Here is a 62,586-nt window from a genome sequence, read left to right as displayed (position 1 = left end):
CCTTTGGTGACATCGTACAGCAAACTGAATATACGCCATTTTAGACTTATCTGAAATAAAACTGCTATAAACAACTCATATGATTGGCTTATCTCCCGCTTGATTACCCAATTATTCGATACAATTGAACTCAATGGTAGATTGCTCTCTGTTTGTTGCCCTTGACTACACGTGGTTACAACTTTGTTTTGCTGTTCAGACTACAGCATAGTAAAAAGTTTTGTGAGTAACTACCAGCCCTCTACTCATGGCGATCACTTTAACTGAGTCCTAAGCCTTAAGCTAGGTTGTAATATATTAAACATGAAGTTTTTCTAATTTTATTTGGAAAAAATATCAGTTTACTTTTTAAGAACCATGCTGTTGTTATTTATGATGTGAAGTACTTTTAAAGCCTCTCTAGAGCTTTACTTGAGTAAGGGCAGACAAGTCTAAAATTTCCTTTGAGAAAGGGCAGACAAATAAGAGAATTTCAATTGTGTAAGGGTAAATGAGTCTACATGTACAACTTAACTTGAGAAAGGGCGGATAAATCACAAATTATAGTTGGGTTAATGACAAATAAGTTTTCAACTTCACCTTAAAAGAGTTAATACCTATCTAAAAAAATATCATTTTCCAAAAATTCGCTGTTGCTGTGAGGCAGCATGAAAGTAAACTAAATCAAGATACGATTATACATAATGTTTGAAGCTTATAAAATAAAGACTTTTTCGTCATTTAATTAAATATTATTGTGTAACTAGTAAAATAAAATAATTTGAAACAATTACACCAGATGAAAAACATCCATTTTAATGTCGCAGATAATAGGTTATGTAATATGTTTGTAGCAGAGCTTGTGCCTATGATAACTGAGAGGTAATTCATAGTAGCTTTACTAACTAATAATTCTTCATCTACATACAATATATTTACTAAATATTATGGTATTTTGTTTACTAGAAATTTAAATTAATGACCAGCAGATAAAGCTTGTTTAAAATAAAATTTGTTTCCAAATAAAACAAGTGGAAGACACTGTGTGAACAAAATAAGGCGATAATCGGTAAAAAGTAATAAAGCTGATGGAGTAAAATACACTTCCAATCTCGAGTATAAACCCTACGCTAGAGTCCCTTATCTTGTCAACTTGGTAAAGCGCTAAACTCACCTTACAGAGAATATTTGCTGTGAGAGAAATATAGGTCTGTACTGGCAGAGAACAGAGTGAAGTATGGCAGGTCCTCTGTAGAAGCTGGCTAGATAAGACGCTGGCAGAACTTACACACGTTACTAGGGTATACAGACCGGCTAGCAACAACCAGTTTCCGAATTTGGTTGACAGCAGTCTCCAAGGACGATGCACATGGCAGCAGGGGTGTAACCATTGCTATTAATTCCTACTACTAAATAGTAAAAAGTGAACAACAAAATAAAAATATAGACTTGATTGTGAGACCACAAGGAACAAATTGAAAAGGCTTCAATGCAAATAGTTATATTATTTGTGGTGTTTTTAAGTGAATTTCATATTTGGCCACCCTAAATCAACTGTTTAGAACAACCGAGACAAAAACTGATCATTCTATGGAAACATTGATTATTTATGAATTATTGAGGAGATATTCCACTTGTCTAGTAGATAATAGATGATGGTCATGCTTTTGTTCCTATTGAGGCTATCATGCTAACACCTGATCCCTTCAGGCGTGAGTAGGTCAGTCAATATTTCACCTGTCGCATTCATTAGAATATATGTGTGAATAAGAGAGGCGCACCCGAAGCAATAGCTGAAAAAAGGCCTGAATTGATTGAGTTTCATAGTTATAGGCTCTGTTAGTTTAGGTACAAGATTAGTGCTGCGAAGTCTCTGCTTTGACAGGCGTCAGAAACTTCAAATAACAAACTGTAAAGCATTCTGAAAGACTTATTAATCACTACTAGTGAAACACTTGATTTCTTAAGCATCCATTGATGACCTCCAACTCCATCATGATTTGTAGGGTATATAAAATATAAATTATAATATGCAAAATAAAGCATCATGATACACTTTCAGAAGTGATCACAGACCAATATAAATATACTCTCTCCATTGCTACACAAGTGGTTTTACTAACTAGCAGATGATTTACTAAGGCTTGACTTATGCTGACTACTTCCTGTCAACTCTCATCTATTAGAAAAGCAGCAGTAATGGAGTGCCGATGTCATTCCTAGTTATTCATTTGATGAATAATAGGGCTATTTTGTATAGCCTGTGTTCTAACAAGTTATTTCAAAAATATCTAATAACAGTGATGAGCTTGAACGCATGTGATCTTCATGATGGCATCTCAGACGAAACATAGGGTGAGATTTAGTTTACAAAATATTTACTGGCAAAATATATATACCTACCTTTTTAAAACAAAGTTCATTGCGCTTACTATATGCAGGAAGTACATTTATTAATGACAATTATACCTCATCAACAGCTAGTTACATGTGTCATGGCTTGGATTAGAAATATGTGAAACATCAGCAGTTTGCAGACATGTCAGGCTGATGGTTTTTCACCTATGCTCTGTGTTGTTCATTCACTCTATGTGTTAGTCTCTCCATAACTGGGAGACTAACTGAGAGACTAGCAGTTCCGTCTGAGAACCGGCTTGTTGTAACAAAGAACCAAGAGTTTGAAATGAGAATAAAAAAGTGAAAACTAAAATTACAATATAAAGATGAGAAGAATATTGACAACAAACAGGATGAGGGACAAACCTTTGTGAGCAATTAGATTTTACTGATTGGTAAACTCTAGTAGAGGAAAGCTACTTTCTTTATTAAAATTTTACTAACTCATTCTAAAGGTCTAAAAGCCTTTTCAATGCATTGAGTATCTCTAACCATTTCCTATTAATAGCTCAGTCTATGGGTTGGTGACGGTTCAATTCTTTACTCACAGAAATGTTATAGCAAAATATTTCGCATTATCCATTGTGTTCTCTGACATTTATAACAGAATAATTTAAATTGGTAAAAAAGTTTTGAATTCTAAGAATCAGAAATAAAAGATTTACGAAACCACTTTTCTTTAGGCCAGGACTAGAGCCACAGAAAGTAAATGAGACTGTAGTAACTTCTGACAATAAGCGCATTATCAGAATCTGATTGTAGTCACTGGCAGTACTTAGCAGGTGCTTTGGCTTCTGTGGATCTCATCCAAGCAATTAGAGTCTGCAGAGAATAGCTTCAACACTTGACATGTTTTTGCCAGACAAGCGCTCAAAAACTATGCTTATGGAAGCAAGTGTTAAAGAAATCATTGCAGACGGGCAGCTTAAACTGAGTTGAAAGCCAGTCAGAGCTAGTCATTGAACTATCGAGTAAAATATGGTGCCACAGCAGATACGTACAGTAAAGCCTTCCTAACATGTACCTATTGGTTGGGCTCGTGTCAAATGTCAACGCACAACAATTGATTGAGATGAAGTGCTTGGTAAACAACACTGCTAGTAATATACTGAGTACTAAATACTTAAAAACTAGCAACTGACAGTACCAGGTATGATCTCTTAGTACTTAGTTATACGCTGAAGTCTACTTTTTGACACCCACCGAACAAATATTTTGGTAACTTAGTCCAACAAACAAATCAATATCAAGGAATACTGTTAGTGTGACTACAGTTACAGCTACAGTCAACTCCTGAAATATATTGTTTAATATTCTATATACTACTAGGATAATTGTTAAAAGAATATAATATGATACAATAGAAAAAGTATAATATTGAAGAATAAAATTTAATAAAATGTAACATAATATGTTACAATATACAATAGTGTTACTCAATGTAATACAATATATTTTAATGTACATAGAAATATGTATATATTAGATAGCATATTACATAATAAAATGCTATTTAATATAATATAATACGGAATAGTATAACAAAGTATAATATAAAGTAATACAACATAGTAAGTTTTAATGCAATATACCATAATAAAATAATATAATATTATGTAAAATAGTATAGCGTAAAATAATATGATATAGTATTACAATATATAATACTATAATGATATAATATAGTATAGTGTGGTGTGGTGTTATACCATCATGTAATAACATGTTATACAATAATTTAATACTGACTAATACTGGTTAAATGCTCGGCATTGCACAGGTAATAAAATCATTACCCAATGAATTTGAGTAACTCAAGCTAGTAACTCAAACTAGTCTAAACCTTTACTATAATAAGAGCCATGTCTGAAGCCATCTTAATAATCGTTACGCGTAATGATCTCTAGTAGTATAGCAAGCGTACTAGTACTAACCAATAATATTTTCCCAAGCGCTTTAGGCATGAGTATTTTAATTGATGTAAAGACTATGACCACAATCATTCATTTGCATGGCAATGTAGCCGCTTGGCCGAGTGGGTTAGTTTGCCTGTCTGCCGACCTGGAGGTTCTTAGTTCAAATCCAGTTCGAACCAGATCATTCATTTCTAAAACCTTATCGATATAACTGACACACGAATGCCTGATAGACAAAGACTGAGATTGATTTATATATACTGATTGGGTAGTGCAGTATTATAATGTAACAACATAATATTGTAACAGCATATGACATAGTAATATAATAATACAAGCAGCACTATTTAAAGATATAATATTTACAGTTGAGTTCGGGACGCTTGAGGGTGTATAACTACAGAAAAGTGCACTGGCTTGATATATCTTTAGAGAATAAATAAATTTAAATGTACCATCATCATTCGAGTTTAGGCTGATTATTTTATACAGTGTACTTTGTTACAATTGACATCAAGCCAGTGTTTACTTCCTTTTGTCTGTGTACTGCATATTTTAGTATTACAGCCCTGGTAAAGGGTGTCAGAGAGATGTGAACTTAGTTGGTTTCCATGAAACCTCTATTCGAACGCCATGGGATTTTATTTTTCAACCTTTCTTCTATAGTGACGTTGTATTAGAGATGGCATTCAAATAAAGGTGGCGCTCAAATACAAGGTATATGGTATATTCTGGTAATGCTGAGCCCAAAAAATGGTAAAATAAGAATGTAATTAAGTTATTTTAATCTTTATGTTGTTTATGTTTTGTATAAACGTGAAAGATATTTCAACACATAATTATTATAATTATGTGTTGAAATATCTTTCACATTTATACAAAACATAAACAACATAAAAATTAAAATAATTCAATTACGTGTTAAATAATTATAATATAATTATTGTAATTATGCATTGGTAATTATAACTATTAGTTATAATTACCAGTGCATAATTATAATAATATTATAATTATTTAACATGTTAACACAATTAAAGAGAAGTTTTACATGGAACTACCTCATCTCAGCTGAAAACTTTTGGATATCGATGGTCCTTGTCTGGGTTTAAGGTGTAAACAATGTGGTATGTGAAAGGCTTGCTCAGTGAGGAAGATAGCCACGGGCTAGTCTGTACACAATTTAATACAAAGTTGTATAGCAGTGCATTTATCTTGTTAAAATATACAATTCTTTATAATTTTCTTACATTGTATTCATATTATTTTGTCTGCTAATGTCACTCATATGTTTGTAGAAATGATTGCTCATATTGTGTGACTTATGTGTCTGTTGAGCAATTTTCTTTTGATACATTTTATGTATATAATCTAAATTTGATTGTGACATGCTTTGTTATATAGTCATGTTGTATATACGAGTGTACTTACATACGGTTTTATAAACAAGTGTACTTACATACAGTTTTATAAACAAGTGTACTTACATACAGTTGTATAAACGAGTGTACTTACATACAGTTGTATAAATGTGTGTACTTGCATACAGTTGTATAAATGAGTGTACTTACATACAGTTGTATAAACAAGGGTACTTACATACAGTTGTATAAACAAGTGTACTTGCATACAGTTGTATAAACAAGTGTACTTACATAGTTGTATAAACGAGTGTAGTCACATACAGTTGTATAAATGAGTGTACTTACATACAGTTGTATAAATGAGTGTACTTACATACAGTTGTATAAACAAGTGTGCTTACATACAGCTGTATAAATGAGTGTACTTACATACAGCTCTAACAAATAAGAATCTGTTTTTCTTCGCACTTCTTCATAATGCTTCTTTATCAACTGGCTTTATCCACTGTCTTTATCAACTGGCTTTATCCGCTGTCATTATCCACTGGCTTTATCCACTGACTTTATCCACTAGCTTTATTCACTAGCATTATTCACTAGCTTTATCCACTAGCTTTATCCACTGACTTTATCCACTAGCTTTATCCACTGACTTTATCCACTGGCTTTATCCACTAGCTCTATCCACTGGCTTTATCCACTGACTTTATCCACTAGCTTTATCCACTGGCTTTATCCACTAGCTTTATCCACTAGCTTTATCCACTGACTTTATCCACTAGCTTTATCCACTGACTTTATCCACTGGCTTTATCCACTAGCTCTATCCACTGGCTTTATCCACTGACTTTATCCACTAGCTTTATCCACTGGCTTTATCCACTAGCTTTATCCACTAGCTTTATCCACTGACTTTATCCACTAGCTTTATTCACTGGCCTTATTCACTGGCTTTATTCACAGGCTTTATCCACTGGCTTTATCCACTAGCTTTATCCACAGTCATTATCCACTGGCTTTATCCACTGGCTTTATCCACTGGCTTTATTCACTGTCTTTATCCAGTAGCTTTATCCACTGGCTTTATCCACTGGCTTTATCCACTGGCTTTATCCACTAGCTCTATCCACTAGCTTTATCCACTGACTTTATCCACTAGCTTTATCCACTGACTTTATCCACTAGCTTTATCCACTGACTTTATCCACTAGCTTTATCCACTGACTTTATCCACTAGCTTTATCCACTGGCTTTATCCACTAGCATTATCCACTGACTTTATCCACTAGCTTTATCCACTAGCTTTATCCACTAGCTTTATCCACTGACTTTTTCCACTAGCTTTATTCACTGGCCTTATTCACTGGCTTTATTCACTGGCTTTATTCACTGGCTTTATTCACTGGCTTTATCCACTGGCTTTATCCACTAGCTTTATTCACTAGCTTTATCCACTGGCTTTATCCACTAGCTCTATCCACTAGCTTTATCCACTGACTTTATCCACTGTCTTTATCCACTGGCTCTATCCACTGGCTTTATCCACTGGCTTTATCCACTAGCTTTATTCACTGGCTTTATCAACTAGCTTTATCCATTAGCTTTATCCACTGGCTTTATCCATTAGCTTTATCCACTGGCTTTATCCACTAGCATTATCCACTGACTTTTTCCACTAGCTTTATTCACTGGCCTTATTCACTGGCTTTATTCACTGGCTTTATTCACTGGCTTTATTCACTGGCTTTATCCACTGACTTTATCCACTGTCTTTATCCACTGTCTTTATCCACTGACTTTATCCACTGGCTTTATCCACTAGCTTTATTCACTAGCTTTATTCACTAGCTTTATTCACTAGCTTTATTCACTAGCTTTATCCACTGGCTTTATTCACTGGCTTTATCCACTGTCTTTATCCACTAGCTTTATACACTAGCTTAAACCACTGGCTTTATCCACTAGCTTTATCCACTGTCTTTATCCAGTAGCATTATCCACTAGCTTTATACACTAGCTTTATCCACTAACTTTATCCACTAGCTTTATCCACTAACTTTATCTGCTAGCTTTATCCAATAGCTTTATCCACTAGCTTTATCCACTAGCTTTATCTACTAGCTTTACCCACTAGCTTTATTCACTGGCTTTATCCACTGGCTTTATCCACTGGCTTTATCCACTGGCTTTCTCCACTAGCTTTATCCACTGGCTTTATTCACTGACTTTATCCATTGACTTTTTCTGCTAGCTTTATCCACTCACTGTAGCTGCTGCGGCCACCCACAACTGTGTTGAGCTCAGATGCCAATATATCCTGAGCCCTCCGAATAACATAATACAACAAGCCGAGCATGGTATTTCTTTCATATAATATAATTTTTTGCAGTCATAATATTCTGAATTTTGCGCTACAAAATTTTGTTATTGGTCCTCAACAATTTTGATTGGTTTGATTAATATCTATGGTTTGTAAACTTTGTACTATGCAGTTGGTTGATTATGCTAGCTCTTTATAATTTTGGTACTTAATTCCAAAGCTTTCAATTGGCCAAATTCTATATTTCACATACTCATTTGCCGACCATATACTTTGATGTTTGAGAATTGTCAGCAATCGTTTATGTAACCAGAATACTGCTCTGTAAGGATTTAGCGCAGACAGCTACGAAAGTCGGTGTGAACTAGATTTGACTTCTCTTGTTTGGATCACGCGATTCTTTAGTCTTGTTTCTATAACGGTCTGGATAGCGATACGGTACGGTGACCATACGTCGTTAAAACAGGTATAAAGCTAGTATTCATAGTTGAATAAGCCGCCGAGTGTTCGTGCGTACCATAGCCGCTTGCTCGACTTTTATTTTGATCTGGTTTCTTTCAATTCACTTCGAGGTCGAACGACAAACTCAGGTATGCCTGCAATTTCAACTAAATAGGATTCCTTTTAAAATTATCAGATACAAACGGACTTCCAAACTGTTTAACTCATAAGAATTTAGTTTGTGATTTCTTGTATCTCTACAAAGGCATGTGTCGTTATCGAGTAAATGGCCTAGTTAAACTGAATGTATTTTGGCTTTTACGCACATGATTGAGCATACTGTGGCATTAACTCGTCTATGTATTATTTCGGTGATTGATTGAATTATGGTATCAACGATACGTTTAGAGGATAAGCGTGAGAGAATGTAAACATCTTTTTCCAGTCTTCAGCACAATACACACTTAAATTTAAAGCTATTGACTTGGATTTGACTTTGGTTGAAACTTTTTTAATTGGCTAAACTCATCATAAGGTTGTTGAATCTGCATTGCTTACATTGTTGTGTCGAATGCTTTTTACTACATTAGCTATTTGCATTGTTTTTATTAATCGTCTTAATTAGGACACGTTTCATAAACTGCGTTTTGATTTGTTTAAGCAGATTTGTTTTATACTTTATGAGAAAAAAATAATGAAAGGGAAGTCATTTAGCAATGTAGTGAGTTTATAGTAAAGTATACAAAATATATATGAACTATCATAATGATGTTGTAGATAATTTGTAAACAGTTCATTTGCTAACTATGCGACGAACTAGCGCATGTTTATACAGAAGGCCGCCATTATTGTCATATTTACTGGCTACCATTTATTTTAGCAGAAAGCATAAATCCATCACGAGATCTGTCAATATTCATTTGACATGGGAGATCATACTACAAAACTTTGATGTCTTGCTACAAACTTACAATCTCCTTCCTCAGATTTTGAAAATTAACCACTCTTCATTCAATAAAAAATTATTTTGTTAAAGGTTGACTTGCAACAAAATTCACATTACAGTTATTTGGTATCAAATTATTCACCATGTCTTACTCTGTTGTGTTGTAGGTGGAAATGTGATTACCAGCTCTTAAAAGCTCAAAAACGAAAAGCCGCCATTGATTGGAATCTCTTTAGTTCGATGACGTAGTCATTCCAGTTTGATTATCGTCTTGTCACATATGTTTTCATGTGAATTGAAAGGCCAATGCAAAGCTCAATATAAAACTTATCGTGGTACTAGTTAATGACAAACACTTCGGGTTTTACCGAAGACCCCGTATCAAATATAGATGCTTGCTACTTTACAGTTTTCTTTCGGCATTCTTCAATCGTCAAGTCGTAATCTGATCACGTGACCCAATACTTCGCAAATAATTTTTGCAGCTCTTTTCGATTATCACAGGTAACCAACAGACTCGTTATGATTATCAGACAATGATATATACTCCTTCGAGCTAAGGTTAAAAAGTTTAACGATTTTTTACGGTAAGTTATAAAATATCAATGCTAAAAGTGACAGCATTACAATGACGATAAAATAGACGCGTAAAAACAATAGACATGGTTTTATTGAATGAGTGAAGTATATTTGTGAAAATATTTCGACGAATGAGGTTGCAGGAAAGTGTAAACAGAAACCATCCTGTAACAACTACGTCCCATTTGAGCCGTTTTGGAAAGCGAATCCTAACTACGGCGCTCTCGTGTGGCTGCGATTAACTGTTCGTTTTTGAGCTTTTAAGAGCTTGTAATCACATTTCCATATATTTTGCACCTACAACACAACAGAGTAAGACATGGTGAATCTTATGATACCAAATAACTGTAATGTGAATTTTGTTGCAAGTCAACCTTTTAAGTGTTTTTCATCTTTCAACCTTACTAATATAGTGAATGCTTAAGAAAAGAAATCAATGGGATGGATACAATATTTTGGAATTTACAGAGGTCCATATCAACCATACTCTCTCTACTGATGATCTTTGTGCCTAATTTCCCTTTTTAAGACTGCCACTGACTAAGGTATTCGTGTTATACAATTGGTAGTTGCAAGATTAGTTGTGTTGCTTGAATACTGCTGAGAGCATTTGTCAGTTCATATGCTGGTCACAAGAGGCTTGAATATGTGCAGTAAATTAATCGTTAATGCACTGCCAATCTAACTAGATTTATTTTAAAGTCTTGAACGTCGTCTCTAATATATGTTCTTCTTTCTTCAGCGCATTTCCTACAAATGCCTCATTGTCTTAATTTTGAAAGACCAGTCATACCACCAAACTGAGGGGGTCATATCTTTAGATGGCCATCTTTCAAAAATATTCACCATTTTATTCTAAGTTGATTTTATTATTTGTTATTACAGAATTCATGACTCTTATTTTACATTTATTTTCAGATAAATGAATTTATTTATTTATCTGAATTTTTCAGATAAATAAATAAATTTACTCATCTTGCATTTATGCGAGTAAATATTTTCATGTTATGTCTGGGTGGGTTTGGACATAACACTGACTTCTACAGCCAAAGCAGAAGGCATTGTACCTACTTTGTTTTATGGTTAAATTTTAAGATATGTTTTTGAATGTTTGTTTCATAGTTATAGAAGTTTAAAATATATTTACCTAATTTTAAGAAAACTCATTTTACTTATTTTGATAAAAAGTTATTAGATTTGTGAATGTTTATCTATTCACTTTAAACCTCTCAAGCATCCTTCTCAGAATCTTGTCACTGAGTTTTGAAGTGTGTAGAAATATTCTTTGGTGCACAGATCATAGTGGTAAACCAACAGTATTCTCTGGGAAGTTTTCGACAAATCTACCTAATCTCAGATGTGTACTTTTTGATATCCAAGGTTCTTGTCTGAGTTTAAGGTTTAAATGACATTTTATAAGTTAATCCAATTTACGGCGTTTTCGTGATGGCTGCGATTAACTGTTCATTTTTGAGCTTTTAAGAGCTTGTAATCACATTTTCACATATTTTGCACCTACAACACAGCAGAGTAAGACATGGTGAATCTTTTGATACCAGATAACTGCAATGTGAATTTTGTTGCATGTAAACCATCAAGTCTCAACCAACAACTAACCCTCTCTTACCTGTAGTCATTGCTACGCTCTCTAGAGAGCCAGTATAGAAGGCTGTACATACCGCGGCTCTGCACACTGCACATAATCAAAGATTAACTGACAACACAAAATATTATTGTGCTAACAGTAACAGAGAGCATTACAGATTGAAGTTTGAATAGTATTTTGTGTAATCTCAATCGAATACCTAGTTTTATCAACATTTTTAAGTCTTCAAAATGGGCAGAAAGATTGGTGATCCGGTGCAAAATACCGATCAGAAACAGATGTGACACCATATAAGTATGTCTATTAAAATCTCATATTTAGACCAGATTATGTAACAAGAGTTCGTTAAGAATCCCTATATAAACAAGTGTAGCATACCTTAGTAGCTTTTAAACAGATGATGTATTAGAATGGCTAATTTTTACAGACCAGTTTTAAATTTCCTATTCGTGCGAATGAAAAATTTTATTTTTAGGGTCCCCTCCAAAATGAGACATCCAAACTGATCAGTGCAAGTTTACAACCACCACTTAAAATTGATGCTCTGTTGTTTAGATACTTGTGGACATACTTGTGACATCGATATTTGTGGAATCTGCTTCGACCTTAAAATTATCTACCATGTTGGTTGACCAAACCATGTATTGTGGTGATTAGATGGAGCAAACGTATTAGAATGGCTGCCAGCAGAAACATTTTTGACTCGCCCATTCACGCATTGGCTAATCGTCAGCATTGACATTGTATATCTTACATCTGTGTTTTGCCAAAAATTGACCTCCTTTTGTCACAACGTGAAGTTTGCAACGCGAGTGTTTTTGTCATCTAACATTAAAATAATTGCAGAAAAATGAAATGCTATTGATTATATTAGTATAAAGTATTATGTTAGTATAAATTAATGTAATTCGAAAATGCTATCAATTAATCTTTAAAGTCATGTTCTGTTTAATGTCAATCAAAACATTTAAACTTATCAGTAAATTAAACTGAATACATGCATTTACTATAGCAAGTATCATTCTCTTGTTCCAAGGAAATTCACTCTCCTTATGAACAAATCCTGATAAAAAAGTTTTAACTCTTCTCACCTCATGTGTCCAAATGTGTTCGTTCACTATGTATGATTTTTCGTCTAGACACTCAGACCTAGACACTCAGACACTTGGAAGACCAGTGTTTAGTCTGCTTGCAGCATTGTAGAGCTCAAAGGAAAGTTGTTGATTATAGTGGCGGATGCGGAGGTAGCCTAAAGAGATTAAAAATGGAGTGGCTGTACTCCGTGTACAATCGTACCCAAGACTGGTTATTTTCTGAGTGGTTCTGGCTGCCAGCCACCATACACTGGAAAGACTATAAAAACTCGCCTTCGGACGGTGTGTACATCGCTCAACCCAGAGACCTGCTCTACTGCATTCCTGTCGCTGTAGCAATATTTTTTATTAGACGACTATTTGAAAGGTAGGTCCCCATAATGCTCTGTAATTTTAACTTCCTTTCAACTGAATTTAAAATGCTCAACAAAAATTTAAAGCTGCTGTGCACTGACTGATAATTGGGGCAGATTTTGCTGAAATTTTGAACAGCCGCTAAATTTTGATAAACTTCTATTTTTGTTCATCTGAAATTGAGTTTGCCGACGATTGTTCAATCCCAACAACCAACCAGAGCGGATTGACAACTGTGTTATTTTCCCATGCAGAACAGGTAGGCCTACCCGTTTGCTTTGCAAACAAATATAAAATATGAATGATGAAAGTATGTACAAGCCTGATATCAATCTGCGGTGTAGATCAGTTGATTCCCAGTCGCAGCAGACGGCTGAAAGCTAGTAACGCATTATAAGCTACATGTGGCTGAGCTATACCTACTGAGTCTATACAGCCTCAGTTTACAACCTGCAAGTGGTATCTTATGACTTGTTCAGCCTATTTCTGGTCTCTTACTCCGTTCAACTTTGAAAAGTCTCATTCTAGATGCTGTGTCATTCCTAGAGCATCCTCCAGGCACTTAAACTTTCTCTTTCTCATATGGATGGGTATTTTTGTCTCATCATTTTGTTTGTTTCAAAATAAATAACCTGAAAATTTTCGGTTGGGCAAAGTCTAGTTTGTCATCTTTGCGCCCCTTGACACTGTTGGCACTGTTGACTTTGTCACCCTTTATCTTGCTATTGATCTAACCCTCGTACTATCTGGCTAATGACTGAACATGCCTTTACACGGCACTCCAGTCCAATGTAACCTGACTGTAATCTCTCTCTTCGCAAATGGTTCGATGAAGTCCCCTAGCATGCGCTGTAAACATACACTATGTTCCCATGCTTGAGCATGCGATAAGTGTTTTAATAGGTATTCACATGTTGTGGATTAACGCTGCCGCTTTGTTAAAAAAGATAAGGATTACTATCATAGCGAGACACTCGGAACTGCTCAAATTTAAATAGGAACAACTGAAGAGTGGAAAATATTTGGAATGGATTAGCTTTCCAGGGCATTTTTTGCGCATCATTCGTATGTGCCGTTTCCATCTCTGGCAAACATGAAATATTTGGTAAAAATTTGTGAGGTATAAAACTCGATTGACTAGGAGGTTTTTGCCATTTTTATCTTTTGGATAACGCAAACTGATGGATTAACCAAGTGTTGTATCGACCTTAAAGTCTGGTAGTCATTTGTACACGCTGTAAGTGTTGTATCGACCTTAAAGTCTGGTAGTCATTTGTACACGCTGTAAGTGTTGTATCGACCTTAAAGTCTGGTAGTCATTTGTACACGCTGTAAGTGTTGTATCGACCTTAAAGTCTGGTAGTCATTTGTACACGCTGTAAGTGTTGTATCGACCTTAACTTCTGGTAGTCATTTGTACACGCTGTAAGTGCTGTATCGACCGTAAATTCTGGTAGTCATTTGTACACGCTGTAAGTGCTGTATCGACCGTAAATTCTGGTAGTCATTTGTACACGCTGTAAGTGTTGTATCGACCGTAAATTCTGGTAGTCATTTGTACACGCTGTAAGTGTTGTATCGACCTTAAAGTCTGGTAGTCAATTGTACACGCTGTAAGTGCTGTTTCGACCGTAAATTCTGGTAGTCATTTGTACACGCTGTAAGTGTTGTATCGACCGTAAATTCTGGTAGTCATTTGTACACGCTGTAAGTGTTGTATCGACCGTAAAGTCTGGTAGTCATTTGTACACGCTGTAAGTGCTGTATCGACCGTAAATTCTGGTAGTCATTTGTACACGCTGTAAGTGTTGTATCAACCTTAAAGTCTGGTAGTCATTTGTACACGCTGTAAGTGTTGTATCGACCGTAAATTCTGGTAGTCATTTGTACACGCTGTAAGTGTTGTATCGACCTTAACTTCTGGTAGTCATTTGTACACGCTGTAATTGTTGTATCGACCATAACTTTTGTGAGTCATTTGTACATACTGTAATTGTTGTATCAACCATAACTTTTGTGAGTCATTTGTACATACTGTAATTGTTGTATCAACCATAACTTTTGTGAGTCATTTGTACATACTGTAAGTGTTGTATCGACCATAACTTTTGTGAGTCATTTGTACATACTGTAAGTGTTGTATTGACCATAACCTTTGTGAGTCATTTGTACATACTGTAAGTGTTGTATCGATCATAAATTTCAATGCTGTATGTGTTGCGCTTACAGTCGAGACTCAGTGTTACATGTAGGAATCCGTAGTAAGCACTGTCAACTGATATTCCAGCTCAGTTGGTACTTCAGTTATCTGGAAATTTTTGCTCGTATTAGTTAGTGTTTATGCATGGCTCGGAATAGATGCGCGCTTGTGTAGACAGTTTTAGCAAGTTTATGTACCGAGCATATGCCTCTGTCTATTTCTATGATACCGTAATAAGTAGATATAATGTTACAGGTTTATAGCGTATCCGTATGGATTATCTAAAAGTATCTCAACAAAAGTACACAGATGTCCTCAAAATGCTCAGTTAGAGTCCCTCTACAGGAGGCACCCCTATCCTACTGAGGCTCAACTCAAGGTGTGTAATTGGTGCAAGAATGCAGGTAAAAATGGCAGCAAGGGGCCTGACATATTGGTGATGCGACTACGCGGCGCAGGTACTATATCTGATGCAGAAGCGAGATACAGATCTAGATTAAATACAAGAAATCTATTCTTTATCATGTTTCGCACATAATTATTTAATGACCTCTCCCATTACACCGCGCTTCTACCATGGACTTGAAACAAACACTGATCTCTCCTTATTATATGTATATATTATATACATTGATCTCTCCTTACTGTCCTGTTCTTTTGCTACAGAGTTGGAACCTAAACACCGAGATCTCCTTATTACACTGCTTTTTACTATGCGCATAGAACACGAACACTGACCTCTCCTTATAACACTGTTTTTTACTTCAGGTTTGGAACACAAGCATTGACCTCCCCTTATAACACTAAAAGTTTCCTTCAGTCTTGGAACACAAACGCTGACCTTTCTTGTAACACTGCCTTTTTCTTCAGGCTTGGAACACAAACACTGGCATCTCCTTATAACACTGCCTTTTTACTCTAGGCTTGGAACACAAATACTGACCTATCTAATAGGAGTATACAACGATGGCTACGGAAAAGACGAAATCAAGATCGGCCGAGCACTATGGATAAGTTCACTGAAACAGCGTGAGTGGATTTCTACTACCTTCAATAGCTATTCAGTGTTTGCTCTATGAAGTACATATTACTAATAGCAGATCTGGTTATGGAGTGTACCAGGTGCCTGTACCGTGTGCCATTATAATCTAGTTGCCAGTCTTACATGGAATACTTCTTACATGGAATGAGCCACTCTTAGCTACGGCCACACTTAACGATTTTTTCGCTGATTCTGACCGAAATCACGAAATGAATGAAAAACACAGAATTATTCGGCCTAAATTCACAAAATTGTCAGAGCTGTGCATGCACGCCGAAATTGTCGACGAAACGCTTTCAATTGGCTTAACAAAGTATTAGTGAGCACAATTCTAGCAGCTTTTGCAGTTTATGTAGTCTGGAGCGCATAACGCGACCTGCAAGAAAAATACTGACGTGATTTCCCATAGTAAATACGATACAACTGACATGATTGTGCTAAAGATGACAACTCTTTCTGCAACGAAATTTTTTCTTCTAAAAATAAATAGCTATTATTGAAAAAGAAATGATTTGTAGCCATGGTGTCCGAATGATAAAGAACCAACAATAGTGCAATCTAGACAGTTACATCGTATGTACTATGTTGAATTGCATTGGTACATTTATTGTTTGTCATAATATGTGTCTTAGACTATATAAATTGCAAAAGCTGCTAGAATCGTGGTCGCTAATAATTTGTTTAGCCAATTGAAAGCGTTTTGTCGAAGATTTCGGTGTGCATGCGCAGCTTTGACAATTCTGTGAGTTTCGGCCAAATAATTCTGTGTTTTTTGTTATTTTCTTGATTTCGGTCAGAATCAACAAAAAAGTCGATACGTGTGGCCGTACCTTTGAGGTTGTGTCGATGGCATAGAGCTATTCCTTCTGCGAATGTTGGGCGTGATGAGTGTACATGCCATCGTTGGTTTCTTGTCACAATAAAACAAACCTGAATACCTAAAGCCCGTGTATTTATGATACATTGTAAAGTACTGGTTGCGAGCGTATTGCGTAGACTCTATGGAAAAACTAGGGTCTTTGGTAAACTCTCTGGTGTATATTGTTAACTTTATGGATGAACTAGGGCACCTGGTAAACTATCTGGTGTATGGTGTTAATTCTATGGATGAACTAGGGCACCTGGTAAACTATCTGGTGTATATTGTTAACTCTATGGATAAACTAGGGTACTTGGTAAACTATCTGGTGTATATTGTTAACTCTATGGATGAAGTAGGGCACCTGGTAAACTATCTGGTGTATATTGTTAACTCTATGGATAAACTAGGGTACTTGGTAAACTATCTGGTGTATATTGTTAACTCTATGGATGAAGTAGGACACCTGGTAAACTATATGGTGTATATTGTTAACTTTATGGATAAACTATGGCGCCTGGTAAACTATCTGGTGTATATTGCTAACTCTATGGATGAAGTAGGGCACCTGTTAAACTATCTAGTGTATAGAGCGACTCATTGGAACATGGAACTACGCGGCAATGAGTTAACTAAACTCGTTGCCATATGCTACGATTGTATTGATCATGTTACTCGGGAGCCTCGAGGCCTTTAATACTGTCTAGAGGGTATTGATATTATATCATATCATTATAAGCTCTAGAGAAATTCTCAACTGCAAAATGTTTAAATGATGAAACACTTATCATCCCGTCAGACAATCATAGCTGATACATCTATTGTACTCATTCATGGTTAAATGGAGCGCATGTATTTTAAATCATTCACTAATTTTCCATGTTTGCTCTATGGCAACAGCGTATTCAACTAGTGTATCTATCATTTCTTCTATGGCAACAACGGATTCAACTATCTATCATATGTATAATATTTTATAAATATGATAAATCTTTCCTTTTAAGCAATTGGGAGCTAAAATATTGCTATAACATTATTTCAATAGGTGCACAAACTTTCTTTCAACTGTGTAGGTTAGTATTCCATAGAAGTTTTGGATCATTTATAAAATATTTTTACATTAAAGTTGTAAGCATTTACCCGCTATACTAGATGCAAGCATTTCAATAGCTGGTTCATTGAAAAGCAGACATATAAGCCATCTAAGTTGGCGTTCACAGAAGTGAGCATGGCTCTGAAAAGCGTCAGCGTGCATGCTGGCTGAGCTGCCGTTTCTTATTTCTTCTATTTGGCTGCCTCGGTCTCTCGTTCATTTTCCTCCTTTGCATGGCTGAGCTTTCCATGTACCTGCAAAGATGCTCTACCTTACACCTGTAACGCACCCTCTACCTTAGCACCCTCTACCCGTGCTTCCTCATTCCTAAGCTTGGGTATTAGAAAGAAGTACCATCAAACACTCTTCACAATTCCACATTTGGTTTTCTTCGAGTTGGCAGGTCAAGCATCAGTGTACTATCAGCATTTAAAATGATCGTTGTACAGTCAAGCCTCGTCTTACGATAACCACAACATACGATTTTTTCGACATAATGTTAAATTCGAGGAAGTATTTATTTTGACATTCAAAGTAATTTTCAACACCGAGTCCAAAGTTTTTTGAAACATTGCAATGTTTTGAATTTTCAAACTTTGCAAAGGAAGGAGACGATGCTTTTTTGGAGTAACACAACTAATAATAATGGAACAACACGAGTAGAGATCTTTTTATTTGAAAGTTTCTATAAAAGGTGTCTAGTGGTTGTCATGAGAAAGAAATAACCAAAATGAAAAGAAACAAAATTAATAACGGAGAAACAGGTCATGATAATTGGAGATAAAACTAAAAAATATAAAACAGAAATAAATCTACGGCGTATGATTATATTATTTGTAAACCATACATTTAGTATCTGATCTTTATACCTTACCATACCTGTTGAGTAACGTTTGTTACTTGTCCTTAGGTCTGTGTGAATCTGTTCTTGACACAAAATTGTCATCGATAACTGCGGGCACAAAGATCTGTGTGATTTGAACAAGCAAATGTCTTAGCCAATGTAATATTCTCATTTGTTGACAGAAATGTTGTAATGATGCAGTATCCAATGCTTGGTACGTGCCAGTGTGCAGGTGTTGTTGTTGGAGAGACACTCGTTAAATTAGTTAATTGTTTTGTTGTGTGCCGCTTGTATTATCTGTTTATTTGTTATCCTGCTTCCTTCACACTCATAGCTAGCCAATCACCTGCTTGAGAGTGTCATTTTTGTTAATGGGCAAGTCAGTTTTTAAGATTTATTGCAAACATCTGAGCCTATCTTAGCAACCTGTTTTGGAATCAAAATTCACAAATTTTGTTGAATTTCATTAATCTTATCAAACTTTAACATCAATGAGTTGTCATGACAATGATTAAATAATTATTTAGCTAGTCTGCAGCTTTAGCCTGTGTTCCCAGTTGTAAGTACATTCCATATCTAGCATAACCTCTCCACTCCAAGTGACCTTGTTATACCTTTACAGTTGCACAGGTAATGTAGCTACAATGCTGCTTTGCTCTAGTGTTGTGGCACTTTTAGTGTGTGTAGTTCCACATTAGTGCTAAAATTACTGGTTGGACTTGTTAGCTTCTGTCTCCACGGTTGACCATTTGTCGTATGAGGCCCCACCTCACCATTTAGAGTCTTGCCTGATGTAAGGCGACAACTCACTTACCAGTTATCGTATGCCACTTGTTGATGTTATGTAGAAATTCATAGATAATTTGATTAAAATTACTTCCTTTTTGCTCTAGTTATTTGCTCTGCTATTGTTGTGATCTTGTCTTATTCTCCTTCCCTTCAGTCTATGAAGTCTGGCTACCTAATAACGCGTATATTGTATCTGCAGCTGGAGGGGTACATACTATTTGAGCATATTAATATATGGAGTTGTTGTCCTATGGGATAAGCCATGGTTGAGCAACCCAAGGAAATGCTGGCTGGATAACTATCCTCGACAGGTACCCATAAGTTCTTATGTTAATGCGTTCTTGCGTAGAGTTATCTTCTCAAGGAATTGTAACTTCAAATGAAGATAGATGCTATGCTATGTATTTCCTTGAGTTGATTAATTCGGCGGTCAGTTTATGGTCATGAACATTAGTTTAAGCAATTGCTAATTCAGTGTGGGGTATAGTGGTTATTTCCTTAATTGAACATTAAATGTAATCAGGTTAGTTGTAATTGCCCTCTGTTCCTTTAACCCTTCAGTGGTTAACTATGCCTCTTAGTCTAAACTTAGAATATGCACTTTGGTTAAAAGGTCCACACTTGACTGCAACGGTTTTGGTTTCACTTACAATTGCCCTCTTAGAAAATAAGCTTGTGTTTGCATCTATTTATAGCACACACCTTGTATTTGTATCTATTTTTAGCACACACCGGACTCCATATTCTGGTACTACATGATCTCTCTTGGCTTCTACCTCACTCTTCTTTTCTCCCAGTTTGTGGACGTCAAGAGAACGGTGGGTTGTAACAATGTGGTTGTGGTTTGTTGAACCACAGGCTAATGTCTTTCTGGAATAGTCTATTAAATAATAAACGTTTGGAGTTGCGGGTGACATTTGCTGATTAGAGATTATAATTTCATTCCAATGGTTATTATGACAGAGATGTAAATTTTGTTTTTAAACTATTATGTTATGTTAACTATTATGTTTGTATAACATCTTATTGGCATTTGTAATCATCGACAAAATTATATTTTTAATTGCATGCCAAAAGAATGAAAGAGAAACTAGACATAAAATACAATATTCAGGAATGATGGAGTGGGTTGAACAAACGTGTTTTAAAGTTGGTAATCTAATAGTATTGCTGAGAAGTTGGTAATCTAATAGTATTGCAGAGAAGTTGGTAATCTAATAGTATTGCGGAGAAGTTGGTAATCTAATAGTATTGCAGAGGAGTTGGTAATCTAATAGTATTGCGGTGGAGTTGGTAATCTAATAGTATTGCGGTGGAGTTGGTAATCTAATAGTATTGCTGAGAAGTTGGTAATCTAATAGTATTGCAGAGAAGTTGGTAATCTAATAGTATTGCAGAGGAGTTGGTAATCTAATAGTATTGCAGAGAAGTTGGTAATCTAATAGTATTGCAGAGAAGTTGGTAATCTAATAGTATTGCAGAGAAGTTGGTAATCTAATAGTATTGCAGAGAAGTTGGTAATCTAATAGTATTGCTGAGGAGTTGGTAATCTAATAGTATTGCAGAGGAGTTGGTAATCTAATAATATTGCAGAGAAGTTGGTAATCTAATAGTATTGCAGAGAAGTTGGTAATCTAATAGTATTGCGGAGAAGTTGGTAATCTAATAGTATTGCAGAGGAGTTGGTAATCTAATAGTATTGCGGTGGAGTTGGTAATCTAATAGTATTGCGGTGGAGTTGGTAATCTAATAGTATTGCTGAGAAGTTGGTAATCTAATAGTATTGCAGAGGAGTTGGTAATCTAATAGTATTGCAGAGAAGTTGGTAATCTAATAGTATTGCTGAGGAGTTGGTAATCTAATAGTATTGCAGAGGAGTTGGTAATCTAAAAGTATTGCAGAGAAGTTGGTAATCTAATAGTATTGCGGAGGAGTTGCTAATCTAATAGTATTGCGGAAAAGTTGGTAATCTAATAGTATTGCGGAGGAGTTGCTAATCTAATAGTATTGCGGAAAAGTTGGTAATCTAATAGTATTGCAGAGAAGTTGGTAATCTAATAGTATTGCTGAAGAGTTGGTAAGCTAATAGTATTGCAGAGAAGTTCAGACAGTGAATTGAATGAAGGCCATGGTGACAGAAAGTTCATAAACTGACACATACAGTTGATGTAGTATGTTGGCATCACAGATTAGCTGATGTCGATCATCATATTTGTTGAAGGATAAATAAAAATATTCTGAGCATAGTTTAATCAGAATTTTGAAGCCTGTCATACAAATACAGAAACGAGCACCTGTCATACAAATACAGAAACGAGCACCTGTCATACAAATACAGAAACGAGCACCTGTCATACAAATACAGAAACGAGCACCTGTCATACAAATACAGAAACGAGCACCTGTCATACAAATACAGAAACGAGCACCTGTCATACAAATACAGAAACGAGCACCTGTCATACAAATACAGAAACGAGCACCTGTCATACAAATACAGAAACGAGCACCTGTCATACAAATACAGAAACGAGCAAGTTTGGTATAAAGAATTGTTCAAATTTTCGTTCAATGGCGTACTTACTGCGACCCAATTGAATTTAGACATTACTCATATACCTCTGTTTTAAAACTATTGAAACATGTGATGATGTGACTATAGAGAACGCATGTAGTTGAAGATCATCTTTTACTGGGCAGTAGAATGAATAAAAAGAAGACTTAGTACAATATTTTATGTAATAATCAGATCTTTACTATAATAAGAGCCATGTCCGTCTGTCTGAAGCCACAGCTTCAAAAATATTTGCGAAATTTTTTTGCCAAATGAGGTTGCATAAAAGTGTAAACAGAAGCACGTCGTGTTCAACTACATCCCATTTGAGCCGTTTTGCAGAGAGATTCCAACCTATGGCGGTCTTGTGATGGCTGCGATTAACTGTTCGTTTTTGAGCTTTTAAGGGTTTGTAATCACATTTCCATATATTTTGCACTTACAACACAGCAGAGTAAGACATGGTGAATCTTTTGATACCAAATAACTGTAATGTGAATTCTGTTGCAAGTCAACCTTCAGGGTCGGAAAAAAGATTTCATTGTATGGGATTTGAACCCTTTGGGAAGGGTTAATGGCTTCATCATTAAACAAACCTTAAATGGTTTACAAATCACAGCCAACTGGTCATATGTCGTATTTTTTTTAAAGAAGTACATGCTATTAGCTAAGCCAGACTCCGCCCACATTAGACTACTCTATTGTATTTTTAGAGAAGTACATGTACCTGCTATTAGCTAAGCCAGACTCCGCCCACATTAGACTACTCTATTGTATTTTTAGAGAAGTACCTGCTATTAGCTAAGCCAGACTCCGCCCACATTAGACTACTCTATTGTATTTTTAGGACTTTTGGCAGCATTTTGTTCATCACATCGCTACCATATTCCTCATATGCTTTTCCTGGATGCTTAATCTGACGAGAATGGGATCTCTGGTGCTCTGCCTCCACGATGTGGTCGACTGGATGCTAGAGTATGCCAAGCTTAATCGATACCTTAACAATACCCGACTCTGCGACTTCTTCTTTGCCATGTTCACAGTTTGCTGGTTTGTGACACGGCTTGTCATGTACCCATATTAGTGAGTATTAACTGTTCTTCATAAAAGTCAAGTCTTTCAATGAGTTTCCACTCGATTTTCTCTCAAGTCCGTAACAAATCCAACCGTAATGAGGAATTTCTCATGTTAGACAAGTAGTGAAGGTTGACCTTTTTAGAAAGGTGATGCTCGCTTTATCGTTCGATTTAGGCTGCCGTGACATTTGGACTCCTCAACCAGCAATTTGCTAGATAGAATTTTCAACTGCTAGCACCTATGCATTTTACCGTCTGCCAATCTGATGATTGTACACAAAAATGTTCTTTTCCCTTTCTAGTCTAGTTAGATAAAAAAATTACCGTTTGTTTTCATAGTGTAGCAATGTGTTGAACCAATCATCACCTAATCATCAACCAATCATCATCCATTAGTGAGCTGATTTTTAACTTTTGTGCAATCATGTTCTGACAGGGATTATAAAGATAGCAACAGGTGCGACTGACCTGCATTATTTAACATTGCACAGCTGCAAATGGTCAGGTTGATAGACATTTGTAACTCGATCACTAGCACAAGTTATCTTCCAGCACTATTACTCCACTCACTGACTTTCTAACACAATTAATCAAAATCATTGCATGAGTAGATAACTCTTACAACTATTCACAATCAAACTTTTGCAAATGAAGTTAGTTTGTGATTTGCGTTGTATGTTACAACCTTTGTGTCGGAGCAAACATTCCAAGAGGAATTTTCGTTTGTTAATTTGTTTGTTGTCTTCTATAGCCAAAAACTTAATGATAATACCTTAAATGTGAATGCAATACAATTAAGTTTATGCTCAATTTAAGCAATTATTTTGTTATCAGGTTTATGCAATTAAGTTTCAAGTTTAACTGCTGAATCTTTTCGATGTTTTAAGAGCAAAACATTCAAAATGTTTACTTTTTGTTTTCATCATCATAGATAGAAAATATTTTATTAAAAATAAACACGATCTATATCTGCCTGTTTTTTATAGTATGTAGGATACAGTACAGTTTATAGTGTAAAATGTTAAAAAGATACTTTACCGAAGTTGTTAATTGTCTTGGAGCGGATTAAAATCTACATATGTTAATTCTAATGGGATTAATTGTTTCGGATATCGACAACTCGGTTTTCGAATAACTTTTTGGAACGGATTATGTCCGAGAACCGAGGTTTCACTGTATTTTGAACCTAAAACACAGCAAAGTAAGACATGGTAAACCTTTTGATACCAAATAATTGTAACGTAAACTTTGTTGCAAGTCGACCTTTAAACACAGGCGGGTGGTGCATCTGAGATAGAGGAAACAGAGGGTTCATACAGGTAGGTAGAGAGAGAAGGGTTTTTACAGGTAGGTAGAGAGATGGGTTTATACAGGTAGGTAGAGAGAGATGGGTTTATACAGGTAGGTAGAGAGAGATGGGTTTATACAGGTAGGTAGAGAGAGAAGGGTTTTTACAGGTAGGTAGAGAGATGGGTTTTTACAGGTAGGTAGAGACAGATGTGGAACTGATCTTACTACTCATCTTTGACGACTATTTGATTTTAAACTAACTTAGCTCACCTCGTTTATCCCTATTATTACCTTTTATTTTCAAATATGTTCTCCACATTCACTCGTTCTTCGATTTTTTTCATTTCTCATACATTTTCTTGTCACCATAACTTTTTGTAGAACTGATCCAAAGATATTGGCTGACGCTTTTCTCTAATTGACATCTTTAAATTCAAGGAAAGCATTACTTTTTCTTTTTCACCACTACTACCACATGTATCAGCCTTTGTGGCATTCATTGAATTCTGTTTAGTAGTACTTGAACACTGCGAAAACCATACTGTGGTAAAGAAAACCATACTGTGGTAAAGAAAACCATACTGTGGTAAAGAAAACCATACTGTGGTAAAGAAAACCATACTGTGGTAAAGAAAACCATACTGTAGTAAAGAAAACCATACTGTGGTAAAGAAAACCATACTGTGGTAAAGAAAACCATACTGTTTGTAAAGAAAACCATACTGTGGTAAAGAAAACCACACTGTGGTAAAGAAAACCATACTGTGGTAAAGAAAACCATACTGTTTGTAAAGAAAACCATACTGTTTGTAAAGAAAACCATACTGTGGTAAAGAAAACCATACTGTGGTAAAGAAAACCATACTGTGGTAAAGAAAACCATACTGTGGTAAAGAAAACCATACTGTGGTAAAGAAAACCATACTGTGGTAAAGAAAACCATACTGTGGTAAAGAAAACCATACTGTGGTAAAGAAAACCATACTGTTTGTAAAGAAAACCATAGTGTTTGTAAAGAAAACCATACTGTGGTAAAGAAAACTGAAGAATTGTCTACCCGCGCTGATTCACAAATCTGTAAAGGTCAAAAAACTTCAGACGTCTGTTTGGTGGAGGTAACCATGGAAGTACACAAATATTTGCTCAAAATTTACAATATACATAGGTTGGAAAGCTTGACTGGTTTGAAAGCTGAAAGGTTTGACTGTATTCTCTGTACTACAGTCCTTGTAAATTGTAATTATGTGTACATTAGCTATGATTTTTGATCTAATGACACTTATCAGCTGCTTGCTAGCCATGTCTGTGAACATGGCTAGTAAGCAGATGTCTGTGAACATGACTAGCAAGCAGATGTCTGTGAACATGGCTAGCAAGCAGCTGTCTGTGAATATGGCTAACAAGCAGATGTCTGTGAACATAGCTAGAGAGCAGATGTCTGTGAACATGGCTAGCAAGCTGATGTCTGTGAACATGGCTAGCAAGCTGATATCTGTGAACATGACTAGCAAGCAGGTGTCTGTGAACATGGCTAGCAAGCAGATGTCTGTGAACCATGGAGTGCTCATCTCTAGTGACTAATGTGTAGTACCAAGTCAAGCTTGTTGTAATATACAGCAATATATATAATTGACAGCATCCTGTACACGACAGCGGTTGAGGCGACAGAGATACTTGGCTATGCGAGGTCCATATTTTTATTTAACGGATTGCTGTTTCTACTGCAAATTCTTCATATCCTCTGGTTTGGCATCATATCCCATGCTGCCTACAAAGCTGTTATGGTTGGGCAGGTGAGTCTCTTCTCCTCCAATGACATTGCTACAATTCTAGAATTGTGAATTTGCTGTTCATTATTGCAAAAGGGTTTTCGTAAATAACATGCAGTGCATGTTCTAGTATGAGGTATGTAATATGGGTATCATTTTAAAAGATAACTTTAAATATTACCCTATAATGCTGCTATGAGGAAGGACCTTGTCTCATTTATCTCTTAATGCTGACCTGCTGCCTATAGGTGGAAAAGGACATACGAAGCTGCAGTGAGGAGTCGGATTCGAGCGATGCAGGAGAAAAGAACCGTGGCCATCAAGCGAATGGCAGGACGAATGGAGTACATGGACACTCCGAATAGTATTTTAAGCCTAGTGTACTGTGTGTATCAGTATATCAACAGAGGCTCGTGTGTTCAGTCTGCCAACAAATACTCCTGTGATTTTATGTGACTCGAATGGTCTCAAGATATAACTAAATGATGGGAATTATGGGAAAGTTGTTAGTTTCATCTACTAATATTACCATGTCAACCTTCCTTTTTTTCTTCAAATAGACTAGGTATAAATTATTTCATACTGAAATCATGGGCTCAAGAATATTGATAATGAATATATTAGCTAACTTTAGTGGATCTCTGCAATAATTGCTTTTGTTGAAGTTTATCAAATCACTTTCAATGATTTGTTATTCACTACGTGTATTACCTACCCGTCTGTTTTGGTATTGTTGGTGAGCAGCTGGGAATTTGTTAGCTATCGGTAGCCTATGAGTGATGTTTGACTATTTGTATTCTTTGTGCAAACTCGACCAGATGGTTCTACGCATAAATCACAAATCATATGTAAACGTTTTTAGCTAATCTCGAATTCAGCCGTATATTCTTATTATTCATGGATTCTTTGACAAATCGGATTATTTGCTATACAGGTATATATGTGACAGTTTATTTATAATACAATAAAACTATAAACCAATATATAAGTAATCCAGCTCAGCGGCATTCCTGAGGGTTGGAAGCTATACAAAACAGTGGTGCCCATCTCAACAATCAAATCACAGATGAGTGGAAGGAAAGTACAGTTGTTTTAGTTAATTTCAAGACACATGACAGCAACCTGCGATGTATGATCTTGACAGTTCTGACATAAATGATTTGCCGCAATCTTGTTTTGACTCATGATTCATTCAACACCATGTTGAGTAGAAATATAACTCAGAAATGTGTGGGCGTCACTTTGTAATAGTAATTAGTACACGGTGAATGCATTTTAGCGACCTGACTTGGTATCTTACAAGGGAAGGCAACCCTCACAGTACAAGTGTGTGTAAATAGACAAATTATAAGCAAAGGAAGTCTAACATCCCTCATAGTATGTTCGCATAACAGATATATCATAGGGCGAAGGAACTATGTGGACCGTTTGTTAAATGTAGTGGTTCAGTACTCAGTACTTGTTTATATTGAACAACCGAACCTGGTGCAGCTGAGGCAATTTGGGGACGATGACAAAGCCCAGCGTTACAGCATTGATGAAGAAATGTGCTTTATTGAAGACTGTATAAAGGCTTGTTAGGATAAACCTACAACATTAGATAAACTCTCTCGTACTTGCAGCCCTGAAGACATAATCAAACTAACAAAGCAAACTAGTACTACAACAGCAAACTATTGGTACTTAAAAGTAATGATTTACTGATAGTAGCTAATAACAATTGCTTGGTTTCCATGAGGTCATGTTGCAGTGAAGACTTATTGTTAAGTTACCACGCAGAAGAATTAGATTTCTCTAATTCAGAGGTCTTCTACTCGGACGTTTCTGAGTCTAATAACTGGATTAATGTGGTGACCTGTACAAGATCACAACAGTTTAGTTCTTCAATCAACTCTTACAGGTCGAGACAAAAATGATCTTACGCGGAAAAGAATGATTTCCGACTAGTTATTGAATGAGTACAAAATTGTGTCCTTGACAGTAAAACCATGATGCTATTGACCAGCGATCGTTTCAACAGACAGATCGTACACAGACTAACATACATGAGCAAATTAAATGAATTAGCAAATGTGCAGATGTAGGAACATCGGCTCATGAAAAGACTAACTTTCCTTTAGCATTTAGTACATGCTGACTGAAAATAACAAGAATGCACACCTACCTAGGTAATCTAATAGGATGACAGTTACATGTATGTATGCACGTAAGTAGATGGCTAAAGACTAGGGCATGATTCACATCTAACTTATGATCTAGCCCGACAATAAATAATTACATGGTAGTTCTGGCTAGCAAGAGAAATATGTAATTATATACCTCAAGTAAGCTAGAATACAATAAAACAAATCTGAAACTCAAACACCATATTCATCTGCAGAGATGGTTCATCAAAATCGATCAACTCCATCTTGTCCCTTTAGTTTTTAGCAAAGCAGCAAAAAGACCACTAGAATGATGAGGTGGTCACCAATGATCTAATGATCTTTTTACCAAACATAGTTTGACTTTCGACCTTTGCTAAATAGAAAACATTCCATTTTGTAAACAATGAACCCTTTACATGCAAGTTGGAGATTTTCTTTCTATATTATAAATGTCATATATTAGAGCTAACTCACTGTAATTTGTTCTTTATATATTAAAAGTATTTATTTATTAATTTATTACCAATTATTAATCATTATTTATTGAAGACCTGCTTTAATAAATACTGCAGATAACTACACATGGGATTAAAATGCATCATATCTAAATACATAAAAACGAAATTACCGTACAGTGAGCCCGGGTTATGATGTCCCTGTTTTACGGTTTTTTCTCCTTACGATGCGGAACATGATGTTTTTTCACCCCGTTACAGTTTTTTTCCCATTATACGACATCGCCAAAAATGTCTCATGAAATTCCAAATTAGCAATCGGTGTGCTGAATACATCGGAATAATGAAGATGCAGGTATGCTATCCGCCGAAATCCCTCCCACAACACCTGAAAGAGATGCTCGCTCTCTTTCTCAGTTCAGCATGCTTCGTGTTTTGTGAATGCTTGATGTATGCTTCATGAATGCATGATATTGTGTGAGTGAAATGAAAATTAGTGAAAAGTAAGCGAAGGTGAAAATTTAATGCGCCAGTCTGCATTTAATATAATATTTACTATAGACTTTACTTAATTATACGTATATAACTATATAATTACATATATAACTTAAATTCGTTAGCTATGGGGCCTAAGATTGATAATGACATAGAAGGAAGAAGAATCATAGCCATAATTATAAGCAGATCACAACCACTAAATACACTTAAGTTACTGTAGGTAACTATAGTTACTAAGATTATTATACTATTAACTATCTGTTAATAATTTTTAATATGTACAGCGTGTGTACAAAATTTTGATGTTTTATACTAGGGGTATTTGCATCAGATAATTAATATGAGTTTTTATACTCCTCTATACAACATTTTCGCCTTACAATGCCAACACCAGAACAAATTAATGTCATACAGCGGGGTCCACTGTATATAAAAAAGTAAATACACTAATAAGTACTTATTGACAGCACACTAATACTTACAGCACTATTGGAACAACTGTCAGAAACTTTTTTGTGCCTGTAAACTGCTGACCCCGATCTAGCTGTTCCCACTGCGTGAGCATTCTGGCCTCTCCCTGATCAGTCGTATTCCAAGGCGTTCCCTTCACCATGTGTAACAGTATAAACATGCCCTACAAGCATAATGGTTTGTTAGCGTTAGATTGTGAAACAACTGTTACAAGTACCATATCAAGTATTGCCTTAGTTCTCCGCTATATAGCTAATACTTTTCTTCACATGAGGAAATGGGTGAGGTATTACTAATTACCTGGCACATTCTAATCAAGCTAACATATTGCCCAGCTCTGCAGAAGAACAAATATTAACTATTGTTGTTATAAAGTCAAGCAGTGCAGAGGATTCCAGCTGAGCGCAATTGCAAATACACATTCTGCAACAGGATATACTTGCATGTGGTTTACCTACAAGCTACTCAACAAGACTGTATTTGCTCAGCGACGATTATCATTTATTAATATACATTTGTATAAATTGTGAATGAAGGAGACAATGGAAAGGAGAATAAAACTTACCACGTTGTGTATGACATTTGTGAGAGTCCAAGCAAGAGCAGAACTTATGAATGGTACACTGAGTATTACCCAATGAAGAAGTAATACCAGCAATGAATAAAATAACCACATCCCCTTGCTGTTCAGGTAGGAATGGGTGGGGTTGTTTTCACTGCTTGCCGTGCCCACATTCATCCTTCAGCGTCGGTCGCTAATTACAACACAACAGATATGAGATGATAGTAGTCTTTATGACCAATTATTCTGCAATCAGGTTTTCAAGGGAGTTGTCATACATACAATTTCTAATGAAACAAAATCAAACTGTGCAGAATATAATCAGCATTGAACACATTTGTACTCATTGTACAAATAGTGCAATGAATACAAAAGTTCTCATTCGTTCTCATTGCTCAAACGAGTACAAATAGTGCAATGAGTACTAATTGCACATTTGTACTAATTGCACATTGCACTGATTTGTATGCAAATTTGAACACCTAGGAACACCAAAAACTACAAACAAACACAGACACCTCTGAAGGCAAAAGAGTTGTGCAGACTGTTTGTTTTTATAACGATGTTCCTCCCTGTTTAGGCACATTACTACCTGGTTACACCAGCAACTAAACAAATTACCAATTACCCAATTTAATCATCCTCTATTGGTCAGATTTAGCCAGCTGTTAGAGCAACTATTTGCATCGTGTGACCTTGTTAAGAACATCAACTGTGCTGGCCACTCAAATAAATTACACCAAATATTTCATGGTTAACCAATTAAGGTTTTCTCATTTCTTTGGCAAATGACAGCAACGCCCCTATGATTATAAGCTTATGACAAGACAGTAAAGGTGATAAAAAAGACTCCGAGGATATAAGTACACGACTACTAGTTGCCATAACAATGAAAGATATATACTATCAAAGCTGATGAGATTTTCACTGCAGAGAAATAAGACGTCTGAACCCTTCACGGAACATACAAACATTAGTAAAACAATTAGGATATTAATAATATTTCTGTGTTTGCTAGACCTAGACCTGTACATCTCCGGCATTACAATCAAACCTTGACTGATGATCACCCTAGCGTACAGTTTCTTTGGACATATGATGTAAAAACTGAGCAAATATTTCAATTAACCCCAGTAAAAACCAACATATGACATCAGATGCCTGCCAAACATTGCAGATTTATAAATCAGTGCATATGTACACAGATCTCTTTTACGTAGCTGGTTCTATGGTGTTGAACAATGATAAACAGTAATCAAACCTTTTTTTAGTTTTAAAATCATAATGTGCAAGAAAGCTCGTATGAGAGGGAGCAGTAGTCCAAAAAAGAGGGCAGTGATTTTTAAGAATCTAAGCAAAAAAAACATCAACAAACATCTTATATCAATTCTTTAAAAACTGAAGCGTCAAGCATTTATCATAAAAAGGAAAGCAATGTCAACAACAAAATCCTAAACCGAGTGAAAGAGCAGAAGTTGGCCGTGATAACTGAAGATGAAATGAGAAAAATAGTTCATTAATCTAGTTTTGTACACATAATTTAGTTTGTTACATTTTTTGAGATACATTGTACATTCACATTTGAGGTATTGATCATAATGATGATTATACTGGTATACAAAAACGAAATACAGTGCATTCCTCTGGGAGTTATTGCTGCAATACATGAGGGTCTAACATGTGCAGCAAGTCTCTAAACAGTTAACTTCGTTTACAAAGGTTCGACTGTAAATAGTGTAAGGAGTTATCCGCTCGTGCAATGATCCTGACTACTACAGAACAGGGTAATAGTTCAGGTTGACTTTATAACCAATGTTTTCTATGAGAATAGTGAACGTGTATCACTGATCAGTTTATTGCTAAGGTAAAATGACAATATAAACCTCGTATAGATTATTACTGTACAATTTTAGCTTTTGAAGTTTTTCTATAGTTTTCATAATGTATTTGTTTTAATACTATATTATTAATTACTGTTTTAATACTATTTTTACAAAAATAATTACTCCAACGTACGACAGTTTTGATAAAAAATGCTTTTGAGCCAGGTTACCTTTGTGTCTAGGTTTGACTGTACTTTTATGTTGCCTTGTCAGCAAAGTAATTTATATTTATAAGGACAAATAAATACTACACATCCAAGTTGATATGAAATTAAAATAGTAAATGTTAATAAAAATTAGATTTCAAATTGGTTAAGTGTGCTGAAGCCGTTCATCATCTCCACAGGTTTTAATACATCACTTTTATGTATGCCACAAGTACTCGTCTTCCTGTTTGAGACAAAAAGCTATATATATCTCAATGAGGACCACTCTTAGATGTATGGTAAGTATTGAATCAGTGATACAAGTGCGATCAATTTTTACTGTGATCTGAAAAGAGAATCACGAAACTTTAAATTATTGCGCTGTGAGAGGCATTAATAACTTGTTGGACAATAGCAAGATGATTACACAAAATTTTAGTAGATTTTGTCAGAATGTATCCGCGTGTTTCTGTCGTATGCGATTGTTTTTGATGTTTGAGGTGATCTGACTGCTAGGATGTTTCTTAAACTTAATTGTGGTTGGAAGGCTCAGAAGAAAAATACATGCGGAAATGATGTCACTAGTTGTTATCGTTGCTAGAGTTGATATCGGCTATTGCGTTCAAGTTGAAGTGTTACGCATCTAGATTTTATCTATGTCTTTGCAACTATAGACGCCATGATGGCGCTTTCACTCGCTCCGAGTGTATTAATCACGATCAAGTTTTTTCGCTTTTAATCTTGAAACATCCTGACAGTCGACTCCCCTCAAACATCAAAAACAATCGCAAACGATGAAAAAATACTGATACTTTCTGAAAAAATCTACTAAAATTTTATGGAAGTTCATCTTGAAAAGATAACTGATAGCATCAGATAATACTAAAGCACAGTGACGGCACGGTGACGGCACGCTATAGGCAAAACAGACTCATCTACTCGTAGTGAGGTGTAGGTGCCTTTACCAGACCTGGTTGTCTCTAGCACAGGAGTTGTAACGGGTAAGTGTCAACAAACACCACCTTCAACAAAGTGTAGTACAAAACCATGTCACCATTTCCCATTTATGATTGTTTTTTTTTTATGAATAAACCCACTTTTAGACTCTGTCTTTGCTTTCAGCTAAGGCTCATTAAGCTTATGCAAATTGTACATATGCCGGGTAGCACAGCTAGTGCCATATATGATCCCTTAATAGCTGACTTGAGAATTGAAAAAGCATTAATTTTCGTCTAACTAGCAAGTTATGCGAATAATTTTAGTCTCACAAAAACGAAATTCCAAGGACCACTTCTCGGCTAACTTGACATCACCAATATTCCAGGCATAGACATGACCATAGGCATAGTCATAGACATGACCATAGGCATAGTCATAGACATGACCATAAAAATTGATGATCACATAAAGATAATTTGAAATAAAAGCTAAAACTCATCTCGATATTTTACGTTGCAACCTAAACAGAATCGAACATAATCACATCTAATTAAGGACATACATCCTATGTACACGCACATACATCCCATGTATACATACATACATCATATGTACATGCACATACATCCTATGTACATGCAAGTACATCCTATGTATACGTACATACATTCTATGTATACGTACATACATAATATGTATACGTATGGACATCCTATGTATATATACATACATTCTATGTATATATACATACATTCTATGTATATGTACATACATCCTATGTATATGTACATACATCCTATGTATATATACATACATTCTATGTATATGTACATACATCCTATGTATATGTACATACATCCTATGTATATATACATACATCCTATGTATATATACATACATTCTATGTATATGTACATACATCCTATGTATATGTACATACATCCTATGTATATGCACATACATCCTATGTACATGCATGTACATCCTATGTATATGTACATATATTCTATGTATATGTACATACATCCTATGTATGTGTACATACATTCTATGTATACATACATACATTCTATGTATACGTACATACATCATATGTATATGTACATACATCCTATGTATATGTACATACATCCTATGTATATATACATACATTCTATGTATATGTACATACATCCTATGTATATGTACATACATCCTATGTATATATACATACATTCTATGTATATGTACATACATCCTATGTATATGTACATACATCCTATGCATATATACATACATCCTATGTATATATATATACATACATTCTATGTATATACATACATTCTATGTATATGTACATACATGCTGCGTAATCTAGATGCTGCCTTATTCCTCTTTCAATCAGCTGATAATAATGTGGTCACATTCGTACTAGTCATGTGGAACTTTGCAGTTTAGAGAAATTTAGACGTACTTTGTTGCTCTACCTTTATAAACACATGCCCTAGCAAATCAATATTTTGTGATCAGCACACCATGGTATCTGGGTGCAAAACTGTGTCAGTCCTTACGAAATCCCATGGGCACTTATTCAAGGTTAGCCTATTCGTGACATAGGCTAATGTATAAGTATATATGAGACAATTTATTAAAGATAAAATTTGTCATTGTTAAAAATTACATTTTTTCACAAAAAATATAAAAACATTAGTTTTACATGAACACAGATGATCATACACAAATTTTTGTTTGATTCAAATCACGAAGATCGAAATGCAAAATGAGTGACTAGACTGCTTAAAATCGATTACAATGCACCCCCAATCACAGCGGCCCTGTTTTACAGTTTTTTCACCATACGATGTTGAGCATGATATTTTTCATCCCCTCATTATGACATTCTGTTCACCAAACAACATCAAAAATGTCTCAAAATTCAAATTTGGTAGTGGGTGTGGTGCATACAGGAGAGTCACAAAGATGCCAATATGGTATTCGCTGAAATCCCTCCCACAATGCCTAAAAGGGCTACAATGTTCTCTCCCTCACTCAGTCATGAAACCATTCTTCGTGTTTTATAAGACAATTACGACCATGTCAAATTAAAGGTTAATAAAATAAATGCTATGCTTAGCTTCAGGTGTGTGTTTAGTAAGCTAAACTCGTTTAGGTTGAATTCAAAATTTATGTAATGAGTCTGTCTCAAAGGTAAGGATTTCATACGATGCGTACTGTACATATAAATGTTACATTTTGTCGCAGATCAAAACCACTAAATACACTAAAGTTACTGTTGGTAACTATAGTTACTAAAGTTAATATATTATTTTGTTACTAATTTTTAAAATGTACATAATATTAAAATATATAATATATTGATGTATGTATATTAATATTTTATACACATTAATATGTATATGAAATTTTGATGTTTTACCAGAGAATGGTTGCACTATCCATTATATAATTACTATGGGTTTCTATACATTTTCGTCTTGCAATGCCAACACCGGAACGGATTAATGCTGTATGGTGGGGAGGGGGGGGGGGGTGTCCACTATACTGTAATACATAGCTGTAGAAAATTTTAGTTATGTGCAACCTGGGAAGCGGATATAAAAAGCCGAGCAACACACTGACACTAACCACATTTTTTTTATGCTTTACACGTTTGCTTTGTGATGTTAATATCTTGTCAGTGAGCAAATAATACTTCAATTTAAAAGATGGCATTATTTGAATCAAAACATGACAATACAATGTAAAAGAAAAATACTAATGCTGGGTTCTGCTCAATGAAACTAGGAGAGTGTGCTTTTGCATACTAGAGACAATAGCACAATCTAGTGACAGGCAGTTTTTACCTGAGAGAAACATCAATTGTTTGAGACATCACTTTGATTTGATCACTACTATGTTTGCCCTCCTTTTAGACCATTGACAGTCTCTCATCAGTAGAAAAAATGGAGTCGACATAAGATTTTACTAGATATGCTACCCGCGTGTATCTCATAAAACTTCTATTCGAATAACAAAACTTCAAGTAAGAATGGTTTTATACGATTCAGAAATAATATGAACAGATTTAGCCAATGCAGTATGCGCTTGTAAATGAGCTATTAATAGTGCCCTAGATCATGTGCGCATTTTGGAATTTGATACTTTAGGTCACAAGTGCTCAGCTAAAAAGGGGTCTGGTTACTAGAGTGTCTAATTTAACATCATGCCTAGACCAGAGTCAAAATATGTTAAAACTAACTTTGGTAAAAGTGGGAGAACATGAAACACGATATTTGCTTGGGACACGTAGTTGTTGAATAATTAATAGAGTTACACTACTGCCTAAATACGTATGTAATAAAGATAAAAGGTTTTCTGTTAACAGCCCACTTAAAGACCCAGAGGGATAGTAATAGTCTACATTGCAGTTTCTTAGACTGCACAGAACTTTGTGAAAGACAACGTACCATGTGGGCACATAATTTACACAACATTTTAATGTTATGTTCAACACACAACATCCAAGGCGTCTAGAAACACTGCAGTTTTGTAAACTGGTGCACAAATATGCAGTTCTCTTTCACATAGTGCAGCTCTACGGTTTTTGAAGATTACTGAATGATGTTTGCACTTTCACTTTGTAGTTTAAAAACCATAAATATTGAGTACACTAGTGTGAATGGTAGAAGTGGGAAAAAAAGCAATTATTTTCCTATATAAAAAACAAATCACAGAAAAATACGAACAAATATCCTTGGAACATGTTTTTTTAAAGACAGTACACGTAAAAAAAATTAAAGTAGATGAAGTATAGTATGGAAATGTGATGTGGAGAAAATAACGCCTAATATGAGTGAAAGTGGAAAAGCTGACAGTGACAAACAATATTAAATACTAGTCAATTATGGTAACTTACAGTGCTTTTGAATCGAGTTTTGCTTTATAACGCATTTCGTGTACACCAAAAAGTATTTGTGCACTAACAAAAGGGCACTAACAAACACGTGCTTTACCGAATCATTATCCTGTATTTATAACTACATTATTATTTATGACAACAAAAACTTGCTAACAACGCCGTATCTTTAAACAAGGTTAGTACCCAGTCCGCAAAGAAAATTAACTAATCTAACCACAGCTACACATTTTCAGTTTTTCCAATCAGTAACCAGAGTTATGCTCATTTTGCATTGCAGTTGGTTAACCAAATTTCGAGAACGAGTGAAAACAAGTACGCGACTTTCAAAACCAACAATAACAAAAAAAACAAGCTGTGCATTAAGCCATTAACTTTTACTAAGTAATTCTGTTGTTCCAAGACATTTTGTGCATGGCTTTTAGTAAAAAACCATACGCCAAATCGACGTAGAAAACTGCAAAAAGCGATTATTTCCAAAACGCAAAAAATTAAACACGTTCGTGAGGATTGTTTCGACAACATTGGTTTATCCAACGAAAGTGTATAAACTTCAGATGTAAAGCGAGAGAACAGCATAAAAATATGTCCCAGTTGTGCGAGATATAATGAAATTATCACTATCCATTGACGCACAAGACAACAACTCCAACATATTGCAAAACAAATGGTAAAAATGTCGCAATAAAAGCTCAATGTTTTTTAAACAATGTACACAAAATTACTACCCTTTTATTTTGATAGCGTAAAATAGATTTGTAAGCATTCACTGCATTTCCATGCATTTACTACCACAATGAACATATGCGAAATGCAACTCCTATAAATTCACGCAATACTAACAGCTCGAGAAACGGTGTCTTCCTATCAGTTTTGTCACGCGAAATATTTTCGGCATACTCTTAAAACAAGAGTTGCGACCGACGGAAATAGCTAGGTCTAGATTCACCACTACTATCACCGCGGGCATATGTCGGTAGATGAGTGATATCGTGAAGCGCGCGAGGCACATCAGATTTACAACTACAGTACGTACCTGTATTTGCGTGTAGCCATAGAAATATCTTTCACGCAAATACTAATTCTATGAGGATTACTGCTACAAATATCACGTAGCAGATTTATTGTTTAGCTTTAATGTAAAGAGTAAACAACTCCAACTTATTCTCGCATCTGATGTTACCACCATAGAGTTATCTCCCTCTAGAGTGATAACTACACGAGCGTTTCCGGTGCCAACAAGGGGCGTTTAGGCCACGCCCCTTTTTGTGCTAGTCAGTCGTAGTGATTGACTAGATCAAAAACATCAGCCATGAGAAGGGTTAAACAAGGATCATGAAGTTCCAGTTAAAATAGTAATTAATGCTCATATTAAAGAAATGATGATTATAGTTTATCCCACGACCAAACAAGAGTGAAACGATTGATTGGGAGAATTATGATAAATGCACATGTGCACACAACTCCCGAAAAATTATCCGTTAACGGCCGTCACCAAACCCTTGCAACGAAATCCTATCAACAAATTTAACTATTTTTCAGTAAAGTCGTTTAAGTATAATAATGATACAAAACGCATATAAACCTATTTAAATATGTTACCAAGCCTTTGAAAGGTTGACGCAAATACCTAAAACTAACCCATCTGATCGGATTATACATAAATAGACAGATTTATTAGGACGAAAATCGTCACAAAACGCTTGAAAAGCTTCGTTTAATAAAAGTTAAGACCGGAAATTGAAATGCCGAGCGACAGAGAATAGAACGATAAAGTCTTGCCACAAATCGCCACAAAACGCTTGAACAGCTTGGTTTATTCAGTGTCGTATAGTTTCACAGAGTCCCGTGACCAAAAGCCGGAAACAAAAACGTCCGATTCCAAACAAACCCGATCGACATACTGATCTCTAATGGAATATTCTTACCTCGCTCTCAACATCTCACTTTTTTGCATTTACTTTACTTTATTACAAAAAATCATTAGACGTTTCTTGTAGAGAATTTTGTCCTTTTTCAAATGGTGTATAATACAATAATCAATTTCAAAGGGACTGCCAATGGTAGTAATTTTTGTTGGTTAGTGTTGCGGCATCTCCATTATAACTTATATAAAACAATAGTGGGCGCGGCTTGTTTGCTTGGAGCCGTGCGAGCTTCGATATGCGCATCCGTTAGCAACAAACTCTGTGAAGTTATTCAGCTATGTACTGTCAGAGTCATATAGCTTTAAAAAGTCTCGCGACCAAAACCGGAAACAAAAACGTCCGATTCCAAACAAACTCGATCGACATACTGATCTATAATGGAATATTCATACCTCACTCTCAATACCGCTCTTTTTTGCATTTACTTTACGTTTTTACAAAAACGTTGTTAGCACCTTTTTGTAGGAAATTTTGTTTTCTTTCAAATGGTTTATGATACAACAATCAATTTCAAAATGACTGCTAATGGGAGTAGTTTTTGTTGATTGATGTTGCGACCTCTCCATTATAACTTATATAAAAATAGTAGGCGTGGCCTGTTTGTTTGGAATCGAGCGAGATCCCGTATACGCTTCTGTTAGTCGCGGGACTCTGTGAAACTATACGGCTCTGGGTTAATTAATAGTTTCGACCGATCTACGAAACGCCAAAAAAGCCGTGCGACAGATAGTAGAACTATTTACTGTGTACTGTTTGTCTACTGTTAGAGGCGTAGACCGATTTACAGGTACGAAAATGTGGTACACAGTTTATCAGCCTACGGTTTTGTCCAATTACCGAAGGTTTTTCAAATTATCTAGAACATCAGCCAGATTTCTTTACATCTTATCTAAAAGGTAGGGCCGTTACTACAACTCCCTTTTATGACAAGAATATTTCTTTATTTCACTCCAGTTTGCATAAAACTTCCAGACGTGTAAATGCCAACGCTTGCTCTTTGTTACATATCGCTGTCAAAACCATTCTACATTCATCACAACACAACCAATTTTCAAACTGTATATTACACATCAGTTTGCCGTTTAACGTTTAATATTGCATTTAGATTTACATTTGCAGAGATATAATAAACATATTTCTTTATTGTTGGCATTGTTGTTAGTTAAATTACGTACAGTAGGTTAGGTCTACGGCTTGAATTAATGTTTATTTTATTATTGTAAAACATAAGTTTGAGATAGTTAAATATTTATTTTATTAATATTTATTTCTGTTACATATCGCTGTCAAAACCGTTCTACATTCAACACGACCAACTTTCAAACTGTATATTACAATATATTTTACTTTTAACATTGCATTTCAGATATGTAATAAACATATTTGATTATTGCTGTTGTTAGTTTAATTACTTACAGTAATTTAGGTCTACAGCTTGAATTAATGTTTATTTTAACCAACAAACAACTTTCAAATTGTATATTACACGGCAGCTTGCCATTTACTTTTAATATTGCATTTCAATATAATAAGAGATATAATAAACATATATCATTATTGCTGTTGTTATTTAAATTACGTACAGTAGTTTGAGTCTACAGCTTGAATTAATATTTATTTTATTATTGTAAAACATAAGTTTGAGATAGTTAATTATTTATTTTATTAATATTTATTTCTGTTACATTTATGTTATTTATGTTGCGCGTTTTTAGAGTCGTGCTCTCTCAAATTTATTTTATATCATCTCAAACAAGTCTCATTTACATTATACTCTGTCAATTCCTGCTGAGAACTACTTTTTCGACAACCATCAGTACCCTTTCTTTTTTCCATTACTACTTTGGTCGTGGGCGGTATGACAGTGGAATTTCTAGTTACTCTAATATATGCTTATTATTTAAAGCAATTCAATACCTACCAGGGATCGCTAAACATATTATGGAAATGTTTACTTTTTCATCTCCATTTCCATCAATGATATACAGCCCCATACAGCAATGATATACAGCCAATGATATACAGCCCCCTGTATATCATTGTTTCCATATACATAAATATTTCCATAATTTTAGGGAAATGAATATGGAAATTTTATTTTAGAAATATGAAAATGTTATTGAAATGGAAATAATATGGAAATGTTATTGAAATGGAAATAATATGAAAATGTTATGGAAATGGAATTAATATGGAAATAATATAGAAATGAATTATGGAAATGTTATGGAAATCGAAATAATATAGAAATGAAGTAGGGAAATGTTATGGAAATGGAAATAATATAGAAATGATGTAGGAAAATGTTATGGAATTAATATGGAAATAAATTATGGAAATTTTATGGAAATGATATGGAAATGAATTATGGAAATGGAAATTGTGACAGACCTACACGTAATCCCTGATACCTACTTGACTTGCAAAGGCACTGAATAGATAGTGTTAAGTAAGTGAGTTAATGCAATCAGTTACTCATAGATAAGAAAGATAGTCATACTGGGGTTGTATTACATTAGTGTGATGGGAAGCTAATCGACTGCCATCAACTATGAGCTGTACTATCCGAGTTGCCCGAGGAATGAAAAAGTCTTTGGACAGAAAGTTTATTTTTATATAACATTTACCATTCTAACTTTTAAACTTCATATCATGAGAAAATATTTTTAAGCAGTTCAAATGAATTAAGAGGAAAAAGAAAGCAACTGTAAAGGTTTTCAAGATTTTTCAAACAACTACAACTTTTAAATTTCGTATCATGAAAGAAGTGTTTTGTTGAAATAAATTAGGAAAAAAACTGTAAATGTGTTTAAATGTAAAATAATTAGCAAGTAATGGCTAAATATAATCTGTTTAGCTATGATCACAATGAAAAATTATTTAATAATTAAGGTAATAAAAGAGTCTATTTTATTTTTATATAATTATAATTTAGTATAATTAAGTACGTTATAATTTATTTTTATTTAACATATACCAACATTTGCCACTTTAACTTTCAAACTACATATTATGAGAAGTGTTTTGTGTAATTGAAATAAATAAAGAGAGGAGAGAAAATAAAAACAACTGTAAATGTTTTCAAGCTTTTTCAAACAACTACAACTTTTAAACTTCATATCATGAAAGAAGTTTTTTGTTAAAATAAATTAGGAAGAAAAATGAAACTGCAAATGTGTTTAAATGTAAATGTGAAATAATTAGCAAGTGATGGCTAAATATAATTTGTTTAGCTATGATTACAATAAAAAATTATTTAATAAATAAAGTAATAAAAAAGTCTATTTTATTTTTAAATAATTATAATTTAGTATAATTAAGTATAATTTATTTTTATCTAACATATAACAACATTTGCCACTCTAACTTTCAAACTTTTTGCTTGCTTACATCAAGCAAAGATGTCCACTAACTAGTGGACAAGCTAGTCTATGTATTTGATTGATATGTATTGGAATCTAATATTACATGCAAGGGCTGTTTGTGAACTGTGGTGTCAATGAATCACTCTATCACCATACAATGTCAATACTTTCAGTTGATGGCAGTCGATTAGCTTCCCATCACACCAATGTAATACAACTCCATTATGACTATCTATCTTATCTATGAGTAACCAAAGATATACTGCCCCCCATGTGTGGGGGCTGCATATCACTGGAGTAACTGATTGCATTAACTCACTTACTTAACACTATCTATTCAGTGCCTTTGCAAGGCATGTAGATATTGAATTGCTTTAAATAATAAACATATATTAGAGTGATAAACTATAATCATCATTTCTTTAATATGAGCAATAATTACTATCTTAACTGTGGGAATTCATGATCATTCACATGGCTGATGTTATCGTTTTGTCAATCACTACGATTGACTAGCACAAAAAAAGGGCGTGGCCTAAACGCTCCTTATTGGCACCGGAAATGCTCGTGTTGTTGAATGCGCAGTTATCACTCTAGGGGGAGATAACTCTATGGTTACCACTAAGTCCAGGCTTGCCTATTTTTAAATAAAATTTGGAAACCATCGCCTGAGCTTAGCACGACCAAAGCATTGTTTTGGTCCCGCTTAGCCTGTAACACAACCAAGTCTTGCTATGTCCATGTTAGAGCTTGGAAAGACAAGAACGTAAATGTTTTTCAATTTTAACAAAACAAGGATAGATATTACAAAACTAATTGTAAGGGATGCATCTATTTTGGTCACCATATGTGCTTTAGCATATAAAGAGTGAGTTTTAAATACATTTTTAAGTTGATGCACTGTGAGACTCACATAGACTCCAAGAGAAAAGTGTGATGGCTAGTTTACAAGCAAAAGCAAAGATTTTAGTCGTGGTATGCTTGTTCGTACGATTTCTGAATGCACATGTACCACATAAATGTGGGCCGTTTCCTAGCGCTAAACTGTAGTGCAATAAAAACTCCTTAGAGAAGTCCATAAAAGAAATATGAAAAAATTCTTCATATAAATTGTATTGTACCAAGCACTATGGATATATGGCAGCAGATGTACTATGCCATTCTGCAAATAAAGCAGAGTGGAACGAACAACAATGGGTGGTGCTTAAAAATTCATTCGAATGTATAATTTAGCTGCTGATACACATTGCTAGTATTTATAAGAAAACAATGAGCCAATCAAGCCTTGAGTATAGGAAAGCTTCAGATATAACTCTTAAAATTCTATCACATATATCTTAGACGATCAAGGCATTCACATGAATACACCGGAATTACACTGTTACAAAATGTAATAAAAATAGACAGGAAACAAAGATTCCTATCAACACTACAGGGTTTGACTAATAATGCTACCAAGAGATAGATCTGCCAACCACTCACAGCATATAACAAACTCAAAATGAGTCCAGGGCATAGCAAAGCTGGTGGCATTAGTAATGTATCCAGCAGGCATTCAAGATTTGTCACGCGAGTAAAACGCTGTGCAGACTTTGCATAAGATGTTCAGGTGAAATACCAGGATGATATGATGAACTTTAGGGAGAGAGTTTGCGTTTTGTCCTAACAGGTTGGGACGACTCATCAGTTGGCTGACTAGTGTAATCAATCTCGGCACCCTTTGAGTCGGAGACGAGGCTTTCGAGGTGATCTAGTGCTGTCGGGTCATCGCTGTCAAGCCGCTGCCGTACTTGTTCAAAGAAGGAAAGATAGTGATGAATATTGTGCCTCGAGAGCAGTATACTCGCATTCATCTCCTTCGTGTTGAGCAGATGGTGTATGTAGGCTTTCGTGAAACCGGGATCTTCAGGATTACCAGGGTCTCCAGCACAAGTACGGCATGTACAGTTCTCCATTATCGGCACAAACTGCTCGGCATACTTGCTGTCAGTCAAGTCCAACTCAAACATTTTGTCTGTTTTGGGAAAAGCTTGCCGATCATCATAGGGAAAACACAGTGCTCCACCCCTCTCCGTCACTTGATACGTATAGGATGTATCAAAGAGATCAATGCCAGCCTTCACCAGTTTGAGCGCAGCCAGAGGATGAACAGATCCGAATAACACCCGCACTTTATCAGTAGGAAGGTGAGAAATTGTACTGCTCAGCACGGACATGTGAGTTGCCTCATCCCAGAACAGCTCTGACTGCCTGGAGTAGGAGTGAAAACCCTCAAGAATGAAACCTGAGATGCGGCTATGCGCTGCTGATTCCTCTGCACATCTAGTACGGGGCTCCTTGAGAAGGCCTCCCTCTAGTGAAGCAAAGAGAGGGGGCATTTCCTCTGCTGACTCTGCAGAGAAAAAACCACTTATAAACACTAAAAACCTTATAGCTAGATAAAAACAACTTATATATAGTGTATATATATATAGATCTATAACTATTAAAATCGAGGAATAAAAGATCTTCCTTGTACTAGATTTTATGTTGAAACCTCCCGTTCACCAGGCAATAACTTAACCATTTAAGCTACACCAGATGCAATGAATCCATTAAGTGAGTCGTTATGTCAGTTAAAATACGCATAGCACTCTGCGTGACGTCACTAAAGCTTGCTCTCACCACTTTTATGAGTAAATTTAGCAATACGGATGGCAGCTTACTCAAATTAGTCATTGGCAATGTGCCAGGCAACTACATTACTAGCCGCTGTCTAAAAGCTGTTTATTAATACCCGGGCAACGCCAGCCATTCGGCTAATAAATACTGTGCACTAAAACATTAAATACTTCAACAAATCTACCTTGATGGTTGATACAAGGTCAAACAACAATGGTCTGAAACAAGGTCAGACTTGATAATCTAAATAGAGTAGATAAAGCACAGATGATAATCTAAATAGAGTAGATAAAGCACAGATGATAATCTGAATAGAGTAGATAAAGCACAGATGATAATCTGAATAGAGTAGATAATGCACAGATGATATTCTAAATAGAGTAGATAAAGCACAGATGATGATCTAAATAGAGTAGATAAAGCACAGATGATAATCTGAATAGAGTAGATAAAGCACAGATGATAATCTGAATAGAGTGGATAAAGCACAGATGATAATCTGAATAGAGTAGATAAAGCACAGATGATAATCTAAATAGAGTAGATAAAGCACAGATGATAATCTGAATAGAGTAGATAAAGCACAGATGATAATCTAAATAGAGTAGATAAAGCACAGATGATAATCTAAATAGAGTAGATAAAGCACAGATGATAATCTAAATAGAGTAGATAAAGCACAGATGATAATCTGAATAGAGTAGATAAAGCACAGATGATAATCTAAATAGAGTAGATAAAGCACAGATGATAATCTAAATAGAGTAGATAAAGCACAGATGATAATCTGAATAGAGTAGATAAAGCACAGATGATAATCTGAATAGAGTAGATAATGCACAGATGATATTCTAAATAGAGTAGATAAAGCACAGATGATGATCTAAATAGAGTAGATAAAGCACAGATGATAATCTGAATAGAGTAGATAAAGCACAGATGATAATCTGAATAGAGTGGATAAAGCACAGATGATAATCTGAATAGAGTAGATAAAGCACAGATGATAATCTAAATAGAGTAGATAAAGCACAGATGATAATCTAAATAGAGTAGATAAAGCACAGATGATAATCTGAATAGAGTAGATAAAGCACAGATGATAATCTGAATAGAGTAGATAAAGCACAGATGATAATCTGAATAGAGTAGATAAAGCACAGATGATAATCTAAATAGAGTAGATAAAGCACAGATGATAATCTAAATAGAGTAGATAAAGCACAGATGATAATCTGAATAGAGTAGATAAAGCACAGATGATAATCTGAATAGAGTAGATAATGCACAGATGATATTCTAAATAGAGTAGATAAAGCACAGATGATGATCTAAATAGAGTAGATAAAGCACAGATGATAATCTGAATAGAGTAGATAATGCACAGATGATATTCTAAATAGAGTAGATAAAGCACAGATGATGATCTAAATAGAGTAGATAAAGCACAGATGATAATCTGAATAGAGTAGATAAAGCACAGATGATAATCTGAATAGAGTGGATAAAGCACAGATGATAATCTGAATAGAGTAGATAAAGCACAGATGATAATCTAAATAGAGTAGATAAAGCACAGATGATAATCTGAATAGAGTAGATAAAGCACAGATGATAATCTGAATAGAGTAGATAAAGCACAGATGATAATCTAAATAGAGTAGATAAAGCACAGATGATAATCTAAATAGAGTAGATAAAGCACAGATGATAATCTAAATAGAGTAGATAAAGCACAGATGATAATCTAAATGGAGTAGATAAAGCACAGATGATAATCTAAATAGAGTAGATAAAGCACAGATGATAATCTGAATAGAGTAGATAAAGCACAGATGATAATCTGAATAGAGTAGATAAAGCACAGATGATAATCTGAATGGAGTAGATAAAGCACAGATGATAATCTAAATAGAGTAGATAAAGCACAGATGATAATCTAAATAGAGTAGATAAAGCACAGATGATAATCTGAATAGAGTAGATAAAGCACAGATGATAATCTGAATAGAGTAGATAAAGCACAGATGATAATCTAAATAGAGTAGATAAAGCACAGATGATAATCTGAATAGAGTAGATAAAGCACAGATGATAATCTGAATAGAGTAGATAAAGCACAGATGATAATCTGAATGGAGTAGATAAAGCACAGATGATAATCTAAATAGAGTAGATAAAGCACAGATGATAATCTGAATAGAGTAGATAAAGCACAGATGATAATCTGAATAGAGTAGATAAAGCACAGATGATAATCTGAATAGAGTAGATAAAACACAGATGATAATCTAAATAGAGTAGATAAAGCACAGATGATAATCTAAATAGAGTAGAAAAAGCACAGATGATAATCTAAATAGAGTAGATAAAGCACAGATGATAATCTGAATAGAGTAGATAAAGCACAGATGATAATCTAAATAGAGTAGATAAAGCACAGATGATAATCTGAATAGAGTAGATAAAGCACAGATGATAATCTAAATAGAGTAGATAAAGCACAGATGATAATCTAAATAGAGTAGATAAAGCACAGATGATAATCTAAATAGAGTAGATAAAGCACAGATGATAATCTAAATAGAGTAGATAAAGCACAGATGATAATCTAAATAGAGTAGATAAAGCACAGATGATAATCTGAATAGAGTAGATAAAGCACAGATGATAATCTAAATAGAGTAGATAAAGCACAGATGATAATCTGAATAGAGTAGATAAAGCACAGATGATAATCTAAATAGAGTAGATAAAGCACAGATGATAATCTAAATAGAGTAGATAAAGCACAGATGATAATCTAAATAGAGTAGATAAAGCACAGATGATAATCTAAATAGAGTAGATAAAGCACAGATGATAATCTAAATAGAGTAGATAAAGCACAGATGATAATCTGAATAGAGTAGATAAAGCACAGATGATAATCTAAATAGAGTAGATAAAGCACAGATGATAATCTGAATAGAGTAGATAAAGCACAGATGATAATCTGAATAGAGTAGATAAAGCACAGATGATAATCTGAATAGAGTAGATAAAGCACAGATGATAATCTGAATAGAGTAGATAAAGCACAGATGATAATCTAAATAGAGTAGATAAAGCACAGATGATAATCTAAATAGAGTAGATAAAGCACAGATGATAATCTAAATAGAGTAGATAAAGCACAGATGATAATCTAAATAGAGTAGATAAAGCACACATGATAATCTGAATAGAGTAGATAAAGCACAGATGATAATCTGAATAGAGTAGATAAAGCACAGATGATAATCTAAATAGAGTAGATAAAGCACAAATGATAATCTGAATGGAGTAGATAAAGCACAGATGATAATCTAAATAGAGTAGATAAAGCACAGATGATAATCTAAATAGAGTAGATAAAGCACAGATGATAATCTGAATAGAGTAGATAAAGCACAGATGATAATCTGAATAGAGTAGATAAAGCACAGATGATAATCTAAATAGAGTAGATAAAGCACAGATGATAATCTGAATAGAGTAGATAAAGCACAGATGATAATCTGAATAGAGTAGATAAAGCACAGATGATAATCTGAATGGAGTAGATAAAGCACAGATGATAATCTAAATAGAGTAGATAAAGCACAGATGATAATCTGAATAGAGTAGATAAAGCACAGATGATAATCTGAATAGAGTAGATAAAGCACAGATGATAATCTGAATAGAGTAGATAAAACACAGATGATAATCTAAATAGAGTAGATAAAGCACAGATGATAATCTAAATAGAGTAGAAAAAGCACAGATGATAATCTAAATAGAGTAGATAAAGCACAGATGATAATCTGAATAGAGTAGATAAAGCACAGATGATAATCTAAATAGAGTAGATAAAGCACAGATGATAATCTGAATAGAGTAGATAAAGCACAGATGATAATCTAAATAGAGTAGATAAAGCACAGATGATAATCTAAATAGAGTAGATAAAGCACAGATGATAATCTAAATAGAGTAGATAAAGCACAGATGATAATCTAAATAGAGTAGATAAAGCACAGATGATAATCTAAATAGAGTAGATAAAGCACAGATGATAATCTGAATAGAGTAGATAAAGCACAGATGATAATCTAAATAGAGTAGATAAAGCACAGATGATAATCTGAATAGAGTAGATAAAGCACAGATGATAATCTAAATAGAGTAGATAAAGCACAGATGATAATCTAAATAGAGTAGATAAAGCACAGATGATAATCTAAATAGAGTAGATAAAGCACAGATGATAATCTAAATAGAGTAGATAAAGCACAGATGATAATCTAAATAGAGTAGATAAAGCACAGATGATAATCTGAATAGAGTAGATAAAGCACAGATGATAATCTAAATAGAGTAGATAAAGCACAGATGATAATCTGAATAGAGTAGATAAAGCACAGATGATAATCTGAATAGAGTAGATAAAGCACAGATAATAATCTGAATAGAGTAGATAAAGCACAGATGATAATCTGAATAGAGTAGATAAAGCACAGATGATAATCTAAATAGAGTAGATAAAGCACAGATGATAATCTAAATAGAGTAGATAAAGCACAGATGATAATCTAAATAGAGTAGATAAAGCACAGATGATAATCTAAATAGAGTAGATAAAGCACACATGATAATCTGAATAGAGTAGATAAAGCACAGATGATAATCTGAATAGAGTAGATAAAGCACAGATGATAATCTAAATAGAGTAGATAAAGCACAAATGATAATCTGAATGGAGTAGATAAAGCACAGATGATAATCTGAATAGAGTAGATAAAGCACAGATGATAATCTGAATAGAGTAGATAAAGCACACATGATAATCTGAATAGAACCTAACAAAAAAGCTAGAAATGAAAGTTGTTAGAGTAAGTTTTTTAAAAATAATTTTTCATTTCAAGTGTTAAATTTACTGATCTGGACATAAAAACAATGCTGTACAATGCATGCATAACGTATATCATTATTTATCTTTGTGTGTCATGTTTTTCATGTTTTATTCATTTCATTTTATGTTCTATTTTATTTCATGTTTAATCATGTTTTATATATTTCATTTGATGTTTAATCGAATTTTTGCAGACTGGCTTGTTTTTTATTCCGTAAATACAAATCATTGTATGTATGTAACTCATATAACTAACTACTCAAGATAGTTGACGCATCCACATTACCTTCTAGAACTTGCTAAAGCCCTGCCCTCTAGGGTATAAATAAGTACAAACTTCTGTATGTATGATTACATTAATTCTCGTGCACATTTCATACAAGACAAACTATAAACCTTTTCTGGATCTTTTTTATAAGCCTTAGTTAGCTAGCAATTGTCTTCATTGCACCAGCATTTACGGTGCACCAGCAAGCATCATCCTCAACAAGAGATCAAATAGGCTATATTCTACATTGCACCAAGTTAGCTTGTTTTTTTTAGCACTCATTTTAGGACCCAAAAGTGGTACTTTTTCTTTCTTTGAAAACTAGTAGAAACATTGGAGTTGCGATCCCTTAGACAGGAATAAACAACTTCTTTTAGTCTGCTAAAAAAATTTCATTTCATTATGTATTTAATTTATTTTCAAGTTTACAGTAACATAATTAGCATTGATACGCTCTTGCCTCTTCTTTATTCGACTCGCTATATGTACCAGCTCAAGTCACCCTACTCCAAAGGTATGTACGTACTGATAGCAAATAAAATTTTGTTTTTCTTTCCGATGGCCATTACACTATCAAGGGAGCGAGAGGCGGCTTTCGAGAACTGCATCGCTCGGCCTTTTTTGCTGACTTAGGTTGAAAAAGGTTTTAACCGGACATGCTAAAAGTTATAGGAAAAGCGAAAACAGAAACTGATAAGTGATAAGAATTTTAGTGATAAAAATTGAAATTCAGTAAAATAGTTAAAATACATACTAAAACTTAGCTTTAATTGTGTGCCTTAGGTAAGCTGAAGTGAATTCAAAGTTTATGTTATATGTACGTACGTAGGTCTTGAAGGTAAGAACTCCTTACCGTATGTATTGCATTTGGTACACACATTATAATATTGCATTTTATAGCAGATCATAACCACTAAATAGAATACAGTTACTGTAGGTAATTATAGTTACTAAAGTTAACAATATTTTATTACTAATTTTCAATCTGTGCAACATTTTCATAAAATTTTGATGAATTTTACCAGGGGATGTTTGCATTGTATAATTACAATGGTTTCTATACCCTACCTACGGATTTTTCATCATATGACGCCAACCCTGAAATGGATGAACACATCGTATTCTAAGGGTGCACTGTACTACACTATGAGGAGACTGCCTGACAATGAATACAATCCTCCTCCAAAAGCCTTATATAGAAGTTTGTATTGACAGTTGTATATTGTTTCTAGGTACTCTACCTTTACTGATGGCTAGCACATCACTCAGGAAACCTGTTGTTCTCTGATATGCTTTGTTCATCCTAGACTGCCCTGTTGCCATGGCCTCATTACATTCAAAATCTCCCAGAACCTGTACCATGTCACACTTGAATACTTGCTGTATCTATCAAGTAAAAAAGGCTTACCTTACAATAGTTATAAAAAGTAGATAAAATGATAGATACTGTAAAACTTTAATTGAAAGCCATGGCGCTTTATTTTTCACCCTTTGCCCTATAGTGGCGATCAAATAGAGGTGGTGTTCAAATAGAGGTGGTGTTCAAATAGAGGTGGTGTTCAAATAGAGGTGGTGTTCAAATAGAGGTGGTGTTCAAATAGAGGTGGTGTTCAAATGGCTCATCAGAATTTTGGGAAGATAAATTTAGCCCTTTCACCGGCGAAGCGAATGTCACCTATATTTTGCCTGGTTGTTCCGGTTGAGCGACATCAACTTTTTTGGATACAATAAATTTGCTAACACACCTCCGACTTGTCAAAGATCTTTTAATATGTATTGAGAAACCGAGAAATATCTCTACCAGCTCATATCTATTGCTTGCAATTAACCTGCGATGATATTGTAGCCTACGCCCTGCTTTGCAATTTGTTGGAGCTTTCAATTTCTATTTCATTCTAAATTTGAAGACATATTTTTATTTTATATCTATATTTAACAATGTTGCATAAAAGCTCATGGCACTCATTAATATGTTTGCTACATTTTACAGCCAAAACTAGCTTTTTATGCGCAATAGAAGAGGAGTTGTGAGCGTCTATCAATTATAAGATCAGATTAGCGCAATGATGCCATCAAATTATATGCTATAAATCTGCAAATTTATAAGTTATACAATAATAATCCGTCAAATGCTACCAATATATATTCATGAACAAGTAACATAAACTAACCATACTTATAATACATGCAGAAACAAAAATTAAAAGTCTTGAAACAAAAATGTTTGCAATGTTTGCTCGGATAGCTGTGTTCTAATTGTTACTTTCGATAAAACGAACATCTTCTAGTTGTCCAATACCTTCCACAATGTCTTCTGAACTAGTCGATATTAGCGTCAAAGCAATTCTTTTTAGCAGAGCAAAGCTTTTACGCATCGCATTTCAAACAAATAGTGTACATGTAACGATAGAATTTTAGCCGCATGCGTGTTAAGCACAACTTTTAGCCTAAAACTAGTTCATATACCATCAAGGCCATAATAGTACACTAGCGACTGTAATAGTACACTAGCGACTGTAACAGTACACTAGTAGCTAGTGTACAGTGATAGTTGTACAAACTATAGTTGCAACAGTACACTAGTATCTATAGTATATGCTATAGTTGTATATCTATAGTATATACTACTAGTATAATACCTACTAGAACTTGTCATATCTACTCACTCATGTCATATCTACCAACTCATGTTATATCTAGTAACTCATGTCATATCTACAAACTCATGTCATATCTACTAACTCATGTCATATCTACCAACTCATGTTATATCTACTAACTCGTGCTATATCTACTAACTCATGTTACATTCATCAACTCATGTGGTATCCCTTGCTACTAGACTGACCTTCACAAACTCCTGAGGACTGTACAATCTATTGCCTCCCCTGCTGCGCACAGCAAGAGCTTTCTTAGTGCTACAGTTAAACTTTTCCAGTTCCCTGCTCACATCATGGCTGGTGAAGAAGATCAGATAGTCTTGCATGCATGTGAACTCTCCCAAACCTCCTTTGCACTCCTTCACCGTCTGTGACCAGTCACTCAACGTGCTGCAACAACATTATTTGTAGGAGTGAAGAGCTACAACTAATAAAACCTGGATATACCATCACACAAGATTGCAAAGTACACAATGTAGTTTATAATTTTACTGGGAGTCTGTAAAACAGTTTACTAAATGGACAAGTTTGCCAGTAACCGATTAGTGTGAAAGAAGGGGAGACCAGAAGCATAGTAAAAATAACTGGCAGATGGGGGAGATGGAACAAACGATTTTCCAGTTAAAATGTCCGATTGATGTGGTGATAAAACGTGTTGACCTACTTTTTTGAAAAAGAAAGATTGTATTATTTCAAATTACCAGTTATGCCGAGAAACAAAAGCAAACATTTCATTGAAACAAATTTGCTACACATCCCTAAACATACAGTGGTGGCTGTCCAACAAACCCTGAAGCATACAGTGGTGGCTGCTCAACAAGACCGCTGCCACTCCATAGTCAACAAAAGATCTCAAGAGTATCATAGACACGCGAGGATTTTCGATATTGCATATACTGAAAGGTGAACTACATCTATTTCATGTCTTATTCCTATTGATGCCGGAGGGTAGTTCGCATCCTTTGCACTGCTGCCACTAAAATTTTAAGGACTTGTTTTGTTAAGTTCAATAATAAGCAACAAAGCTTCAAACTATAGTCATACCTCGGCTTTCAAACATCTATGTTGTTGACCGAATCGGATTTCAACCAGAAAATTTGACTAAACATTCAGTTTTCGACCAAACTGAATTTATCATGTTACAATTGGTAACAAAGGGAAACATTGAATGTTTTTCCTGTGCTTTTTTATTCTGTGCAATCTTTGCTAAAATTCAGCTCTGCGTTCTTTGATCTGAATTTTTCAGAATGAAATCGTAGCAAAAGGCAAGCTTTCGCTACTTTAATGATCATGTGACAGTTGCTAAAAACAAAACATACAAAATATTGTTTTTCTTTCAGGATCTAAGATAGGATATCTTTTACTAAACTAAAACACAATACTTCTATGCTTTTGTATTTGTCATACATAATACAAGACTGAGCAAACGAGGCTGAGATACGACTTGCTCCAGATACAACGATACATTCCCCAACCTAGTCTTGTCTATTAATAGGTTTTTCATGAGACAATGACTGATTGTACATATTATATACCCTCTTATTACATGTGTGTATGGTTTATGGTGGAAAATAGTAACAATGCTTTAGAAGGTTGTATTTCAGATTTGAGACATTAAAATTATTTACATTAATTACGAAGGGCAAAATAGTTTCAGATTTTGAACAAATAACTTACTGAACAGTGTTCAGTAATGGAGTCTGGTTTAAAACTGAGGTTTTACTGCACTTCACATTTATGTTGCAGCATTCAGCATACTAATAAATCCTCCAATGATCTAATTTTCTCTTTATTAAAGATGTGGTTGCATCAAATTTTAGTTGATTTTAAAAAGTATTTTTTTTGTCTATCAGTTGAGATGTTGTTTGTTGTGTTAGGCGATCTCATTGTCAAGATATTTGAAGATTAAAATCGACAAAAAATGATCGCGGTAAAATGCTCAGGAAAAAAAAACATGCCCTGACTTGCCCAAAATGATGTAACTAGTGATATAACCTGTCTCTATCTCTCTATCAGCTACTGCGATAAAAGTCTAGTCTCTATAGGCATATATTTTCTTTTGTATTTGCTCATGTTGGCGAATCATGAGCTGATGATTGGCTAAAGAATAGATCTTATATTAATCGCACGTGGACTCGTTTCACATGTATCACTCGTTACATCGCGAATGAAGCACCCGCTCGAATCTGAGCGTTTTAAAATATGGCCCCATTCAACCGCATATATCTTTGGACAGGGTTAGTCTACAGAGACGAAATGACATCAAACTGTAGCTGATGTTTTAGCCTTTTATTGGTCTTAATTTCATTTGATTGACAATTTTGACGCAATCACATCTTTAAAGACTAGTGGATGATATACAGCATGAAAGGTCAATCATATTCTAAATGAAAGAAAAAACTCGCGCAACGGTTCGATAAAGTTCTTGGGTGTCTTGAAAAAAGTTTTTTGAAATTTACGATGCTCTACCTTAGTGAAATCTGAAAAATAAATTACTATCTTTTGTTTAATCAAATGCTAAATTATATTAGTGTTCTAATAAATTACATCAAATTCAGTTCTAAGATAACATCAAAGTTCATTTCATAACATTTATTTTAGGAAGTGAACTTTGATGTTTTCTGAACACTTATCACAAATGGGCAAGTAAAGGTGATTTAGTTGCGTGCTGGTATAAGGTTAAATCAAATGCATAATGACTGCATAGGTCTGTGGAGTGAGCTTCTGGTGCCAAGATGTTTTAGACAAATATAAAAGATGTATACAGCGTGAATGTTAAAGTGCTGTCCTAATATGCATTAGGGATCCAGGACTAAGCACTTGTTAAACAGAAACTGTAAATGAGCTGGGCTAATGGGCTGTAAGGTCAATGTAAGGTCAGTGGCTAACTAACCTCATACTCATCACTACAATAGGGGGCAGTTTGTCCATATTACTGAGTATGTCTAGCGAGAGGTGAGGAACTGCACCACATCTTGTGAACAGCATGCAGCCAGGAGTCTCCATTGATGCATTAGGTCGTCGTTTGAATGATGACAAACAACCTCTTCGGACATGTGATGATGTTGAGCGCGGCACATACTTCATTTCTTCTAAAAATTGACGATTGCAACAACTGACAATGTCTGCGCGCATACAGGTCAAGGTTAAAGATTGTTGTACTTATTAAAAACTCCATTAATTTGATTAATGGAAACTAATTAAAGTATGCCATTTCAAGGATTGACAAATGTCACTCAAAAAACCCTATCTGTACCCAACCTGATGTACCATTGCCCGATTTTCGAACTAATTTTCATGCTATACAGATGAGTATTGTGTGATCTTATAAATTACCTTGAAATAGACTTAAAAGAGCAAAATCAAAAAAGAAAATAACTTTGCAGATTTTCTTTTTTGTAGAGGGGCAACACGGTAAATACGCTCCACTATAAATGAGAACTAGCATCAGCCACATTGATAGTGGCTTCCTGGAAGATCAGGGTTACAGCGGCCTCAGACATAGGAGCAGATTAGGAGATTTCCATAACTAACAAAGAGATTTCCACTTTTTTTTATTGATGTTGTTTAATTGAACGCAAGCGGCAGTCGTGCTTGGCAAGGCAACTGAGAAAACATGCCGAGGTACCAAAACAAACCTACATAAAAGCCTAGTTTAGTTACTTGTGTTGCTTAAAGACCATACATGAACGAACAGTTTGACAAGTCCGACATTTAACCACTGTCCTCTAACCAACCTTTTACAAAAGAGTTTATTAAGGGATGTACGAGGTACTTGCGCTGTCAGAGGTCCTTAACCTTCCTGAACTTAGAGATATTTGCTTTGAATTTGCAAGCATTAATTGTTAGAAATCATATTATATTACGCTCAGTTTGTAAAGTTTTTATTTGCAAATTAACATCTTTACAAGCATTTAAAAAATGAATTACTATTGTGCAAAATAAATGTGCTATAATGGTATTGGATATTGATGTCATCATAGATCTCTATTATTACACTAGCTTATCTAACAATTAGTTCTTTGAACTGACATATATTTATAGTTGTAGAAAAGAAATCTTCAACTTCTACAGAAAAGATCCACACATTTGACATGAATCTGTGCAAAATATTGATATGGTACAACTGTCAGGGCACACAGCCAACTGACACTTGAACTCGTTCTTGCACACAGCAACAAGTTCACTACTTAGTTATACTAAGTAACAAGTTTATCTTGCGTAGATGCGAATAAGTATATTTGAGTACGTATATACAAGCATTAGTGAAGGTTGTATACAACAGACTGCTGCATATAAAAAGTGTATTGCCTTTTATAGGTTTGGCAATACCAAAAGTATTTAGGCATCAGATAAAATAACATCTGTCAGGATGTTGTAAGTATAATATGAATTTGTTATGAATACAAGAGCAGGTTGCGAGAGACACATACATAATTAATTTGCTGTATGAATTTAGTTACAGACACAAGAACAGACAATATCAGTAGAAATCCAGTTGCAAAACAAAGCACTAAACAGGTTATCAGTTGAGTGGAATACCAAGAGATAACAGGTGTCAAACAAACTATAAAATGTTATTATTAAATATTCCAATGTGGGGAGATAAGCGGATGGGTGGTCTGACAGGTGAATTGGTGATTAGTAATAGCTGTTGATTGCGATGTTTCTCGTTGAACAGAATAAAGGTCATTGTTGGTCGTTTTGAGTTAGTTGTATTGTTCGTGAGGTATAGCTTGTAGCTATACCTTACACAACAGCCAAACATCTGAAGCAAGGCTTTCCTTTGGGCACAAACTTTTGGTGAACCATATATCTACCGTACTTTTTGGACTATTAGCCGCTACCTTTTCTGACGATTTGAGCCATGCGGCTTATATAAGGGTGCGGCTGTTCTGTGGCTTTTCTTTCACCGCTAGGGCGCATTAACCAGAATCTCCGGTTAGTACGCCTCTAGCGGTGAAATAAAATACGAAACAATGCCTAACGGTACTGTTCCGTTAGACACTAGGTTAAAAAGCATCGGTTAATACGAAACAGTGCCGTTAGGCGCCGTTTCGTTTTAAACAGCAAAGTTGCTGCCACGCTAAAAAGCACCGTCCTGAGTTCTGCGGCCTATACAAAGGTGCGGCCTATGTATTGTTTTATTATCATTTTTTGAAAAATAAAGCGGATGCGGCTTATATAGGGGTGTGGTTTATAGGCCGAAAAGTATGGTATTCTCAATCATTTGATGCCACATCCTGACACCAAAGCTTATTTTCTAAGATAACATTCTTAAAGCAATCGGCAAGTCTGGAGCACATGATGTTCTTGGTGCCATTGACACTACTTTTTCTTGTGAGATAACCTCATTGTAATGTTAATGTAATTAGTATCGAATATATTAACATTATTCACAACACATGATGATCAGATTAATACAATAGGATTAATGATGAACATTGTTAACTGCTAGCTATTACATAGTACTAACCAGATTTGATGAAAATAAGAATGGCCACATCATCAATATGAAGACACACAAATATATTTCTGCAAAGTGCATAGGAAGCATGCGATCCAATGCATCACTGACAAATGCTTCAATCCTGTCAGTGATGCAATGCATCACTGACAAGATTTTGAAAATTGTCAAGCATTGGTGCGCATTTTTTAAAAAGACAGCATGAACTTGGGATTCATTGTGAGTGGTTTTAGAAGCACTAATCAGTAGAGACGAGCAAACCACTACCACAACACAAGAAAGGGGTGATTATCCACCTTCACATGCATGAGAAGACTGTGAGACATATTGCTGAGGAAGTGTAGAATGGAGTTAACACAATTGCCAAGGGATATGCTCAGACTGGAGGCTTTGATGCATGCAAAAGGAGTGGTCTACCAAGAAAGGCCACACATTGACCAGACAGGTTATGATACGACTTCGGAAAGTGCAGATTATGCTGTCCACCCACAGTCACTCTCAAAGTGCTTACGTGCGTCGAAAACCAGGTGAGGAGTTCTTGCCACAATGCCTGCAATTGGCAGTGAAACCCCCCGCCCCCGTTTGTGATGTACGGGCTGTATGACTGCTGATGGAGTTGGACCCCTGCAGTTTTGTGAAAGGATGATGGATGGGAGCAAGTACATGGGCATGTTGGAAAAGAGAATTTTGAGAAGTGCTCAGGATCTATTTGCAAATAGAGGCTGGTGGTTATTTGAAGGCAACAATGTCTTGCCATTGTGCAAGCTCTGTGAAAGATTGGTACCACGAAAATAGAGCGGAGCGGTGAGACTGGCCAGCCCAAAGTCCTGACCTCAACCCAATCAAAAACTCATGGCAGATGTTCAGCGAACAGCTAGTGAGGGACAAGCTAAAAATAAAAATATTTCTAATCGAAGACACTATAAAGGCATGAAAGCACACAGCCACCAGGAGCACCTGGAAAAACTGAGTAAGAGCATGCTGAAGCATTGCAAATTGGAGATCAGAGCCAAAAGTGGATCAATTAAGTATTGACTTTACATCACTAATGATAGCCTTTAGAAGGGCCCAATGGCCCTTCTAAAGGCTATCAATCTGTGTAAAAGCATTATTTGTTTAGATACTAAAATAAAACTATTAAAACTTGCATTATTTATCCCTTTATATTTATTTATTGTATGGTAGGGTAGACACCTTCGTACTAATTTGAGTGTTAACTTTTGCAGAGACCTTCTTATGACAAAACTATGCTTTTTTTCAAAACTACAGAAAATGCTGCATTCACCGATATATAGCTTGTCTTGCATTATATTAAAATCAAGAATGATAATTTGTTCTAGAGAGTCCCACGCCTTTGTCAATCACTGTATCAAAAAGCGTCTTTCCTTTTCTTCTGTAACTTTCAGTTGCAGTTCAAAATTATTGCAGTACTTCAATTGTGTTGATATGTTTGAAACACTTTATTTTAACCCTGAACCTACATGCTGCAAAAATTAAAAACGCACGAGGCTGTTTATTTCAACCAAAAATGCCTTAAAGCCGCAACACTTTTATGCAAGATAAAATTTTATAAAACCAGTCTACATTTCAAGATGAAACAAATATCATACATTCTTCTCACTTACATGAAACAATGAACGTGATTTACAGTTAAAAACTACATCGAATACACTTGTAATAGTTGGTTTATTAGCAGTAGAGAGCTGTTTCAAAACTTCTTATCAGAAGAACCTCATGCAGTAAATCGCTACACATCTCGATACACAATGTTGGATTGGACTAGAATTTTTCTCACGGATAACACATTGTCAGTGTGTAAAGTCGTGGACACAATTATGTGATGGATTTGCCAAGTCCAGCTTTCCTAATCGCTATATTTGTCCAGCTATCTTCAAATTAGTCTAGTAATTCACAGAAAGCTTTTCGTAAGTAATTCGCAGAAAGTAATTCGCCAGCTTTCGCAGAAAGCCACCAAACTATAACACAACTTGCTGTATAAGCAGCTAGAATGCAGTGTTCTAAAAGAATGGAGAAGAAAGCACACATAAAAAAAAATTCTAGAGATAGAGTACAGAGCGAGGTCTAGCGAACAACAAAGTTATGAACTAGCAAACACTGTCAAGAACAACATTGTGGTAACATTGATTTAAACCTTTGCACAGCATATATACATTATTTACATTCTTGCATTTTCAAGTGTAACTGCTTGGGTATTTATTATTTGCAAACTCATTTCAGTATTACACCTGATTGTATTGAACTGTCCTTCAATGTTTTCTGCTTTTTCATGCTTATAGAGCTGGAATAATAGAGCCATAGGCCTACTGATCAATCAATCACATTACTAGCAACAAGAGCAACTGTGCATGAGATCTATCGCTTATTCAGTATAAGACAACTTGAATGCAAAACCCACTTGAAAGTGGCTAGTCAGCGGTGACTTCCACATTAATTACTACAAAAAAGAAATACAGTTTCGCAAAACCACTAAAATTTATATATATGACCATATGTAATTGTAAATAAGATTATTAACATGGGTGCCAAATGTTCTGCTTTAAATATCGCAAAGTTCAGGCCACTGAACCAAAAAGTGAAAAAGAATTTGTCGTATCATGTGGCAGGTATGTTTTCTGCTTTTGACGAGTGCGGTGCAGCTTGGTTATATTTAAAAGAATGTTCAATAATAAGGTTTAGATGTTACCTAGCTCTCAAACGTTTTTCAGCTTTTCACGATTTGATACACTACTTTTATGCAGGTATACATCTCATCCATTTTAGATTTTATTTTACACAATTTTCAATCTATATATATATTTCTCAAAGTCCGTATGTCTGTCTGTTGGAAATCCGGTTATAGCTATTATTAGAACATCTGAGCTTGACAACAATAAAGACTCAAGTTCATGGAATTTCATGGAATTCTTACTGTCATTGGAAGCCTAACCTTATTAACTAGCTTAGTGGAGTTTCCATTGGCAATATGCCAGGCCACTAGCTTGAAAGGTACAGTTGTTTGACAAAGTTTTAAAACCTTTACAGTTGTTTTTATTTCTCTCTTAATTTAGTTCAACTACACGGAGACACTTCTCTCATGATATGTAGTTTGAAAGTTAGAAAGGCAAATGTTGTTATATGCTAAATACAAATCAATTTTCTGTCCAAAGACTCTTCTATTACACGGGGAACGCCGGGTGGCACAGCTAGTCGTGAATAAAAACGAGCTCGGCATTGTTCCCAGACATACCTGCCAACTCTCACGCTTTGGGCGTGAGACTCACGCAATCACCTCAAAGAAAAAATGAAAATGCGTGAGATTTTTGCCCCAATTTCCACAATTTTATATATACTATCATTGATACATCAATTGCCCCAAAACCAAATCTCACGCATTGCCTCACTCTTGGGTTGGCAGGTCTGTTCCCAGATATCCATTTTGGACCTGTACAATTTTAATTAACTAGACTAATTATATGGCGTTGTATTTTTCCTAATCAAAAATTTACGAACAGTAAGAAAAGAACTATACAGTATTGGACATTGTAGCGCATATCGAGCGGTCGCTCAATGTTAGGAGCATTGCTTTCCGCGCAATTTTTCACGCCACGATTTTACACAAAATAATTAAATGTATGCAGCGGTCGATAAAGCCTGTGATTCTTTGATCTACACAGTGCTGTCCATTGCTAAGGAACTTTATGCATCGCGCACTGTTTGTTACAGGCTACCAAACTTAGCCTCAAAGTTCGTTCACGAAATAAGCCGAGGTTTTTGTGCACAAAGTTCATGGTCGAGTTTATGCCCTTCTAAATTG

At 35.0% G+C, this 62,586-nt stretch overlaps 3 protein-coding genes across 3 annotated transcripts; 1 reads left to right on the top strand and 2 right to left on the bottom strand.

Annotated features, from left to right (window-relative positions):
• Window positions 1–8,466: 8,466 nt before the first annotated feature.
• Window positions 8,467–27,500, top strand: LOC137389545 (ceramide synthase 5-like). The gene is made up of 9 exons (XM_068075580.1): window positions 8,467–8,566; window positions 12,779–13,009; window positions 15,452–15,575; window positions 16,119–16,225; window positions 20,023–20,134; window positions 20,549–20,641; window positions 23,225–23,460; window positions 26,380–26,536; window positions 26,761–27,500. Exons 2-9 carry the CDS (start codon window positions 12,813–12,815, stop codon window positions 26,875–26,877), a joined length of 1,143 nt encoding a protein of 380 aa, XP_067931681.1. The 5' UTR covers window positions 8,467–8,566; window positions 12,779–12,812; the 3' UTR covers window positions 26,878–27,500.
• A 149-nt stretch (window positions 27,501–27,649) lies between these two features.
• LOC137389546 (ORM1-like protein 3) lies at window positions 27,650–38,426 on the bottom strand. Its single transcript, XM_068075581.1, has 4 exons — window positions 38,352–38,426; window positions 30,649–30,838; window positions 30,095–30,246; window positions 27,650–28,100 (listed from the first exon to the last, which is right to left on the bottom strand). The coding sequence occupies exons 2-4, from the start codon at window positions 30,820–30,822 to the stop codon at window positions 27,965–27,967; spliced, it is 462 nt and encodes a 153-aa protein (XP_067931682.1). The 5' UTR covers window positions 30,823–30,838; window positions 38,352–38,426; the 3' UTR covers window positions 27,650–27,964.
• A 5,491-nt stretch (window positions 38,427–43,917) lies between these two features.
• On the bottom strand, window positions 43,918–62,370 carry LOC137391088 (queuine tRNA-ribosyltransferase accessory subunit 2-like). Its single transcript, XM_068077445.1, has 5 exons — window positions 62,302–62,370; window positions 56,199–56,397; window positions 53,494–53,695; window positions 51,887–52,031; window positions 43,918–45,193 (listed from the first exon to the last, which is right to left on the bottom strand). Exons 2-5 carry the CDS (start codon window positions 56,390–56,392, stop codon window positions 44,439–44,441), a joined length of 1,296 nt encoding a protein of 431 aa, XP_067933546.1. The 5' UTR covers window positions 56,393–56,397; window positions 62,302–62,370; the 3' UTR covers window positions 43,918–44,438.
• Window positions 62,371–62,586: the final 216 nt, after the last annotated feature.

This window comes from Watersipora subatra, chromosome 3, assembly GCF_963576615.1.
Source record: "Watersipora subatra chromosome 3, tzWatSuba1.1, whole genome shotgun sequence".
NCBI lineage: Eukaryota > Metazoa > Bryozoa > Gymnolaemata > Cheilostomatida > Watersiporidae > Watersipora > Watersipora subatra.
This window is presented reverse-complemented; position numbering and strand designations above follow the sequence as displayed.

What these genes read in the sequence shown, in the direction of transcription:
- LOC137389545 (XM_068075580.1), top strand. Translation starts at nt 12,813, where the DNA reads ATGGAGTGGCTGTACTCCGTGTACAATCGTACCCAAGACTGGTTATTT. An exon ending in CTTGTCATGTACCCATATTA is followed by an intron (nt 23,461 to 26,379) that starts GTGAGTATTAAC and finishes TATAATTGACAG; the next exon opens with CATCCTGTACACGACAGCGG. An exon ending in AAGCTGTTATGGTTGGGCAG is followed by an intron (nt 26,537 to 26,760) that starts GTGAGTCTCTTC and finishes TGCTGCCTATAG; the next exon opens with GTGGAAAAGGACATACGAAG.
- LOC137389546 (XM_068075581.1), bottom strand. Translation starts at nt 30,822, where the DNA reads ATGAATGTGGGCACGGCAAGCAGTGAAAACAACCCCACCCATTCCTAC. An exon ending in CAAATGTCATACACAACGTG is followed by an intron (nt 30,247 to 30,648) that starts GTAAGTTTTATT and finishes TTATGCTTGTAG; the next exon opens with GGCATGTTTATACTGTTACA. An exon ending in ACAGTTGTTCCAATAGTGCT is followed by an intron (nt 28,101 to 30,094) that starts GTAAGTATTAGT and finishes CTAATGTTGTAG; the next exon opens with GTTTATCCTAACAAGCCTTT.
- LOC137391088 (XM_068077445.1), bottom strand. Translation starts at nt 56,392, where the DNA reads ATGAAGTATGTGCCGCGCTCAACATCATCACATGTCCGAAGAGGTTGT. An exon ending in GTCCTCAGGAGTTTGTGAAG is followed by an intron (nt 52,032 to 53,493) that starts GTCAGTCTAGTA and finishes TTTACTTGATAG; the next exon opens with ATACAGCAAGTATTCAAGTG. An exon ending in TGTGCTAGCCATCAGTAAAG is followed by an intron (nt 45,194 to 51,886) that starts GTAGAGTACCTA and finishes TTTTCTCTGCAG; the next exon opens with AGTCAGCAGAGGAAATGCCC.